At 34.3% G+C, this 61,051-nt stretch overlaps 5 protein-coding genes across 9 annotated transcripts in view; 3 read left to right on the top strand and 2 right to left on the bottom strand.

Moving 5' to 3' along the window:
- The first annotated feature begins 350 nt into the window (after positions 1 to 350).
- Positions 351 to 11,438, top strand: LOC147397505 (P-loop containing nucleoside triphosphate hydrolases superfamily protein). Of its 3 annotated transcripts, XR_015180260.1 has the most exons (13): positions 351 to 859; positions 954 to 1,039; positions 1,901 to 1,910; positions 2,398 to 2,460; positions 3,217 to 3,330; positions 4,666 to 4,727; positions 5,538 to 5,592; positions 6,017 to 6,218; positions 7,090 to 7,196; positions 8,777 to 8,832; positions 10,378 to 10,470; positions 11,077 to 11,234; positions 11,342 to 11,438. XR_015180260.1 is itself a non-coding variant. In XM_086449214.1 (12 exons), exons 1-12 carry the CDS (start codon positions 454 to 456, stop codon positions 11,182 to 11,184), a joined length of 1,362 nt encoding a protein of 453 aa, XP_086305340.1. In that variant the 5' UTR covers positions 351 to 453; the 3' UTR covers positions 11,185 to 11,438. The 3 variants fall into 3 exon arrangements, 2 of the variants coding, with proteins under 2 accessions (XP_086305340.1, XP_086305341.1); XM_086449214.1 differs by having other exon boundaries at positions 11,077 to 11,438; XM_086449215.1 differs by having other exon boundaries at positions 685 to 859; positions 1,901 to 1,968; positions 11,077 to 11,438.
- Positions 11,439 to 12,584: 1,146 nt separating this feature from the next.
- On the bottom strand, positions 12,585 to 24,785 carry LOC147397504 (villin-4-like). 3 transcript variants are annotated; one of them, XM_086449211.1, is made up of 25 exons: positions 24,616 to 24,785; positions 24,313 to 24,384; positions 22,801 to 22,922; positions 22,005 to 22,104; positions 20,593 to 20,661; positions 20,256 to 20,492; positions 19,982 to 20,159; positions 19,765 to 19,894; positions 19,163 to 19,325; positions 18,923 to 19,070; positions 18,704 to 18,804; positions 18,403 to 18,558; positions 17,048 to 17,116; positions 16,855 to 16,923; positions 16,608 to 16,745; positions 16,083 to 16,211; positions 15,850 to 15,997; positions 15,686 to 15,696; positions 15,431 to 15,571; positions 14,812 to 14,937; positions 14,650 to 14,715; positions 13,677 to 14,001; positions 13,376 to 13,584; positions 13,101 to 13,290; positions 12,585 to 13,001 (listed from the first exon to the last, which is right to left on the bottom strand). In XM_086449211.1, exons 3-24 carry the CDS (start codon positions 22,854 to 22,856, stop codon positions 13,177 to 13,179), a joined length of 2,883 nt encoding a protein of 960 aa, XP_086305337.1. In that variant the 5' UTR covers positions 22,857 to 22,922; positions 24,313 to 24,384; positions 24,616 to 24,785; the 3' UTR covers positions 12,585 to 13,001; positions 13,101 to 13,176. The 3 variants fall into 3 exon arrangements, with proteins under 3 accessions (XP_086305337.1, XP_086305338.1, XP_086305336.1); XM_086449212.1 differs by lacking the exon at positions 24,616 to 24,785 and having other exon boundaries at positions 13,117 to 13,290; positions 24,313 to 24,577; XM_086449210.1 differs by lacking the exon at positions 24,616 to 24,785 and having other exon boundaries at positions 24,313 to 24,576.
- A 7,794-nt stretch (positions 24,786 to 32,579) lies between these two features.
- LOC147397503 (ABC transporter I family member 17-like) lies at positions 32,580 to 37,417 on the bottom strand. The gene is made up of 4 exons (XM_086449209.1): positions 37,258 to 37,417; positions 36,840 to 37,166; positions 33,931 to 34,118; positions 32,580 to 32,999 (listed from the first exon to the last, which is right to left on the bottom strand). Exons 1-4 carry the CDS (start codon positions 37,322 to 37,324, stop codon positions 32,748 to 32,750), a joined length of 834 nt encoding a protein of 277 aa, XP_086305335.1. The 5' UTR covers positions 37,325 to 37,417; the 3' UTR covers positions 32,580 to 32,747.
- Positions 37,418 to 43,418: 6,001 nt separating this feature from the next.
- On the top strand, positions 43,419 to 46,246 carry LOC147397502 (uncharacterized). The gene is made up of 2 exons (XM_086449208.1): positions 43,419 to 43,652; positions 44,567 to 46,246. Exon 2 carries the CDS (start codon positions 44,583 to 44,585, stop codon positions 45,975 to 45,977), a length of 1,395 nt encoding a protein of 464 aa, XP_086305334.1. The 5' UTR covers positions 43,419 to 43,652; positions 44,567 to 44,582; the 3' UTR covers positions 45,978 to 46,246.
- A 13,876-nt stretch (positions 46,247 to 60,122) lies between these two features.
- The window catches only part of LOC147397501 (uncharacterized), a 14,049-nt gene continuing 13,120 nt past the window's right edge, over positions 60,123 to 61,051 (top strand). Inside the window, exon 1 of the mRNA XM_086449203.1 lies at positions 60,123 to 60,449. Within this exon, the coding sequence (XP_086305329.1) occupies positions 60,368 to 60,449 (82 nt within the window). The 5' untranslated portion in view covers positions 60,123 to 60,367. The remainder of the gene's footprint in view (positions 60,450 to 61,051) is intronic.

The following is a 61,051-nucleotide window of genomic DNA, read 5'->3' as shown; positions in this document are numbered from 1 at the left end:
ACGTGTAAACATGGGGCTAAACATTTCGGAATGGGCTGATTTTTGGGGAGGATGATCTTCTAATCATAGAGATCATCCTCACCAAAAATCAGCTCATTCCAAAACTTCTAACCCATGTAGGACAAAAAACGTTTGTTAAAATGTGTGGTAAAACTTAGGGCGCTGAACATTTCCCTATATATATATATATGTGGTCAGTCGGATAGGAGAGGAGTGACTCTCCTCTGTCTCTCTCTTTCTGATGTCATTGTGCCACATGTCAAACGTTTGTTAGGTCATGACCCAACACGTCACAGGACGTTGAAAAAAAAAAAAAAAAAGAGTTCTAACAAAAGGCCGTGTGCCGCCAATGGATAAAACGTTTGCTGCCATATACTGAAGTGAAGTGTTCACTTGGCCCATCTTGCTCGTGGCGCCAAAAATGTTCCCTGGGAAATGCGCGCACGATAAGCAATGACTAAGTTGCGCCGTTTCTTCAGAAACCAAATCATGACTCTCTGCAACTGCAACATGGAGCCCATCTTCTTCCCTAAGACATCATTTCGATCTCTTGACACTTATGTTAAGTTTCCTCCAAACCCTAGAAGTCGATTTCCTTCCTTTGTTTCTCGTAACAGAACTTCGACTTCTTTGATCTCTCTCTGCTCCAAAAGAACAATTTCTGAGGATAACGAGGCGGAGGAGACGAATCGATCGAAGAGAAAAATCTCTGAACAATCTTCTTGGGAGGCGAAGGATTCGGAAGGAAATGATTATCTCTACAGGCTTGGTAAAGAGGCAGATAACATGAACATCGCGGTTGGCGCTAAGTCTGGTGTTATCGATGATCTTTTCGTTGGGAATTTCCTCGGAAGAGATTGTAATTCTTACTCTACTTAATTTTACACAATTATTTGATGGAATTAATAGATAGATTACGTGAATTAAATCTTTTATATTGTTATATTTTGCAGCTGATATTGTGTTCGATTACCGACAAAAGGCGACTAGGTCATTTGAGTATCTTCAAGGCGATTACTACATTGCTCCAGCTTTCATGGTGAGTTAAAATTTTATTTTCTAGTTATATATTTTAATTGATTGGTAATTGTTATAGATGATGTAGTTGTTGTTGTTTAGGAGAAAGCTAAAAGGTATCTTAAATCAATCACGCAAGATTCCAAATCAGTCTGTCTGTGGAAATTATCATGGATAACTATTCTTAACAGTTAGATAATCAAACTTTGCTTTCTATGTGAAATTATAATGAAGCTGATCACAAACACATGTGGATGTTCCTTAGGCCACCTGTTGGATTGGACGTGAAATGAATTTCACACAATTTTTTTTGTTTTTGTTTTTTTCACTATTTACAGTCAGAATTTCATTGTTTTGATTTTGGACTACTGCCCCCAAGTACTTAAGACTCTTGATTGGATGATTAAATTGTCTGGAGTCTGGAGTCTGGACTGGTGTGAGTTGTTATGTTGATGGTTTGGATCAATGTGGCCAATAACATGTGTGTTCACTGTGCATCACTGCTCTCTGAATGCCAAAAATTAGTATTTTTGATTGAATGGTTAAAATCTTGAGTTGCAATCAAGTACGATGTCTCATTCCTATAGATAGGAACGGTATCTACGTGGCATGTTTGATTGGTGAATAATCCCATTGGGCTGTGTGCGTGACTTGGTTAGGAGCCTGAAATGTTTTGAATTCCAACTAAAGTGTGCCACATAGATCCTGAGTCTGAAATCTTTGCATGTATTGTAAATTTACGAGTTGATATTTTGTATTTATTTATGAGTTACATATGCAATTTTCAACTATTTCTTTATTCTTATATTATGTTTACTCGTTGCTTATAAAAAATAGAATGTTTCTCACTGAATTTGACGTGCATTATCGGTCCTTTCTACAGGATAAAGTTGGTAAGTTCTATGACACTTTGCAAGGATAACGCGACTATGATGAAATATTCAGAGCCAGGTCATTGATAAGGGAAATAGGTCCAGAAAGAATCTTAGCAGACTCCCATTTCTGCATTTTTAAGTATTTTTTTTTCCAAGATTTGTTACTGTGACCTTCTCTCCATACCCAACCCAGAAATATGAAGGAAAAAAGGCAAAGAATCTAAAAAAGATTGTCATGAATTTGCATCCTATGTAGATTATAGTCATTCTGAAATGGATTCCTGACTGTTTTAAATACATTTGTGCTTCTTTTACTCTATTTTATACACAAAAACAAACAGAGAAGCCATAGACAGTCCTTATCTTTCACTTCTTATTTGTTAAATAGGGCCTGTTTATGCAAATATTCTAGCCACCCAAATCTCCCTTTTGGAATTTCTAATTAATATTTGCATGGAAGCAATCCCTCTTACATACCTTGTTACATGATTTATTACTTTTGCAGTATGCCACATCGTGAAGAACTATATTGCACATCTTCTCAACATCAAAGTTCCTTTAATTCTAGGTAAACATTCACTATCAAGATTTTTTGTTGTTTATATCTTTTTTTATTATTTATTTATAATGATTTCATGGTTAGTAGAGATGCCTGATGATCCATGTGTTAAAGCCCATGGGCCTAACTCATCCTCACAAAACTGGCTTGCAAGGAGAGGGTAGCCCCCGCTTTATGCATTGCATGTCCTAATAGTACCCAGGCGATGTGGGACTCTTCTAACACTCCCTCTCAGCGCCAGGGATGGAGACTCGGCTCTCCCCTCCACGCGGTTAGAGATACTAACCCAACCCATCCCTAAGGCACACCCGCTCTGATACCATGTTAAAGCCCATGAGCCTAACTTATCCTCACTAAACCGGCTTGCAAGGAGAGGGTTGTCCCTGCTTTACACATTGCACTTCCTGATAGTACCCAGGCGATGTGGGACTATTCTAACACCATGTTATTTTCTGTGTGTGTAAATCTTGGTTCCAGTTCTCCCTCTTTGTAGTTATTGTGTTGGAGTGCACGTTATGCTTATTTTGTTTTTGTTCTTCAATAAACAGTAAAAGTTGGTGTTGGTTTATGGGGTATCCTGTTCTGTATAACTAGGAATCTGAGATATTAGTATTCTTTGTCCCTTGCCCAGATCTTTCTATGTCAAGCATATTGTATCTAATAAGGATATTGGTTATTTCGCCTCTTACATGGATCTTTCTATATCAAATACATTTCCATCTGAACCTTGTAAACTACTTTATAACTAATATATGTTCTTGATAGGTATTTGGGGAGGGAAAGGGCAAGGCAAATCATTTCAGACAGAACTTATTTTTCAGGCGATGGGAATTGAACCAGTTATTATGTCTGCCGGGGAATTGGAATCAGAGAGAGCAGGTAAAAATGGGAGTTTTCATGTGTAGGGATTGAATGTGCTTGCTGGTGGAAAGTTGTTGGAGATATGCTAACTCTCGATGAGTTGTTTTTGAAATTTTGATATCATAAATTATAACTGTTAACACAGTTTCTGATATGCATAAGTCGTGTTCTTCTCTGTCTCGGGGCCTGAGATTGATTTTTTATTTTTTATTATAAATAATCTAAATCATCCTAGTTTTGAGCATGCACAAATGAAACCGTAGTTCAATATGTGTTTCTCATAGTTGTGTTTTTCCCTGTCATCATCTACACCTCATCCAAATTATTATCATGTTCACTATTTAACTCCTCAAACCATATCTTCTGTCAAAGTATGTCCCTTCAAATAATTTTCTTACCACCTCCATCTTAGTAATTTTTGGCTTTGCAATTGCACTTTAGAGCTCTCGAATTGCACCACGGCTCTCCTTGTTGGTGCTGTTATTGTTCTGTTTTGCACGTGTCTAACCATCTTCGTTATTTTATTTCTATTGGAAGTTGAAACTATTCCTGAATTTCCTTGAATATACTAGTTTAGTTTATGATTTTGTCTTTCCTAGTTGTACCACTCATCAATCTTAATGTCATCTTTCTTAAGATTATGCTATGAACATGTTGTTTCTTGATGAGGGGGGTGCAACTTAGATGGGTTTGGTTAGATTGGCTAAACCAAGTTCTACCTGAGCTTTAGACACTCAGTGGAAACCCAATTCAACATGAGCGGGCTTGAAACGCTCAACCTGAACCCAACCCTAGTTATAACTAAAGTTGACTCCGGTTTGATTGCTTTACAGAGTAATGTTGGACGACCAATTAAAGAAAGTGAGAAAATTGTCAGGAGAGAAAGAAAGAAGAGAATCAAGGTTTTAGCAAGAAAACCTTAAAATGATACAAGGTTTTAGCTTAGACTTGATTTTCCAATATTATTCGATGTTCAAAGATTTGAATAGTAGACGTGGCATTTATCTTAAGCTAACTGTGGAAGATAGGAAAGGGTTGGTTTAGTATTTTTTTTTTCTCTTTATTGTGAGAGAAGCTAACTATCTGGTGGACATGTAAAGTAGAAATCATTTTTATATAGGAAAATTATTCCCTTACTCTGTGCTCTTGCATTCATTCTTATTAATTAAATTAATAATAAATAAAATATAGAAATTCATGGAAAATTTCTTGTATCGTTCATTCTCTTACAAGTTATATCTGTTTCTCAGTTGACCATATCAAGTTGCTTTTTTCATGATTAAGAGAAGCTTTTGTTTCATATTCATAAAACTATTTATACCTGCCTTATGGACTCATCTTTTGTTTTATTAGGAGAACCTGGAAGACTCATCCGCGACCGTTATCGAACAGCTTCTCAAGTGGTCCAGAACCAAGTTAGAAAGCCTTCTTACTTTCACTTCTGATATACGTATGTCTTTGGTTGCGTGGTTTCAGGTTTCCGGGTTGTTATTTACACATTGAACATTTTTCCCTTGATCCATCGTCCTCCCAATCACTGAATTTGTTTTTAGTGGAGGTTTGAATTACTGCAATTTTTAGCAAGTTGAATGCTTAAAAATGCCTTTGGAAAGTGCAGCCAATATAAAGGACTTTCCTCAATCAAATCATTGAATGTACCTATATACTAACATAAGGCTTGAACTAGTGCATCATCCTATACCAATTTTTGAAGATAAACTCATAGTTTTAGATAAGTGTGTGTTCTAGCAAGTTGGAATGCTCAAAAATTCCCTTGGAGAGCTCACCATCACTATGAGCTCAGTATATATAGGCTTTCATAGGTAATAATATCATTTAACTCTTCCACATTATGATGAGATTCACCATTGCTAGCCACAAGGGAAGTTTTATAATCACAAATAGCAGCTCTCCTTTCTTAGGCTTATAGCTCACAAGGGATATAAACTTTCTCAGACTGAACACAGTTGTTCTGGGCTTCGAGTTTTAGGCCATAACAGTTGTTCAAGTTTTCAATAGTTCGATGTGATGTGATATGATGCAATGATGGACAATAGAATGGGTGAAGCATTTGTATCAAAATTTGGGAATTTTGCCTGTATGCTTTTTGTCGGATTACTATAACCGAAATTCATTGTGTTTTTCTTGCTTAAAGCTTGATATCAACTGTTTTAGTTTTATAAAACTCTAATACAGTTTGTTTTGTTCTTATTTGATCGAAACAGGGTAAAATGAGTTGTTTGATGATTAATGATATTGATGCCGGGCTGGGCAGATTCGGTGAGTCCTATTTCTTTTTTTGGCTTGAAAAATTATAGTTGGAAGAAATTTTTTTTTTGTTGATTTTGTATGCACATCCAATAATGAATTGTGTGGTCTTTACACATGACTTTTCTATCCCATGTATGAAGAAAGAGCACTTTACATGCGGGGGGTATGTTAGAAGTGTCACAATGGAGTATTATTTTCACCCATTTTATTACATTGCTCTGAAGTGACAAAACCAACCCTGCTGTTGTGTTTTAAGTTCTAATCATAGGGGCAAAAAATGTCCTGTGTAAGGTTACAGTATTCAACAACAGCATGAGCGGTTATGGGGCCCTTTCTTACTTTTCCTCGCCTAGGAAGCACTGAAATGACAGTCCACAGTTTGTTTTTTTAAGTAAGATTTATTATTGAACTTCTTTTGCTCTTGCTCATCTAGGAAACACACAGATGACTGTCAACAATCAAATCGTTGTTGGGACTCTGATGAATTTGTCAGATAATCCTACAAGAGTTAGTATTGGGCAAGATTGGAGAGAATCAGATGTTACAAATAGAGTTCCTATCATTGTAACAGGGAATGATTTGTCAACGGTTTACGCTCCCCTGATTCGTGATGGAAGGATGGATAAGTTCTATTGGTGCGTAAACATTTTATGATTGTTTCAATATGGTAAATGATTTTATTGAACTGCACCTTGTGAGATCATGTAAATGATTAATATGAAGGAAAATACTTGACAATATAAAGTTTATATAGCTTTTAAATTTACCAAGCAGCAAACAGATTCTCTCTTTTTCCATCCAGTTTGTGTTCATTATAGGATACCTAGATGGTTAGAAGTCCTTTTTTGTGTTTGGATTTTAGAAACTGGGATAGGGGTCAATTTACCATTTACTTTATAATAAAAAAACTATTTTATACACATTAGATGGAATATAGTATTTTCTTTAGACTAACCATATATTACTATGGCTATTTTATTTGTTAATGATGCACTTCTCTTTTTCTGTCCTTTGATATCTACTTAAAAATGAATTTTGAAAATTTTGGATTTATTGTCTTCCAAAGACAAACTTCAACCGATGAATGAAGCTTTTTTAATATCCAGCGGAGTTAATAATATTTCACTACAGTCCACTAAAATTTCTAAATTCTATAAGGGCATATGATACCTTCTAAAAAACATTTAGGGCATAGGGTAATTGGCACAATTTGTGTTAGCATGAATTCCCATTTTGCATCCTTTGAATTTTGTTCAAAACTACTAGAACGAACAATAATTCTTGATCTGGTTATTCAATTCTTGAAAATTCTAGGAAAGAATTTTCAATTTGGTATACATGTTCACTTTCCAAAGGAGTTTTTTTTGTCATGCAATATTAAGTTCCAGCTTTTAGTAGTTTCATTGGCTTATTTGTTACAGATTTTGTCACAAGTGTATCCCTTTTGATTTTCTACCATGGCAAAGTTTCTTTATGCCTCTTTCTGAAATATCTTTTGTGATTCAGGCAGCCTACCCATGAAGATATCATAAATATTGTGCACAAAATGTACATGAAAGATGGTATATCTAGGAATGAAGTAGTGAGCATTGTGGACAAATTTCCTAACCAAGGTATGTCTCTCTCATGCACATCCTGCAGAATAGTGTGCTACTTTTACCAGTCTTTGTTGAATTCAGCTGTGTCATTAAGAAATTGTGCGAAGAGCAAGGTTTAAAATCTCGTCTTGAGGCAATGTTTCAATTAGGGGAAAATCTAACACTGTCTTGACCAACAAATTAAAACATTTCCATAACATTCAATGTTTCTTGGTCCATGTTTTGTTCTTGTTTCGGTTGGAGTCAGAATGACTGAGACAGTGCAGAATGTTAGACCATGGATAAGAGTGTTGACTTGTGCATGTAAATTGAATTTTAGATTTTTTTTCCCATTAGAAAATGTTTGTCTTTTTGTTGTTGTTGTCACAAGTTCTTGTTAATGAATCATCTTGTCTGATCTCCTCCTAAGGAAATCTGTAGTATTTCGATGGCCTATTTTGTGGAGCCCATTGCAGTTGTATGGTTGAATGTTTAGCTGGTTATACCATGTATTGGTGACTTGTGGTGTTCTGGTTTGTTTGTAACCGTGGTGTGAATCCACCGGAAGGAAGGTCTTGTTTGCCATTCAAGAGGAAACTATTTGTTGGAGGAATGATGCTAATCTCAGCTGGATAGCTCCCCTACTTTTCCTTTCCCAGAGATGAGGAGGTGATTTGGTATTTTCATTCATTGTCCTCCTCGTAGTGTAGGAGCCGTGGGTGCAATAATGTGCACTTAATCCAGGCGGGACTCATGGCACTTTGAAACATGTACATTTGAAACCCTAGAATTATAATACATGAGAATCCTAACTTGGGATACTTCACAGCCTAAGGTTGGAATCTAAGATCAAGATAATGCTGTTTGCGGTTAAGAACACAATCTGAGGTTAGGAAGACATAATCTGAGGGTGGTATAACATTATTCTTGGGTCGTAGTATACCTTTTAGGCAACGAACCTCTTAAAAAATAATCTTGTTCTCTTTCTCGATTCTGTACATGTTTGATTGGACGTGTTCTTTGTGGGGGGAATCTTTGGGTGGAGCACGGTGTAATTGTGCTAATAAAGCTAATTATCTCCTCTCAAGATCAATTTAATTGACATAAGCATATCACTTTCTCTCATCTAGTCCTACTTGATAACAATGGTATACAACATCTGATAGGTAAATGCTTGATGAAGATCTTTCGAACATGATTTGACGTTGACTAGACGAGTTTTAGACCAATAGATTTGAAAAACTTGGGTCTATTTTGTTTATAAAATAGGATAAGATGTATTGGATAAAAGTGAGGTTATTAGACTTCCTAAGCATAAAGTTTGATACATATCGTATACGGGGAGGTAGCATTCCAATAGCCCTTGATATCTGAATGCATTTTCTATATCATGCATTCCTTTGATCTAATATAATCATCTTATTTTTAGTGTTGATGCACTTGACAAGTCTAAATTAATCATTGATATCCTAAGTTGTATGAATAATATTTGTGTAATGTTTTGTGCATGGTCTGGTGTTTCGTTCCTGTTTGTTGCCTTTACATATCCTATTGGGATGTTAATGGATGTGATACAATTATGTTAACTATCAACTTTATCTTTTTTGCTTGTGCAGCTTTGGATTTTTATGGAGCGCTGAGGTCCCGCACGTATGATCGATCAATCTCCAAGGTATTCAACATTCTGAAGTAACAGCCTTTATTCTCTCTCAACATATGGAAAATTTTGAATTTCTAACTTTTTTGAAAAAGTGGATCTTCATTCCATTCATTAGCATATAAGATACATAATGTGACTGTTTTTCATTAATATCATGGCTTAAAACAATTTCACTAGGCAAAAAGCTAGTGGGTACAGATTCTTAGGGACCTTATTTTGTGGGAGAAACAAGAAAAATAAACAGGAAAATATTTACTGAAGAGCGTGGAGTGTATGCGTCTTGGTCACCAGTTTCAACCATGAGGGATGGTTAGACACTACTACTGTGTCAAAGAAACTCAGTTTACACATTCATCAAAGTAGCATAGATATCATGTGGGGTACAAAAAACTAAAATGTTCGTTGAATGATTCTGATCCTTGTTCAGTAAATTTGAAGAAATGACTCTAAAAGTTATGCGAAAATGAGTGATTTGGCTTTTTCCATCCCACGAAACGGTCTTGGTCAAGACACATGTTTAAACCCATTATTTTATTGTGTTGTAAAATGTTGACTGACAGTTCATCAAACACTGTTTGGAAGTTAACAAAATTGTTTCATTGGAAGTTACAAAATAACTGCACCCTGGAGGCATGTGTCCCAATCTCATTTCAGCTGGGTATATCTTCGCCAAGTTGTCTTGATCTCTGGGATGTTGGAGGTTTGTCTCAATTTGTCTTAGCATGTCTCGTGATGTCTTGGACGTGACATCTCATTTTTTCAACCAACTGGGACATATCATGATTGAGACTAGACCTTGACATGGACCTCCAGAGGCCAATATTTTTAGACGAATACTAACCAGTCACGTGCTAAAAGAATGGAACTCCCTCTTTATTGGGAACTTGTCCCATGTTAGTTTGTTTGGCCCAACCTGCTTGTTGATTGCTGACGCATTTACTAGGATGCTTTCGTGGGATACATTTTTTATACTCTCATTATGCTCAAGACGTTTTGTCTTGACGTGTGAACCAAGAAGAAATGCCTGTTTTTTTCTAGGACCTGTAGTCCATCATCCTCAGTGATCAATATTCTCATAAGATACAGTGGCTCAATAGGTGGGCCATAGCCTAGAAATTAGACTGGTTGGAGGATCTTAACCTTGGTATCTAGATTAAAACTTGAACTTATTAGAAGGTTCAGTCTGTAAAAGAGTTCAAGCATCAGCTTGGGACCACATCCATCCTTCTCTGAGTGTGTGCACTAAATGATTATCATCCGATATTTCTCGAATAAGGCAAGACATTTTAGGATATAGCCAAGTATTTTGCAACTCATTGACACGTGACTTTGGGTTAATGATTTTCTAGAAAAGGATTTTTTTATACCGATAAAAAAAGAAGTGATTTTTATGGTTTGTTAAGATTGAGGAATGGAACTGTAACTACCAAAGAATAATGGTTTTTCAGACATGTCATGATCATAATCTAGAAGCATAGCTCCAAAAACCCAATTTTCTTTAGTGATTGAATACCAATTCTTTAATTCATGTTTATCATCTAATTCTGTTTGTTGTAGTGGGTAAATGATGTTGGTGGTTTAAAAACTCTCGGGGAGACACTTCTCAGGAGAAAAAAGGATGACAAGCTTCCTACTTTTGTTCCCCCAGAGGTAACGAGTTTAATCTTGAATTCTTATGCTATGGATAACCTTTCTATGGTCCTTATAAAAGAATGTTTTTTTTAGCTTTACTGTTGATAGTACTTCCTACAAATTGAATTATTTATGGTTGTGGTGCCATTTGAATGGAAACAAAAGGCAAAGCTAGGAGTCGCACAATAGGGTTTTGTGTTGATTAGTAAGGAAAATACAACATGTCTCCTTTTGTTTGGCACCCTAGACTAGAATTTTTGAAGTTTGGACTGTCTTGCATAATGATGTTGACATGCCAGACCAATTGGTTGGTAAACAGATTCATGCCCTAACCAATAAAGGGTGAAATATAAGAAGTGGTGCATTTTAAAGCCAATCTCAAGAATCCTACAATGGCCTTGGTATAACAAAACATAGGGAAAAGTCCAAGGTATCATCAAGTTTGTGTGGAAAACACCCACAGCTGATGGTGTTTTGGTTAGGTTCTTATCGTAATGGTGCCATATATAGAAGTTAACTGTGGTGGTTTTTCTATAAGATGAAGGAATTTAACAAATACATTTTCATTGTTCTTAAATTATAATATATGTGATCTGAATTGGTTGTTGCCTGTGGTGGAAACAGCAAACTGTGGAGGCTTTATTCGAATCAGGCTACTCTCTACTCAAAGAACAACAGCTGGTAATGGAGACCAGACTTTCCAAGGAGTACATGAAAAATATTGATGATTAGAAGAAAGGAGGATCAGGTTGTAATGCAATTGCCATCCCTACCATTCACATGTAAGTTTGTTTTGTTGTATGGAATGAGTGTTGGCATTTTGTGATCGAATGCTGAGTTTGAAAAGGTTTCCTGAACCTGGATTGTTTTGCAAATCTTGGTCCACTAGGAAAAAATATTTTTGACAAGGGACTTGCAGCCATATGACTCCTTAGAACTCTTTTAAGAGATCTGGTAGGTGAATTGAAGCTTTGGCTTTGATCTTATCACCATCCAACCTTCAAAACCAGTTATCTTTAACCTTAAAGAAATCTAGGATTTTTGGTAGAAAAATCTAGGGTTTTTTTTTACATAAGGTCAAGGTAAGGTTAAAATTAAGGTGTTATTTACTACAGAGAGCTCGAAGATGACAGATTTTGGATGAGAAAACAAGGGTTTTTTTTTTTTTTACGGCTAGAAGTAGAACAGGTGAATATTTATGTTTCTTAGCTTTAGTCTATAATAGAAGGCCGAGATCAAGGGGGCATGTATTGAGAACATGGCGGATGGGTGTTATTTACTACAGAGAGCTCGAAGATGACAGATTTTGGATGAGAAAACAAGGGTTTTTTTTTTTTTTTTTTTTTTACGGCTAGAAGTAGAACAGGTGAATATTTATGTTTCTTAGCTTTAGTCTATAATAGAAGGCCGAGATCAAGGGGGCATGTATTGAGAACATGGCGGATGGGTGTCTAAATCATTCAAACAGTATTTGAATTCGAACCCTATCAAAGCTGGATTATAGTTGAAGCATTCAACATCATTCATTTCTTCTTCGTGAACTTTTGATTCAGTATTTGGTGGGTAATATGTCAATAAACATGTGCCATACATCAACCGCTCTGTATGCAGCTTAAGATCACTGCTTACATAATACTCTTCCAAGCATATTTGTGGCGACAGTTTTGAGCACTAAAAGATGCCTCGACTCCATGAGATTAGATTGCACCACATGTACAAGGGAAACCTGTTGGGCAAGCGGATTTTTTAACCCAGATCTTTTAAAGTACTCCTCTTAACATAATTTTATAACTTACCCAAACAGGGAAGGAAACTTGAAACTGTACTATTTTGGAATCACAGCCAAGGTTTGAAGTCTTGTTTCGATGCAATTGTTGTATAAGAAGAAAAATAAAAATGGTCTCTATCAAAAACAAAACGTTCCAAAACATCCAATTTTCATGCTTGATGTTTTGATCCAATCTCCACTTAAATTAAAACATCCTGAAACAGCATGAAACTTTTGAATCATGGACACATCTACAAAAGGCAGGAAAGGCTGCAGAGAAGATCAGAGGCTTAGAGGCTGATTTCGTAACTGGAGTTAACCAAAACCGATGCTTCGAACTCAGAAGGAAATAAATAAATAAATCTAATCAAATAAAAAAGGGCGAAAAATCAGACTTTATTATTGAAACAAACAAGACCGGGTGGTTTTTGCACCAAATGTTTATACACTCTACTGTACACACTTTGCATCCCTGGATTACACAATACAATCCAAGTAGTCTGGGCAACACTCCTTTTAATTCTTTCTCACTACAAACAATTGTTAAATAAAGTAAAAATGGTACCAAAAAAAAAAAAAAAATTGCAAGCTCACAACCCACCTGTGACTGTAAAGAATACCAAACAACTAAAAAAAACGTGAAAAAAAAAAGAAAAAAAAAGTCGAAATCCAAACAACATGGAAGGAGAAATGGGAAAACCTCGTGATAACAAGCTCCTGGGGAGCAGAAGCAGCTAAAAAGGCACTGATGCTGTCCCCTCACTAAAAAATTTGAGTCCTCCTGCAGAAAGAAAGCAAGCATTTGGAATAATAAATTGATTGAAACCTATCAAGAAGGAAAAAAAAAATGGTTACAAAATGTAAAAAAAAGAACACATACGAATTGGACACCATGCCTTGTTCCATCTGCAAGTTGATTGCAGAAGCTGAAGAGATAAAAGCATTCAGGAGTCGTCTCAGAATAACTGTAGAGCCATTTTAAGCTTATTCTGCTTCCATTTCGGTAACTTATAAAAAGCATCCTTCATCATCCCAAATTTGTCTCGGAACTCTTCTGAAGACAGATAAGTCTGCATGCACAACGTAGTAAAAAAAAAAAAATTCAGACCCGAATGATGGACACAAATATACGATGAGATGCCTACCGATTATTACCTCTCGTTTGGTCACATCAATTTCTGTAACTGGATCTGTTGAAGATACTTTAAGGCGTTCATAAGGGTATATAGGAAGTCCCTCATCATCCTCAGCCTCACCCTCTTTCACATCTTCCTGTATAGTAAGCGCTACTATTCTACTGCTCATGGAATTGGAGTTTCCCTTGTTGTTTGCCTCTGGTTTTGGTTTAGAGGCTTCTGGGCTCACTTCATCCATGTCAAAAAAATAAAAAAATTCATACTTTCAACTATGGGGATAAACATCTACTTGCCTTCAATAAAATATACCAGAACATTACCTTTATGAGGTCGGGGTATAGTATTTTCCCGTGTGGGTTGATCAAACGTAGCGGTGAGGGCTGCTATGGCTGCTGATCTGGAAGCTAGTTTAGCTGAATCAGGGGTGGTAACAGACTTTGGATAGAGCTTTCTAACAATTGGAGGTGGAGTTGAAAGGTTCCTGGCATTTGGGTTCTCAAAAGCAGCAGCAAGTGCATTGAAGGCTGGAGACCTGCCTCTCACACGAACTCGGTCAGGGCTAAAAGACATGCTTCGGGACCGTTGTGATTTATCTGGCACACTGGATCTTCCTCCGTATGATACCGGAGTTCTCCTCTTCGGTTTCTAATCATTCAGCAAATATTTAATTACAAAACCAATCCTGACTAACGGAATTAAGGGGAAAGACATTAAATAAAAGTGTGAAGCAGACTGAAGACTGCTCGGAATGAAAGATGACAAAAACTGGTTTGAGTACAAAGCACAGCAAATCCACTATAATATTTAATTAAAATCAAAATCTTGTGCATACATGACTACATATAAATTTGGGTCCTCCTGGTTGACGAAATTAAGAAAACACAAAAAACCTTATTAGAATGTGCAAACATGCGTTTTCATGTCATTGAACTCAACTCCCATGATTTTTAAGAAAAACTTGAGTTTTTAGATAATATAAATAAAATACGCAGTATTGGAAGAGATCAAATCCATTTTATGAAAAAACTGGGGATTTGTCATTTGAACAAGAGAGAAGAAAATGTTACAGCACACCACAGAAGAAAGAAACACACAAAAATACCAAAGTCAGCAAGACTATGTACGTAATCATGTTTGCAAGAATAGATTATAGTTTTTCTTACATCTAGAGTTGGAGAAGATAGGAAAATGTTTAAACACACCACAGAAGAAGACCAAAGTCAGCAAAAATACGTCTCTAATCATGCAAGCAAGAAAATCAAGATAATTGTAAACTGAATTCTTTTTCCTTACATCTAGTGTTGGAGTAATTCCATTCTTCACTACAGCAAGCTTCCTCTGGAATGAGTTTCCGTGCATCTGTGCCCAAACAAATAAAGAAAGACAAACACTTTCAAAGTTACTAAACCTTTAATGATTACTCACTTGAATTGCCACATTTGTAAGATCACTTACAGCTGATTTTGCAGAGTCCCATGTGAAGAAACGTGTGAAGAAGGGTGGCTCACTTCCTTCCATGGCAATAAATACTGGAGCTTCTCGAGATAATTTTTCTCGAAGAAAATCATGTTCAAGAAATTTCTGTTGAAGGAAAAGCATTAGAGACTATCCAAGAAGCTTAGTGGTGGAATAGATGTCTTATAAATGCTGATAACCATGGATTAACTTGGCAAAGTCAACAAGACTGACAAAGTTGACACGGTTTCAGTAATTTCGTCAAACAAGTTGACGGAGTCAGGTATTGTCAAATCAGAGCCATAGCAGTTCTGTACGGACCAATCAGACATCATTAAGATTTAAGAACAGTCCAAGAGCTATTTTTAAAGTTGGACAAGAGTGTTCATGGAATAATGTAAACCATTATATTGGTTTTTCTTTTTGAGCTTCTTAAAGTTGATTCTTGTAATCTCTTCTGTACCATGGAGCATGTATCCATTTTTTCCCTCAATATAGCTGATTCATCATCCTCATCAAAGCCTTATTTGGGGTTGGCTCAATATAGTTTGTTGAACTTATCAAAAAGAAAAGAAAAAAAGACATCTTAAGGCTAGCTTTTGATCAGAGCATGACATACCTCCCCGATAGATAGAGCTTGCATTTTATTTTTGGGTTCCACCTGTTGCCCCACCCAAACAAAGATATCAACACAACAATCCAGTATGAATATGTCTTCAGTCATCAAATCATCCTGGGTGAAGTTGTATATCTCTGTGACCTACAATGGAAACATACGTTCGTGGCATGAGTGAAAATAAGATATGATAAGCATTGACTTTGACCTAAAGCAATGTGGGTTAGAAAGAATAGACTCAAAGAACAAAATACACACCTTTAAATTGCCTGCAAGTCGACGAATATTTCAGCAATAATTGATTCAAAGGAACACCGAAACCGTCAGATCCATGCATGGAACATTAAGTATAATACAGCAAAGTATAGGAAAGAAATAAGAGTGAATATTATAGTTAACAAATAATTATTATACATTCTTACCTTTTAAGAAAGTGCAAGAGAATAGGTGAGGATCACTTTCTGCATCCCTTGCAATCTTTTGGCTGGGGTATTCACATTTACCTCCAAGCAAATCCCAGAATTGTTCACTTTCTGTACCTTCTTTTTGTGGTTTGGACTGCAAATTTGGCTGCAAATATTTGAAAAGTGAATATGAACCCAAATAATGGCATTGTCAATGTTTAAAACACTAAAACAGATTTGAAAGAACAAACCTTTATCAGATCTAGCTGTCTCTCAAGAAGCTCATGGTCCTCTGAGGTAGTAAGGCTCCCAGACCATGTAAAGACAGTGGAACCACTATGTAATATGTAACAATAAGAAGAATTTAAGGATGATGCCACCTGATTGAAATAAAACAGGACGAAAGTAAATCTTTGTTGCAAATATAGCAATCATTTGGGTGACAATGAAGTAAACAAAATAGCAATACAGGAATAAAGTAATAATGAGACCAGAGGAAACTGAATGTCTGCAATTTCATTAAATTTCCCAGAAAGTAGAAAACTACTTAATATCCTTATTTTAAACCATGACTAGGTCAACTTTCACCAAAAAAAAAAAAAAAAAACTCAAAGCAATCCAGCTAAGATTTGCTTAAGAAGCAACATCACTCTTATGATCCCAAATTAGATTACCGAGACAAATGTTCTATAAACCCAAGTCAAGGAGATGATACATCGATACTAAATTTATATTTCATGAAACAGAAAGCTACTAAGGAAGTTGAAAAGGTGTACCGGTTCAACTTGAATTGCTTGCATATTATCAGGTCCAGAACCTTGAACTCTAAATAATGCAATCCCATCTTCTGTATACGTATCATCTGTAATTTCTTTCTCCGCAATGTAGTTCTTATAAGCAGAACTAATACCACCCTGCTCAGTTTCAGATAAATTGTTATTTTTGCATTAACTAAATAATAATTCTATAAACAAACAGAAAAAATAATGCTTTACAAATTAGATAATAGAAATTTATACAAACCTTAAACACAATAAAGGTCTGAAGGATTGAAAAGAACTGAATAGGTTCATTTCCTTCAAATATGCGAGCCTGTAAATGCAAATCAAGAAACTATAGTACATGGAAATTGTTTTTCGTTTATATATAGATAAGGTATATGGTAATTGTTAGTCAATTCTAACACAAAAGTCGCACATTTAAGAGTTGAAACTACCTGCGCCGCCTGAAACTTCAAAGATTCAACCATCTTGTTTGCCAGTGAGATAGCTGCAATTCTCTCTTCCTGTATCCATTTATAGATGTATAATAATTAAAGATGCCCATAGATTCCCAGTACGCAGAATGGACAAATTAGAAAATAATATGTTTATATAAAGTATTTCCAAAACATCAATTTCAGTCAAACCAACGGAACAAGTACCGGAACCAGCGAAGATATTGTTTTTAATCATAGAAAGTGATTCCTTAATTTTCCCAAAATCTCGTGAATCAGGTCACCCAGTGTGTGAACAAGCACGCACATAATAGGTAGAGCTTCTTAGGGAAGTCTCTATAGAACAATAATTAACCTACAGTTGCAATAAAATACAACTTAATGGAACATATATGAGACATCTCCAACTAATAATATCTTTGGAGAAGAAAAATCGACGACAGCTTCGCAAATTATGGAAGATTGTTGCTGTTTGCCACCGTAGATTTGATACTACATATTGCAGTCTAGTTTGTTGTCTCCAAGTGTCGATGGTCACATCTGTTTCCTTGGTTACATAATATATTTCACTCAAGATAAATGCCATGACTGAAGATATAGCCAAAGATAAAGTTGAATGGTGAAGTAGATTTCATGTGCTGACCCCAGTAATTGGTTGCTTCATAGATTCCAAGAACTTTCCCGATCCTTTACGAACAACAACAATAGGTAGGTTGCTATCTTTAACAAGAGCAAAGAAAAGTATGCCAAACCAGGGGTGTAGTCACATAAAAATTTGGAAAAGAAAATGAACATCCAAGACGTTTGAGCTTTGGTAGGGATTCAGGTACATTTTGATCCTTTTTTTGTTTTCTCCTGTGTCTTCCATAGTCTGCATCATTTTCGTTTGTCTGCTACCAGGGTTGCTATTCTATATGGAAAAGTTTAAGGAAAAGATCAGCAAAAAAACAAAGAGAATTGATCTTAACCCCATGAGAATAGACGTAGCCCCATCAACATCAGCAGCAGTAGCATAAACCTTATCCCAGCTATTTAGCGTTAGATAAACAAAAACAAACTCTGTATCACTATTCCTCCTTATATTAGGTTGTATCTTCCATCAAGAAAATATAATAATAAAAGAGATGCCATATTGTCAACTGTGACATAAAGAATAGCATAATCTAGCCCACCATAAATAAACCAAATCAATTTGGAGGATTCGGTCATTTTTATTCCTTATCAAAAAGATACAGTTCAAAGTTGCAACCATCGTAAATCCCTTACATTCTTTTTAGTGAAAGGTCTTACTGACAAACAATATAACTGAAAGGGAAATAAAGAAAAGATTATAAATTGGTCAAAAAGTTCTTTACCTCAATACTCTGCTTACCAAACCAAGTGCCAATAAGGTACTCCTCTTTATCTTCCCCAGGATATGAATATTGAAAGATATAGCAATCTCCACTATAAAACTTAGTATGTTCAGAAGACGAAATGACAGTCTTTTCCTGGCCATTTACACGCCAAACCTGTGCATCCAAGCTGGAAACTACTGTTAGCATTTGGGTTTCGAGTTTAAAGTGATTCTCAAACTTGGCTTTCAGTCAGCTCTTAAGATTAGATATAAATGGACTGAAAAATTAATATAAAATGACAAAAGTCTTCTAATAGAACCTGCAAATTGCCCGTGCAATCAATATATGGTTGAGGTTCTTCTTTTGCAGGAGCAGCTTTCAGAAGGCCCTTTACATTAAATCCTTGACGTTTTAGAAGTGCTACAAAATCATCAGAAATATAAGTGTCTCAAAAACTAGAAAATAAGCTCTGATGGTACAACATAGTGAGGAGAATAGATATACAGGTTAAGAAATAAGAGATATTTCAATTACTGACCAGCAACTTTGCCTCTACCATCCTCGGATACAGTCACATTAGTTGTTTGAGGCCATGAATCAAACTTTGATTGGAAGAATGGCGTCTCAAATCCTTCAATAACACGGATTATGTGAGATCTTGGTCGATCAGAGCCATGAATTAACTCCTGCACAGTGAGATTAAGGATGATGCTACAGGCACACAGAATTTTGATCAGAGGTAAAGGCCTAGGTTCTATAAGTGAGAATAGGGTATTACTTCTGCTGCTGCACTTGCACTTTTCCTCTCATCAAGAGATGTATTTCTTCCCATCCACACAAAAACTTCAATCCCACAATCTAGAAGAAAGCATTTGTTTGTGTCTAGCAACTCCCTTGTCAAAGAATCAGTAAGGACAGGTTCTGCCTTCCCTTTCTCAGTGCTATAATGAAACAATTATTGTCAGAACCACAGTACAATATCCAAACAGTTTCCTATCAGTTTTAATGGGAATTTCCTTGAAGAAATGGTAAGGCTCTTAAGTCACAGTGATAAATATTAACCAGGAAAAATTTTCGGCTATAAAACTCTACAGAGATTTCAGTATCATCTTTGTTTTCACTCAGGTTACTATCTAGAAAATCAAGGAGAAAGTTGGCAGTGGAAAAACTTTTTTAAAACAACAGTATTTGTTAGAAATAATGAATTTTAAATTCAGTATATTATAGAACCTAAGTCTAGAAAAAGATAGAATGATATTTTAGTAATCATCGAGAGAACAAAACGATAATTCATTCTGAAATATCTAACCCTCCGTGACAAATCATAGATCCAGTTATTTGAAAACCAAGAAAACACATTTATTATAAACTCAAACTTACCAAAGCAGCTTCGTAGGAAAAGCTTCAACAGTTTTATCTTCAATGGCAACCCTTCTTGGTAGTGGAGCGAAGCCACCAAAGAAACCCCAGAATTCTCCAGTCTCAGGATCGGCCATCATTTTCCCATCCTCTTTGTAGAATAAACAATATATCAACTCAAAATAATACGAGTGTTAAACTAACATCATTGAGCTTCTGAGTTGATATGTACACTTACCAATGGCAGCTACCTCACATTTTCCATCATGATATGTATCTTTAATGTACTGGACAACTTCTAGAGCTTTAGCCCTCTCTTGAATAGATGAGTTGGAACCATTAAATTGAAAAATTTTAGACTTTGTATCCAGAATGAAAATGTCATCATGATTAAGTGATGATCGTGCAAAAGGGACCTGGCCAAGATGGAAATAGAGCTTAAGAAAAATTCAAATAAAATGACATAAATATATCCATTTTCTTTAGAAGTTAAGCAAGGTCCATTGACTTGCCTCTTTTACATGGACAACATGTTTTCCTTTGCAGACATATAAACGTGTCTGGTGTTCTTCAGCCACAACATGCTTAAAGCCAGATGAAGCCCCACCCTCTTGAGGGATGATACATGGTTTGAAATATGAGAGGAATTTCTCAGTTTCGTGGCCCTGCATTTCCCGGTATTGAACTGCACGTCCTCCAAGGGCTGCATCTAGTTCAACTGTCTTGATGGCTGCAGTACCAGCTTCATCCTATTCATTTCAGTTACACATATCTCAGACACTGGATTGGAAATTCATTTTTTCTCAGGGTCTTACCTCATAAAGAAACTCTATAGATATAACAACTAACCTGACTGGTATCTTTACCAAGCCAATAATGGATGTCATGCCGAAATGCACCACTTCTCAAGGCAGTTGTCTGCACAATATATAATGGTTTATAACCTTTAGAAATTAGAGTAATTGTTTGAAATAGCTGAAAGCACGGTATCTTTACTAAACAAGTAAAACTTCTATCGAGAAAAACAGTGGACGTCTAGATGTAATTTTACAACTAGTCAGAGTCAATCTGTCCATAAATCAATTATCTTCCTTTACAATTCAGTAAGTTCTTGGAGTTATCTTCCAATGGTTTTGAGAGGATCAAAAAACTCTTTGCTAAAATAGAAAGTATAAAAAGAGGAGGAAAACAAGATGAAAATATGCCAAGGACATGCAGAAATTTGAAAATGTGGGGTAAATTATGATGAAAGGAGGAGGAGATTATGGAGGCCAAGGGGAGGAGAAAGTTGTGTATTTTGGGTTTGTTCTTTTTTTTTTTTTTGTGGGGGCATGGAGGTCGATTTGAAGGACTGAAGAACACGGTAAGGAATGATTGCTAAATTGACATTTTTATTCTTCTGGAAACTAAAACCAAATACAGTCAACTAGCCCATGATCAATTTTAGACGGACAAGAATTTAGTGGATTGGAAGACTTGACTAGCTAATGGCTTGTGCGGGTATTATTGATGTTTGTGAGTAGAAGATTGAGAAAATGGATTCCTATGTTGGTATTCCTGTTTCCATCCCTTTCCAATGTAGAGGGGATAATTCTGTCTTGGCTCTTTCCAGGTTGACGACATGAACCATCAAAAACTCTTTTCAAACAGGGCTTCAACATCATCTGATTTTTCTACATGAATATAGTTTTTGAGCATAGTGAATGGGATTGTAGGCCAATAAAGTAGCAATGCAATTCATACTGTTATTATACCTATCAAAGTAATTAGATCCATTAAGTAAGGTATGGCAATGAAAAGACGAAAAAGTCGAGCTACAAGAAAATTCCCATAAACAGTTATGGATAATTATAATAATGAGATCCTTCCGAATGGGATAAGAGAATTCCTACTATTCTATCTCTTTCTTTCTTTTACTCTTAATTGACGAAATAATTGGAAAATAAAACAATTTTAAATCCTGAACAGCCATACAAATTAGGTCATTAAAGATCTCTCGGCTGAAAGGAAGCAAATGAATGGACGAAGAACTATGTTTCAATAGTCTCCAGTGATCCCCTGGTTCTTGCTTAAATGAGATGGAAAAATAAAAATCGGGATCTAGTCCTCAAAACTATGAACTATAAACACAACTGATTATACCAATAAAACCATCTTTTTTAGATCCAACTTTGCAATGTCAAATGAATCAAAGACAGATCAATCAAATGGGAACTAAAACCACATGCAATTAGATTTTAAAAAAAACATGAATTGCCTACCTTCAAAATTACGTATGAATCTCCTGTAAAGAACTTTCCATGAGAGGACTTTGCGACAGGCACAGGGCGGAAGTTTTCAATGCGCCATATTTCCATTCCACTTTACATTGTCAAGGACTATAAAACATAGAGATACACATAAAAAGTGGAAATTTACAAAACACACACACAAATCTTGACCGTTGGATATTGTGTTCAAATGGTCGGGATCATGCTTGTGTTTTTTTTTCATGAGTCGTTCCTTGTGAGTTATCGGAACCTGACCCTATATATATTTCTTGTTTTTGGAGTAAAACTGAATAGCAGGAAAGTTCTTACTTTTCAATAAATCACAAAATAGCAAAGAAAAGTTTCTCTTGAATGACACATTGTTTGTCTTGGTTGAAAGATAATTATCTTTTCTATTGGGAAAAAAGAATATGAGAAACTACCGGTTAAACGTTAATGCAATATTTGATAAGAAAAATAAGTGAAGATGCCCAAGTTAACTAATGGAATCAATGCAAGGGTAGCATGCACTGGCTTGCTGAAGTCAACCAATGCAGGGATGACATGCAATAACATTCTAGTCAGCTGCAACCTTGTGGTGCATCCATAGAAATGCAGGAGAACATTTAAAACATCAAATCCTTCCCCAGAACATTTATAAAATCTACATCCATAACAAACCAAAACAAGTAATTTCTCCATAGATGTGCACCCTATTAGCATTTTTTTTACAATTCAATACTAATAAAGGTCATAACAAGTCTTATAGAATTATTTATATTGAATTAAATCACAGGGTAAAAGATACGCCTTTTGTCCCGCCCCCTGGAAAGCTGAATCCAAATCCCTCATGGAAACCGCCATATTATTCTTTGGTTCTAAATATGAACTTTCTGTTCACTTTAGCTTGAAGAGGGAGGTAGATATATCCTGTAAAACAAAATTTTCAACTATAAAATCTGTACAGAAGGCAGAAATAAAACCCAACATGAAGGTTGCAAGGAAGAGAAGTATTATGTTTCAAGCATAGCATTGTATCTATAATTCTCATACACTGTGCAGTGAGAAGAGGAAACAATACAAGACACATACGATGTAAATATCTTACACATAGTAGCGAACATCTTGACTGATATTGAGAAAAATCGTAAAATTTTAGATTGTCTTATTGTTGGCCAAGACCCAAAGTGATGTTGAAACCAAGATGTAAACCCTTGATTAAGGCATACTTGAATGTATATAAACTGCTTGGAAATAGTCTTAGAAACAGAACTTGAAGGTTTGGGCATTAAATACACAGAGAAATTCATACTGCAATTAAACAAACCAATAAAGAAGAGAACAGGAGAAATATGATTCAAGAAATACAGATAGAGAAGAAACTTGCAAAAAAGAATAGATTGATCAAATACAAACGTAAACAAAAGGATCATGGGAGATATAAAAACCTTCGAAAGGTAACTACTAGTAGCACATGAGAACAAGGCTTAAAATCTTGGTTCAACATCAACTTGAATCATGTCTAAAATTGAAACAAAAGCCCAAAATTGCACAATTTCCTTGATCATTAGCTTGTATAATTTGCATAAAGATTTAACCAGAATTGATGAAAATGTCAATAAAATTTAAAACTTTCAAGATTGAAAACCATTTCTCAAAATTCCTGATGGTTCAAAATATTGCATCAGAGTACTGCCAATCTGCTAAATACCAAATTTTATTTTAAAATATATATGACCTTAAACCAAATCCTTGTATAAGACTTAACCAGGATTGGTCAAAATATCAACAAAAAAAAAAAATGCTGAAAATTGAAACAAAACCTCAAAATTCTTGACACTTTAAAACAGGGCATCGGAAAAATGCAATCTGCACTGAATTTACATCAAAATTAAAAATGATAAAAAAAAATCTAAGACCTGAAGCCAAATTCTATAGATCATGCAATTCCCCTCAAAAATCTAAATTTCATTCTCTAATAATAAAAAAGAAAGGAAATTTTGCATCCTAAAACACCATAAATTACTTCCAGTGCTACAATAGGCTGCTTCAGCACAATTAATCCAGAAACCAAACCCAACCAATTGAGAAAACCAGATCGAACCATGTCCACTCTAAAAATTCAAACTTTTTTCACTTTACCTCTTTACCTCGGTAAAAATTTGAAAAACAAAATTTTAATTCAAAATCCAAAACACATAAAATTCTTTAACGAGCTAACGAAACTAAACATTAACTTAACCAAACCAAAAAACACACAAAATCATTAAATTTTAAAAAGAAAATTTAAAAATTGTAATTGTTGATGTGTCGAACATACCTCCTAGTGATGGAATCAGTTGGCTTCGACGTCCAAAAGAAGCAACAACTTCAATCTAATGAGCCACAAACCCTAGAAATGAAGAACAACAGAGAGAGAGAGAGAGGAATGATGAGTGCCAGGCGTGCTTATCACTAATGAAAATGAAAAAGGGGCCCGTAGGATTCACTGTAATTAATTAAAAAATTAATCTCTCTAATCTCATACTTTTTAAGAAGAAAAAAAATAATCAAATTATTTTACATTTTAATCCAGGAAAAACTTTTAAAAAAATTAAAAATTAAAAAAAATAAATAAAGATACCTCTGTCCCTCTGTCTCTCTCTGGTATTTAACTGTTCAGGTTAAAAATAAAATAAAATAAAATTGTTTTTGTTTTTTTTAATCTATTTTTGATTTCTTAATTTCCCTCCTTTTTAGGGTTTTATTAAAATGCGTGGCTTTCGCTAGGTGGGACAGACACTGGGAGGGAATGGCGGTCACCGGCCATCATGATGGTCCAAAAGGTAACGGAAAGAGGAGGCTTGGTGGACCCACCCACCACATTCTCTCTTTTGTTCAAAATTCTCCTTCCATCATCAACAACCGTTGCTTTTTTTCCGAGATTTTGAGTGGCTGAGATTCATTTTCCATCTCCTCTCTCTCTCTCTCTCTGCAAATACGCCGAACACAGAGAGCCACCAACCAACTTCTTAACAGCCTAAAATTAGTTTTTTTTCTCTAACTAATATACTGTTAAATCTAGAGATTCTATTTCCACGCCAACTTTTACTAAGAGCACACCAATTAATAAATTAACTCGCTTGAGGTGCTCTTAGTAAAAGTTGATGTGGTCGGAGAGGATAAGAAACCTGCACAGTTGGGGTCGCCTTTGTGGCAGCTGAGGTGAATGGATCGTTGGCAATCTATAAAAATAAAAATGCATTTAATATTGTAATTTAAAAGTTAAAATCTTCATATTTCTTGAGGGTAAGTTTCTTACGGCTTTTTTAGATGGTTTTTTGGGTTTTGAGTCGAAAAAGTTGAAAAAGCACCTTTGTTGGTGACGGTTTCTATTCAACAATTTTTGCATAAAGTCTAAAACTATATTTTGGAGAAGGCTTGTTGGGCCTGCTTTTCCACAAGAACCATTATGAGAAGTCAATATCGAAAAAATATATGGGATTAAAATGACGATTTCACCATTCATTTTTAGTAATTTATCGATCAAATAATATAATCATTTTAACTTTTCTCTACTAATTTTTTCTCAATTTCTATAACAAGCAAGATTCTCCTGGACGCAACTTCTCAAACTCTAAGCTACTGCTTCTCTCAAACATAGAATCCCGAAGCAGAAGCTGGAATCTATAACCAACAAACCCTAAACTGTTTTAATTTCTATTTTTCAAGGATAATAGATTATAAACGAAATGAAATATTTCTCTGAAAATCATGCTCAATTCATAAGTGGTCACTCCTTTACTCTAATAGATTAAGAGTTTAATATCATTAATTAGACTGCTATCCAACTCCATATCTCATTTATATGTCACTTGGTATAATCATTCAAGTTAATTGATTCATTAGTGTTTGACCCCACACAAAAAAATCAATCGGTTGGTGATCGAAATCATTATATATGAGTGTTTTTTTTCTTCTTCTCATCATTAGCTTTGATTAAAGATACAAAGGTGTTCACAGATGTGTGTGTGTGTTAATTGGTACTTAAATCAAAATCGGTTATCCAACTCCATGTCTAACTATTTTATAGTATCTGAGTCACAACATCTAGGATTTGGAACTACTTGAATATATATATATATATATATATATATATATATATATATATATATATATATAATATTTATTAATTTAGTATTTGAATTTGGTAGGACCTGAAAATGACACGAATATATAATGCTAACAATGTCAAATTTCTTCTAAACAAATTATTTTATTGTTATTTTTTCATATGTATAATATTCAACATAAGATTTTCTTTTCTTCTGATTGTGATACATATGAACATAAGGATTTTTTTATTTTGATTATGAATCAAAATCAGTTGGATTTAGAAAAAAATTGAATTTGTTTTCTCTCCACATGTTATTTGAATATCCAATAAGAAAATCAGATTCCAATTTAAATAGGTTCCAATTTGGTATTAGGTTCCAATTTTGAGTCAATGGCCCCACTGACACTCGTAAAGGTGAAAAATAAAAAAGTGCTTGTGTACCAATTTCAAAAGCGGGAAAGAAGCAAGGAATTTTAATATTCCGCCATAGAAAAGAAAATCTATTTGCTTCATGTCTTTTACTTTCTGTGGTTAACCAATCAAAATTAGATGTGCCACTAACAATATTTGAGGGAGAGCACTAAACGTATGGTTGAGAGAAAATTTTGCAGAAAGAAAAGTTAATTTGGGATTTTTATTGAATTCAGAATCCACCAATTACAAGAACCCACGTGTTTGGAGGGTATTTCCAATCTATGAAAACTACTTTTGTTAGATTTCGTACAATTAGTTATCGGGAATTTTGTGAAATTGCAAATTGACTTTTTTATGCGCAAAAAATCTCTGTGATTGAGATGGGATGAAAAAACACAAATTACTTTAGCATTTAACTGATAAGGAAATTCGTACGAAGTTATTATCATTTCATCCATTCATTCACCAAAACTAACATTTACAATACGTGTTTGTATGATTGCAAAGATTATGATAATAATTTTTTTGAGAAAATTATTGTGAAAAAATGAACTTAGACATCTAACTTGCAGGTAGAAAATTGGCAAAAGTTTCAATTTTGAGGGCAAGGATAACAGTGCAAAAAAGAGGGAGTTACTATTACCACACTAATCATGTGCAATTCTTTGGTGATTTACATGAGGGTTGGTGTGGCATTAGTAAAGTTGGTGTGGCAATATGAGAGAATTATTTATAGGGTCCCGTTCGGCACCCTAAGTTTTACCACACACTTTAACAAACGCGTTTTGTCTTACATGGGTTAGAAGTTTCGGAATGAGCTGATTTTTGGTGAGGATGATCTCTACACCATAGAGATCATCCTCACCAAAAATCAGCTCATTCCGAAACTTCTAACCCCATCAAAATTGATTTACAAAAAATGGACGGTCCACGATTTTTTTTCTCAGTTGGTGTGGCATTAGTAGAAGATGGTGTGGCAATAGAATTTTTTTTTTCTAAGGGAAAGTAGTTTTGGTGGCTATATTAGAAAAGCTTTTATGGTACAGAATGTCCCCCTCCTCTGTCAGTTGAGAGAACTATCCCCAAATATTCTCAAGAATCGTTAGATTCGCATAGCAACGCACATGGCCAGCGAAGGAACGAATGAATGAAACAAACAATCTCCCACCCCACGTAATACCAACGTTCCCCACATCACAACCTTTTCTAACGTGACTTCACTTTGTTTTTATTTTCTATTTACAGAAAAAAAAAAACTCTTTCTTTATATTATTTTGAGTTATTATACAGTACGCCTGAAGCGCACCAAACTCTATATTATTTCTAATCTCGGGCTCTTTTTTTTTTTTTTTTTACTTTCTGTTTTGGGTGTGAGGCCATCAAGTGGTGGACCCAAAAGAGCATCAGTGTCCTCATCGAAGCCGCTTTCACTAAAATTTCTGAACGATGGGCCCACTGATATAGACGTGTGGACGGATAATATACACATTTGTAGTATTCAAGCAGGTTACCTAAGACAAGACAGGTGGGGTGGCAATTTGACACCAACGTTACCCGTCTGGAAGCTTTTATGCAACTCCAAGACCCAACATATTCATGTTCGATGGTTTCTTTCTTGGGTTCTTCTAGGCTTCATCATTTGTGTTCAACTACCTAATGAGATAATGACACGTTGCGATGGTGTATATTTTAGTGAAGTAAAATACTATCTAAACCCAAGGCTGAGGCTGCCATTCCAAACTATGAATCCCTATAAAAGATAATAATTTTAAAAACGAAAACTGCTATTGGCACCCCAAATTTTACTTATTACAATCCTATAAAACTAAACACCCTCGACAATGAGACGTATTTGACTTGGTTGAATTAACAAATAGATCTCAGTCGGCTACTTTAATTTCATGTTCACCAATCAATTAGAATATAAAATTCCTATACGATTTTGTGCACACCTTGGAGTTCCATCCTTCTAACACACAACGAGCCATCAGCTTTCTAGAAAATCAATCAGATTGATTTTTTTACAAAGAAACTCTTATTAATTCCTGATATTTTGGTGTGTAAACTCCACTAAGAGGTTTTTGGGCCCAAAAAAGAGTGTAACACGAAACTTTCCTGTCTTTTGGGATCACTGATTAATGCAATTATTTACGGTACAATGAGAGAAGGCCAAGTAGAAGTGGTTAGACACCAAAAATTTAGAGTTCAAAAATATCCCCATCTTAATATTTAAAGTTAACTTAATCAAAGTCATTTTGATCAAACATTAAGTAAATCGCAATCGGACGTCCCTAAAATAAGAATTGAGATTTGTTATTAATGAAAAAAGGTGCTAAGCTACCAAGCCAATGGTTTGATACCACGTGTATTGAATAGCATCACCCGATTGGTTAGGTGGAGAGAAAATTGCTGAAGAAGATGGTTATGTAGTTACGGTTTTATACTCTACATGTGGATCGTGTCACTAATTTATCAGCTAAGCACACCTTTTCGTTAATCGTAAATTTGAAGTCCTAAAATTGATTAATTTTCCAAATTACATAAATATCTTTCAAAAAAATTTAATAAATATTTTAATTTACAAATAAGCTATTTTGGCATACATGTGTTTGCACGTAACATCTTGTAGTGGGACATAATATCATAATTTTGGTTGTGAAAGAAAGAAGATCATTATCTCCTACCCAAAATATAGCCTTGAATCCATAAGGAGAAAATGAATTCTACTTAATGGGCATAATATTATAGTAGTGATTGCCAAAGAAAGAAGATCACTATCTTCTACCCAAAATATAACCTTATGGAGAGAAAAAGGAGTTCTACTTAATGATGTTGTAATGATAATAAACTCCTTATTCTTGAAATAATGAAAAATAGGGATTAATGTTACAAATTTTAATTTGACTAAAACTCTTCTACTAACTTAAAAATAATTAATAATTACCTTGAACAAAGTACAAACCAAACCTCGAACTGGTCTACTTCTGACCATGGTTGAACATAGTAAGAACGAATCCAATAACACAAACCTAGATTCAAAATATCTGAAAGTATGCTAAAATGAAATTTATTAAAAATAAAAAAGTTTGGTAAAAAAATGTGTTTTGATCTCAAAATGACCTTTTTGTGGTTATAAATTGATTCAAGAGACAATTGTCGATTTCTCGAGTTTGGTCATTGTTTGATATAGAGTTATGCTATTTTGAAGTTAAAATGCGTTTTAGCCTTTCGACTCACCTTCATTTGATTTTTCAATCCCAAACAATCTTCTAGAGCTCATCCTACATATAAGTATGGGTAAATTACCATTTTGTGGTTTGAATACAGAAATTTTTTTATTCCAATACATTGTTCACTTCTAGAATAAATAGCTACAATCTCACTATCTTTCAGCGAGATCATCACTTCTATAAATCAACGAGATTGTCATTTTTCAAATAAATATTAATGATTTTACTACATTTTATCAACGAGAACATCACTTTAAAATCCTTTCTCATATATGTTTAAGGAATTAAAATGAACGTTCTATTGAATCAAGAATTTAAACCAAAGTTGCCCATGTTTAATGGATTTTCTTTAAAAATATTACATTTTACAATTGACCATTTAAACCTTTGCAATCATATCTCTCTCTCTCTCTCTCTCATCCCACCATGTCCTTGTCACCATCGCTAGCTAGCTAGCCATCACTTTTTATCTAAAATTGCCCCCACAAAAAACCCCACACTTTCATTTCAACATCAATCTTGGCTCCACCATGACTTGTTCTTTGACTCCATAAACATGGTTGAAGAAGAAATGCCCTAAATTTTGGTTCTTGTACTTGAGAACCCAAATTTAGAGCTATTAAGTGAAGGGAGAAGTACACAATCGAACATGTTAGCATATGGTGGAAATTACTGTGCCAGCCATGGTTTTAAAACTCGTTTAAGACTGAGACGTATCACTCGAGTTAGCTCGGTATCATGATTGAACGAGACCAACTCACAAACTTATTTGAGATGACCATGTATCGTAAGATAAGTGAGACGTCTCGGATGAGATTTTCCAATATCTTGTTCGAGACAAATGATACCTAACAGCAATGAATAAATCGTGAGACAAACGATATGTATCAGAAGCGATTTTCAAAATCTTGTCCGAATTAAACGAGACAAATGAGTTAAACGTTCTCAACCCTATATTCTCAATGTAAATATTAAATTTATTTATTTTGATAGGTATATTATGATTTTTTTTAAAATTTTATATGTCTATTTTTAAATTTTTTATTAGGAATCATTTCTGAATTTTTTCATAAATTTTCAGATTTTTTAAAAGGTTAAAAACCATTGTCTCACTACCGAACAAGACGAGACGTATCATCTGAGTTAACTTGATATCAGAGTTGAATGAGACGAGACGTGAAACTAAGTTTAGAGGACTGCCAGCACAGTTTTTGAAAACATGTTAGCATATAGGAGATACACCCTGTTTGGTAACAAAATTATTTTTACCAAAAACAGCACCTGTTATACTTGAAAATTTTAAATTTTACTTCTATATCTATCTTTGGAATGTGTATTTATATGAAGCAGAACCAAGGGTATAAAAGAAATTTAAAAGAGCCCTTCTTGTTGGGAAAAAAAATTCCATTACAGACAGAGGATATACTCTCTATGCTAAATAAACTAAAAATGCCTATGACAAGCTAATTTGGACCCTTTATTCACCTGGTTGGGTTAAACACCATAGATCATAGTAACAAAAAATGGTGTTTTATTTTTATTTTTAAAAACAATGTATTTTGTATCTCTGACGATTAAAAAACATGACTTTTTCATTTGCAACAGAAAAAACGTCATTTTATTTTCATTTTTTTCACAGGAAAAAAATAATTAAGCATTTTTTTTAAATGTGGGATTTGATACAAAATAGAATTTGGTGGTTCATAAATGTTAAAATATGGGATTTGATGACAATAACTTGATTCTATAAATTTTTATTATATATACATAATCTTTTATTTTCATTATTTTGACTCTTTTTCCTGTTTTTTCCCGATTTCAACATTTTTTCTAAAGTTTTCCCTTGCCATTTTAAACCTTTACTCTGACTTTGTGGCCATGCAACACTTTCTATTTTGTAAAATGGATTGTAAACAATAGGACAAAACAAAATCATAACATTAGGAAAATACTAGCCTCAAACTACACTTTATACGGCGCATCAAAGTATGATTCTATGATTTTGTTGATTTGATTTCTGATTATACTCGTCGAATTTACGAATATCCTTCATTTTTTTCTGTGTGTGTTTGATTGTGCATGGACAATTGGTGAGAAAATGATTATTCTTGAAAAATATGAGCTTTGGGCATTTTATTACATATTTTCCATGGAATTTAAATTTCGAACTGAATGTGATTTTTCTGATTGGGAAGAAAAATAGGTTCCCATCCCCTTGGAAAGTTATTTTTCCACCTCTGGATGTTCTTCCCTCAAAACTAAAATCATGGGCTTAAAATTAAAAAATCTTCCCCCAGTTGAATCATTCAAATAATTCATGAGTCGACTCAAACGAATCAAATAAAAATATAATAAACTCATAACTATTAAATTTTTTTTTTAATTTTAAAATAAATGAAATGTTAAATTTTTAATCCAATAAGTTCATCAAGTTTCTGACCTAATTAAGTGCTTTTTCAAGCTAACATGATGATTTACCAAATTGAAGTGGCGAGTTGGTTCCATTGAATTTTGGGGCTGAGTCATTGATAAGTTTTAAATGTGCACTATTCATGATTAACAACAACAAAAACAACTAAGCCTCATCCTTAAGATTTAGGTTCGGCTAAATAATCTTGTAGAGCTAAGCCTTTTGTTATTGAGAGTGAATTCATATCTACTTTCACCATCTTAGCCATGTACTTTTAAATATTCCTCAATTCTTTCGTGATCTTTATTTGAATATTTCTTCCAAATGGAATTAGAATTATTTGTTTGATAAATTTGTTCCAACCGAGTTTTATCTCCTAATTAATTCAAAATTCATTCCAGCTAAAGCCAATTTAACAAGTTTTCAAGTCTAATGAGTTCTAAAACATAGTGTAAAAACTATTGCATTTGATGAGACACAACAAACTTCCACTAGGATTTTGCACCTTAGGCCAAACCATGTAAACTTGATGTAGTACATATAGTATACTCATAGTCGTTGCTTCTTCTCTTGTATCAAAGTATAAGATTTAGCGGATAACGAAATCAGCTGAGTTCGAGGAACCTTCGAGCCATGGAGTGCTTGGCTTCAGATAGTTTGTCTGCTTTCAAGACCTCGACAATCTCTCCATTCACAACAAGGCACACAATATCAGCTATCCTTTGAATTTGCTTCACACTGTGAGACACCATGATCGTCGTCAAACTTCGGTTCTTCTTCAATTTCATAATTGCATTCTCTATGTTTTGTGTCGATATTGGGTCCAGCGCACTCGTCGGCTCATCCAACAGCAAAACCTTCATGTAAATCACATAATGTCATATGGATAATTTATTTAAAGACCTTATGTCACCACACCAACTCTTTTTCAACACATCTCACTGTGGATAATAATTAGGGCTATCAATGGGCCAGGTTTTTTTCCAGCCCAGTCAATTGTGGACCTGCTGGTTTGGGTAGTATTATTAAGTCCGCTTAGTTAAGGGCAAGGATAAGCTTGACCCAATTCATATTTAGGGCTAGCTTGGGAGATAGGCCCATTGGGCATCATGGTCTAATCCAATAACTCATACTTTATAATAAATTATAGATGTAATTAAATGTATAACTAAGTTTGCAGCCCAATCTGATCCATAACTAGTCCAAATACTTGCTGACCAACAAGGTTTATTTCTGTTGGACCCGGCCAAAACAGAATTCTGATTGGGCTTGGACTAGCACTTAGCACCGGCCCATTGATAACCCTGATATCATTCTATATTTTTTTTATCAGGACTCTTTTATATTCATAAAAAATATTTCTATTATTTTAATGTTTGCATCCGTTTCTGTTCTTTTTTTAAGCCATTAGATTTACTTCTTCGCTCATTTTACTTCATAATTTTTTTGGTGAGCTTACATCCTTATTTGGTGTAAAAATAATTTTAGAGTCGTGATAATCTGACTACCCCACATGGCAAACTCAATCGACTACCCTGACGTGACAAGTTCAGAAACCATAGATATATGCTCCTCGGGATACACGATTCCCTCGAGATACACTTTTTTTAATGGGGAAGTGCAGCTGTGTATCCCAAGGAGCGCAGTTCTACGGGTCCAAACTTGTCACGTCAAGGAAGTCGATTGAGTTTGCCACGTGAGGTAGTCAAATTATCACGATTCATAATTTTAATACAAGCCCCTTATATTTATTTTTACAAGCTAAATCGGTCAGTTTAGTGAATGTACCTCAGGGTCATTTGCTAGGGTCCTAGCAAGGGCGACCCTCTGAGCTTCTCCGACGGATAATTCACTACCACTTTTGGTGGCGAAGGAGGGATCAAGATCCGCAAGGGTGAGTAGCTTGGCTACCTGATCGCTTGTTAGCTTCTTGCCTCTCAATTGTGGTCCATATCCTACGTTGTCCGCAACCGTGCCTGAGGAGGAGAAGATTTCTAATTAAGATTATTTGTATTAATAATGTTGGTTCAATCTATCAAAAATCTTCTTTCCTGGTATTTAATTTTCTAATGAAGCCAAATAATCATAAATGTGTTCCAAGAAATAAATCTAGAAAACCAAATGAGTGGAACGAGAGATTTCTTTTCTAGAGAACCTTCCTTCATGATCCCTTCTCCTTTTAGATATTAGATCTTTTGTCCATAAAATATAAGAAAGTTTCATATGGATTCAATAAGAAACTCTGCATACAAAAATAAAAATAAAAATGTATAATCTATGATTTATGAATTGAAGTATAATTTGCAAATATAGAGCTCGTCAGAAGACGATCATCATCTTATCTATGTCTTGAATCTGTAGATATAGGAGCCGAATTTCTACATCATATGTATGAATATTTGTGAAATTGTATGAGTAAGCCTAATTAATTTTAGATAAACCAAAGGAAAGTTGATCAAAATGATGATAATCCCAATTAAAAGAAACGTGCATTTAAATTTTCTAAGAAAGTATAGACAAAGTGAGAACAGATTTTGTTTTCAAAAGATTCGACAAACTTTTCAGATAAGGCTTTAATGATGTTGATTTATAGATCAAGGGGCCTAAAACAATGTGCCATGTGCCATAAGCAATTTTGTATTGGTTAATTAATTAATTCCTCCGTGGCTGTTCCACTAAAGCTCTCTTTTGGCCGACACATAGCCGATTATACTAATATTTGCATATTTGCCCAACAAAAAGAAAGAGTATGCTTTGTGCAGAAAAGATTAGCATATGAAAATAGTAAAATTTGATCTGTATGCAACCAATTGATGAGTCGTCAAGCACTCTTTCGGGCCACTGAAACTTATAAGTATTTCACACGTCAGTGGAGTCTTATTGGTGATTAACCCTTGATTGGATGATTTCTTCCCATAGGATTTGAGCATCAATAGGTGCCGAGGAGACTGATTTTCACTATGTCAATTACATATGAACTTGGTGTTTTAGGTGTCGATTTTGCTATCTTGTCAATGTAGTAAATCTTTTATCCAATTGGTGATTGATGGACGTTTGATTCGAGTGGGCCCCGATAGAACTCCACGTCTAGAGCCAATTTTCCCTTCATGCGGTACGCCCAAAAGCCTTAGTAAGGGTTTCTAGCCTGAGTGGCGGAATATTAGTGTGTTTAATTTGGTTTAATCGAGATGTCAAATGTCAAATTCGTTGAACGTCATTAGTTAGTGTGATCAGCACGCATGATGCATCATGCTTGATACTGAGCGTTGATTGTACATTCAAACCAAAGAACTTGACCTATGACAAATTGCTGAAGTTCCCAATTGTTCAATAGCCAATTGATGACTTACCCCTTCAAGGAAACACTAACCTAGATGCCCTCGTCTCTGAACTCTAAGACTTCGTTTGGATTGAGAGAAGAGAAAGGAATCACTTTTCTCTTTATTTCTCTTGTTTGAGAAATTACGGAGAGAAGAGGTTAATAGGGAAAAAATAGGAGAGAAAAAGATCCTCTATTTTATTATTCCTCCCAAAATCAAAGGGATTTAAAGAGAAAAATAACAAACTATTACTAAAAAGTCAAAAAAAAAAAAAAAAAATTTCTCCATTTCATAGTTTTCTTTCTCATCTATTCAAATAGGATGGAGAGAAAAAATACTTTTTATTCTCTACCCGACTCGTCTGGTAGATTTTTCTCGAGATACAAAATTCCACATCCTCATAATTATATATAAATGTGTATCTCGAGGAAAATCTCTCATTCTATGCACTGCCGCGCCGCGTTAAAGGAGTATTTGGGAGGGGGAGCTCAAAAAAATCATTATTCTTTCTCATGATGATGAGGTTCTCTTTTCTTCTCTCAATCCAAACAAATTGTAAATGATAAGAAAATATTTTATTTTTTATTTTATTTTAAGTGATTTAGATATATCTATGTTTCGATCAATACAAGAGATACCCACGTTTTCAAATTGATTACATCCCCTAAAATCAGTCATTTTCAATTTTAGAATTAAGTATATTACCATCATCTTCAACCTTAAGATTCTCTTTCCTTAACCATCAAACCACAAGAAGAAAAAAACAAAAAAACAATATTTTTCAAGAAGTTTGAATAGATTTTTTGGATAGAAAAATTAAACTTTATTTTAATCGTTCATCAAACCACAAGAGAAAAAAAACAATATTTTTCCAAGAAGTAGAAGAATAGATTTTTTGGATTGAAAAATTAAACTTTATTTTAATCGTAATTTTATTTTTATTTTTGGATGACGACGACAAATTCATCTACCATGGAAGTTAACAGCTTGAATTTTTTTAAGGTAAAATGTTTCACCCCACGTTTTCAATCTTTAAGATTCTTTCCTTCAAAACAAATAAAGTAGAAAAATCAGAGAGTTTCTAGAGAGGTCGAAGATGAGGGTATATGTGTCATTTAAATTACTCTACGAAAGAAAACCCTAGGTCAAGGAGCATGTAATCAGTTTGAAAACACAAGGGTATCTCTAATATTAACTAAAAGTTAAGGGGACTTCTTCAAATTCTACGGCAAATTTTCCATTTATATCTTCAACTATAAGATTTTCTCTCCTTCAACGTTCAAACGTCACGGAGAAGATAAGATTTATGTGAAGTAGCAGACGACAACTAGATTTTCGGTTAGAAACTTAAGTCAAGCTCAGCGCAGGTTTACGTACCTTCGAACATAACAGGTAGCTGGAACAGCATCCCTACTTTACGCCGTAAGCTAAGAACATCGAGATTGCAGACATCTTGACCGTCCAAAAAAACCGTACCAGATGGTGGTTCCCACAAACGGTTCAAAGATCTCAAAAGCGTAGATTTTCCACTCCCACTCGGCCCTATGATCCCAACGATCAGTCCTTTAGGTATTTCAACATTGATGTTACGCAGTATTGGATCTCCCGCATCCGAAACTTTCGTCAAATCACGTATCCGAAATTTCGATATCGGTTCCGATTTGGATTCAACAACATCAATCATCAAATGCTCTCGCACTTCAGCTACAGAGAGAGAGAGAGAGAGAGGGACAGAGAATTAGAATCGATTTTTCGGGAGGGAAGAAGATTGGACGAAGGGATCAGTCTAATTTACCTGAATCGGACGCCATTAGAGGAAGCATTTCGGTGATAGCGTTACCATTAGCTGACTCGATCTCCATTATTCGAAGTTTAATTTCGGCTTAGAGAGACAGAGAGAGGCGGTTGGAGAAATTTTAATAGGTGTAGATAGAGAATGAGTCTTCACCAGAGAGGGGTTACCTAGTTAGTACCGTCTTTTTTTTCCTGTGACGTGTCATTATTTGGTGGAAAATTTTCCAAATGTGATTATAAAGGTTAATAGAATGGATTGATGCTGGTTTGACATTACAATTTACTGCGATTCTCACATTTCTGACGTGGAAGTGTACACATAACCGTCAATGCTTTTTACTCGTATCTCGAGGAAAAAATATATATGACTATAACATCTAAGCAGTGAAAATCAAAGTCACATCTTAAAAAGACGAAAATAGGCATATTTATCATTTACAATCAACTTTTTAAGGTACAGTAGACAGATCTTTGCAACTTGCTTGCTAATTAATATATAGTTGTTGCCTAGGCTAGTGGTATTTGGGGATGAGAAGCATGATTAGAACGAATTCCTAAAAGAATCTCTGTTAATCCCTATGTTTGAGGATAAATGGTCCCGGGCTGCCTTTATTTCTATATCAAAATTTGGTGATCACTGGTCCTCGTTGCAAGTAGGGCTGTCAATGGATCGGATTGGACTTGAAATCTGATCCGATAACTTTGGATCCGGATCAATGTTTTGAATTTCGATAATAATCAGATCAGATAAGGTTTTGATCTAATATCTTATTGGACCGGATCCAGATCAATCATGTTCTGCTTTGATAAGGACCCGATCCATTGACAACACTAATTGCAATCTTACCATTGATAAAAATAAAAAAAAACTATTTCCTATTTTTTTTAAAGACTCCTGCTAAGTACACTTCTCACCAATTCTTTATTTTAAGAAAAGGGAGGAAGAAGAGGGAGTGCAACATTGTTTTTAGAGTGCAAAGGGAACTTTTTAAGTGATGGGGGTAGAATCGATTTTAATTTGATTTTTTATTTCTTTTTGGTGAGTAAGCTAGACTTGAACCTACTACCTCAAAGTTGCTAACTTGTTAATTATATGAACCAAGTGTGAGGAGTGAAACATTTGATTACAACATTCTCGAACCTAATTGGGCTCCTGAGCTCAAGAGTTATACAATGAATTACTATTAATGAAAAATAAATGAATGGAGGAAACATATTCAAATCCGAGAAATGGTTGGATCTATTCATCAACAAACATTGTCGGCACAACTTTGATATGGGCAGTTAAATTTCTCGAACACATGTTTTGACTCTGACAACTAATGTCATCCTAACTTTTTGTGAATGATCTTCTAAAATAATAAACCTAGCTAATTGCAGGTGCTAGCTAACTTAGTTAGTAAAGTCTTTACGGAAACACATACAATCATAGTGAATTTCTATTTACCATCAACCCCAAGAACATGGCTTTGACACCATTTGCATTTGACATGTAAGGAAATTCTTGAAGTGGAGTTTTCTAATTTGAGACAAAATATTAAAACACAAGTTTACTAGGGATCAATGTAGATTTTTTAGGAGTTTATACACAATGAAAATCTTAAGACAAATATTTTATCTTAATTGCATATTGATGTCATTAATTATATTTTTAATTAAAACAAATATATATATATATATATATATATATATATATATATATATATATATATATATATATAGTATTTATTTCTTGATAAAAGAAATATTTAAAAAGACATGAATTGAGATAGTAAAAACAGATCATACCAAGGCATTTACTTGTTTCTGAAACTTTTTTTATTGAAAGAATAAGATCTGTTTAATCAATACCAAATCTTTGTAACAAACCCTTGATGATGATGAATAATCTACTCATTTTCTTCCTTAAATGTCCATTTGACAGTGGGGGTGGGGACTGCAATCCTACTAGGATATATTTGTCTTTAAGGAAAAGATTGAGTGGTAGTTTAGTCTTCTTAATGTTTAGTGACTAATTTTTATATCAACCTTCCCCTAGTCGTATTCTTCCGTGCAGTGTTGGACACAATCGACAAAAGCGGAAAGATAAAAAGCGACAGTATATGATATGAGAAGAACTAGTTCTTCTCCGCTTGACAATAAAAACTGCACCACGTGGCGGGGACCACTCATTTTGGCTACCTAATTAGTCCATGAACTTGCGTTCAAACTTTAAGAGTCTTTTGATCTAAATCAAATAAAAAAGTGTCGTAATAACCTGACTTAGGCACGTAGCACACTAAATTGACTTATTCGACGTGTCAATCTCGGAAATGATAGATCTGCTGTCCTCGGGATACAAACTGCACTTTATTTTTTCTTTCAAAATAGGTGGATTGAGTATGCCACCTGCCTAAGCCAGATTATCACTAGTGAATAAAAAACTTACTTCCTTTCATATGAAAAGAACCTTTGAATTCAATTCGAATTGAAAAAATGCTACCGTTACCTAACACGAGATCTTTATATGTTATGGTGAATATTCGAGATAGCTTATGTTTTCAAATTTATAAGACGATAATAAGGAAAGTATTGTGATCAATTTCTATTATTCCATAGAGAAGACCATGGTCAAGGGGGGGCATGCATCAATCATAAAACACGATATATTTCAAAAGTGCATCAAATTGTGTGAGGATCATGTCATCAATTTGAGATCATGAGCAATCAAAAGAAGAGGGTTTCCCCAAAATTTCATAACGGACAGGCCGCTTGAAAGATGAGGTTCTTTTTATATAAATTAATACCCATTGTTAGAATTTTTCATAAAATTTGTGTCTCACAACCGCTCCCTCTCCCCCATAATACCGATAGTGCGAGAAGCATTAGCCTAATTGATCATGGGAAGATAGAGTGTATGAGAAATTGGATTTCTTGATGAGTTAGAAATTTTGGTAAATCAACATCATGATTGATTAAGATTGGCAATAAAACTGAAATAGATCTAATTGGGCAAAGCAATCAGAGAATGCTCGAATCTCGAAGTGAAGAATATGTATTCATCTACAAGAAATCAAATGGAACAATGTACAAATGTTTGACAAGGTTTGATGTTGATCATACGAAATTCAAGATCGAGTATTAGAGTTTGTTTAAATTAATTTTACATTCACCCCCCATTCTTTAATAAAATTTCGTCTTTCATTTACTTTCGTAATACAAGCCTTGGTCAATTTTCATCTTCAATTACATGCTAACATTACACTTCCTTTCAATACATCGTCTTTTTTATCTCATTTTTAAAACAAGGAATTTTAGAGATGTCTAGAACCTCTCCGAGGCTCACGATCATTGTCCCATCATGTCTTCGGACTTATTTCCTTACTTACACTCAACACATTAGTGTGAATCTCAAGATAATATATGTGAGACTTGCATTCCCACTTGAGTAATGGTGTCACATTTTATTCCATGACATTTTAAGAGAACTGCTATTGCCACACTAAATTTTTTACTAATGCCAACCAATTCTTATGTAAATCGCTGGAGAGTTGCACTCAGTTGGTGTAGCGTTAGTAAAGGGAAGTGTGACAGTAGTAACTCTCTATTTTAATCCTACTCCGTTCCTAATTTCTAATTTGGGGAACTGTGACGTGGAACTTCGTTTCGTACGGTACGGCAAAGTTGAATTGGTCTAAAAAACATTGCTGGTGGTAGGAATGAGTCCACCACGTGTAACGTGTGTTGTCGTATGGTATTAAAAATTATAAGAAAGGAAAAGTTGGTGTGGCAGGGTGAAGAGTTCACCACGTGTAACGTGTGTAGTCGTACTGAACTGACTTACTTTGACACTGCATCCTGACGTGGCAGGGTGAAAGTACCATGGATTTCTAACCTTGTATCTTGAGGAAAAAACTATGATTTTCTGTACCTGCCACGTCAGCGCAGTGTTGAGTGCTATGTCGAAGTAAGTCAGTTTAGAAAGACTCTAAAATAATAAAAAATATTAGTTTAGTGAAAATTGGTAAATAAACCCCTTCCGTAAACCGCAGTACAAGCGGCTGAGTACTCCAAAGACTAGTCCACTTCTCCCTAGATAACACCTTCCCATAAAACTATTTTTTAAAATATAAATAATTTGGTCTCTCCGCCCCCCAAAGCATATACTGATTTAGATAAAACCCCTCCTCATTTCGGTAAATATATGGATGCCCGCATGAAGTTTCAGACTGATGTAAGCCCCTTGACCTCGGTTTTCTCAAAAAGATTAATGAAAGCTGACCGAAATAGCCTTATCTTTAACTTTTAGCTGAAGATCCTTATTCTTTTTTCCCCCAAAACCAGTGGATTTAGTCGAATGGAAAGCACCACCACTTACACCACATACATAACTATTGATAAATAATAATAATTAACATCTCCACTACTTTGAGATCCCATTTCTTTGATGTACACAAAGGTGAAAAGAAATGAAAGATGTTGGGATTACAAGATCTAAAAAATCCATCCATTTAAATTAAATTGTGAACCCATGAAAATGATGTACAAGAATCTTTTTACAATGCAGCACCGAGCATCAAAGAATATAAGATTCCTATAAATCATTTGCTTCAGAAATAATTTTCTATGTTCTGTGTGGGGCATAGCATGATTTTATTTATTTATTTTTCTTTTCCAAAGATGAAAGTATGAAAATGTATAAAAATATGAATGTGTTTGAAAAGTTATAAAAATAAGTATTTATGTACCATTGGTATGGTCTTCTTTACTATTATAATCAGGGAAGGAGGCTAATGTCGTTCGACACCCAAATTTGAAAGACCAACAAACTCCCACATTTCCATTTAATCTTTAATATTATAAAGATCATTTTCGACAAAACATATAAAATTACAATCCCGGGATCCATGTCCCTATATTAGTTAGTTTTCAAAAATACCTATGTTATCTTCAAAATAACTTTACTTTATATATTTTAAATTACAACCTTTTAAAAATTGTGCAAATCCTAACTTTTGTAAAACGTGCTTTTGCACGTGTTACCTACTAGTTATGACTAATTGAATCATGCTGGAGTGACATTGAAATTGAAATCGTTTCATACATTGGTGTGCTCACAATCATAAATGCTTCTCACTTGTATCTTAATGAAAAGCTTATGTGATTTTGTATACATATCCACGCCAGCAATGTGTGAAACGATGTCAATTTAAATATTACTTCCACATTTCCCTAATTAATCGAAGATATTATTTTATAAATTTTAAATAAACAGGTTTACATTATAAACGTCTACTATTTAAGGTAGTGTACGAGTACTTTCATAATTTAAAAATTAATTAATATGGAGTTGCATCAATAACATTCATCCTTCTCCCGTTACAATAGCAAAGATATGTATTTTATTACTTATTTTTCCAAAGTTTTAATGAATACTTTGAATGATGATCTAGAAAAGGAAAAGAGTCGTAATAATCTGACACCTCCCTTCGACATACGCCCCCAACACAAAACTATAAATTATTTGCCTCGTGATACACAAGATTTTTTTATATATAATTTTACCTATCCCAAGGCAAATGATCTACAGTTCTATGATAAGACGTCCCAAAAATCATTATTCAAAGGAAAATGTTAATCTTTTTTTGGAACATGTGTCTGACAATTTTTTTTTTTTTTTGTTGTACGCAGAATTGCTTCCATTAAACTCAAACTTAACCTATTGACACTTATAGAGGGTGGGGCAGACATCACCCATGTGAAGTGACTGGCATTGTCTCATATGAGGCGATTGTGGTCCACAATCCGAAATGCGGTTGTGGTCCACAACTGAATTTATCAGTATCTTCTCTTTGAGTCAAATTATACGTCAATAATTGAATATCCAAGAATTTATCGGTATTACCTTTTAGAGTCAACAATATGTCAATAATTGATTATTGACCTCATAATCTATAAATTCCCAAACAGCCATTAAATTCGAGAAATCTAAAAATAGCATAGCAAAGTGAGATTTTGTAATCTAAAAATTACTTTCCATAAATCTGATGACGATCATTCAAAATTAGAATTGGAATCTGATCTATAATCCATATTTATGCCTTATTAATTATTACAAAGTCTCCAAATAAGAAAATCCATAAATAGATGACAGTTTTAAGTTTTATTCAATTTGGGGAGAGGAAGAGAAGAGGCAAAACGGTTACATTGGTCCGGTCTCCAAACCATCCACTTGTGTTGGTGGCTTTATTGGAGGTGGTTTCCTCCACAAAACGTGTGTAACAACTCATCCTCTAATGTAAAACCAAATTCTCTACCACTTTCCTTCCATTTCTCTTCTTTCAATCTCCAAATGAAATCATCTGTCTTCATCAACCTATCAAATATGTGAGTTGGAGATTGATTTGTTTAATAAAGGTAAGCATAATGTGCGTGGGCATGTTTTGGTTCTAATTCTAGAATTGTATTCCAATTATACATTTGGTTTTTATTATATTTATAAATAATAATAAAAAAAACGATTGTCTCGTAGTCAAACTCGATTCCTACTAGCATCTATGACCCGTAAAATCATTTCCCCTACCATTCATTGATCAAATGTTTAAACGTCTAGCCAGACATGTTTTCTATTATTTTTTAGACGGATATTCGAAATACAATCAACTCCCAATTGTTTTAGAAAACCAAGAGAAAACTACCTTTACGCATCCATTCAAGACCTTTGCCTATCAGTGCATGCCCTTCGGATTGTGCAATGCACTGGCTATTTGTTTCTTTCATTTGACTAAATGAGACTGATTCTAGATTCCAAAATCAGAGCATGGAATTTGAATGTAACGAACCAAAACCGTTCTTGGTTGTTAGATTGATAGAAACCAATGCAACCTTATGGTGCTATATTTTATGATGGATTATATGAAAAAAAAAAAAAAAATCTACCATTAATACCCATTTGTTTTATTGAAATTCCATACCCTGGTCCAAGTTTGGGTTTGCAACAGTAAGGGAATTGTTACTTGGGGAGACAACAACTTAATAAGACATTGAAAATTTCAATTATTAAGACATTGCTTTGGACATGATTGAATTGAAGGTAGACCAACCAAACCCAAATTTTTGTGATAAGACTTTGAGAAAGATGATTAGAAATTATTACATGGAAACTAGGGCAAGGCTATTGAAAGGATTCACGGATCATCAAGACCTAATCAATCTTAATCGAGCATTTTCAATACGAGTTGACTCTTGTTACAATTACGGTTTATCTGAATATTTTTACATTTTTTTTCTTAGTTACACATTTACTGACTCTCTCCGATTACTATGTGTAGGCTCGTTGAAGCATTAATGGCTACAGCAGCAAAAAATGCTTCTAGTGGAAAGGTGAAAAGCAGATCATACCCTTCAACCCCTCAACACATTAACCTCTCTAATGGGAGAAAAACTCCTAAAACATCTATAACTGCTTCTACTGTTAAATGTCTTTCCCTCTTATCAGGAAAACCATCCCCCCATTATCAAAAGCCTACAATAAGCTCTTCAAATGAAGTTTGCAAGTATGGGCAGAGACAAGTTGCCGATAATTCAAGCGTAAAGACCTCTCTTAGAAGAAGAAAATCCTACAAAAAACCTCTATCATCATATCAACTTCAACGAAGTGTATCGGCAAGCCCAAGAATCGGAATACTCAAACCTTCAAGTCCCCCACCTAAAGTAGCCCAATCCCCAAAACCCATCTTGGAGATAACTGAGAGGACAACAAGAATTGTAAAATCAAAGCCAGAGAGCACTACAAGGCGGATGCGCACCACCGCTAAGAAAGAAACTAAAGGGAACAGCTTAAGTACCACCACGAGTCCTACTAGTCTTGATGTAAGTAAGACACAAGAGATTAAAGTGGCACAAGAAGATAAAGCTACGTTGGATCACGAGGTTGAACAAGAGACGATTAAAGTTGTGGACAAAGAAGAAATTGGTCCTGAAATCCCAACTATTCTTTATGAAACTCTCATTGATCCTATAGACTCTGGAACAAAGAGTCTCAAGGATGAAATGACCAATGCTTCCAACTCATCGACTCTCTTGGAAAAACAAGATCTAGAGCCTGAAATCCCACTTGTTCTAGTTGAAACTCCCATTGATGCCATAGACTCTCAAACAAAGGGCCTCAAGGACGAAAAGATCAATGCTTCCAACTCATCGACACTCTTGGAAGAACGAGAACTAGAGCCAGGAACAGCTCCTCATACAGATGAAGTGGACAATGGAAATCATCATGAAGATGAAGAAGAAAGTAACGAGAACAAGGAAGATTGTTCTGAACACACCGAACCCGAAGTGGAGGTCAAGTTAGGGGAAGAGAATACGATTGAAAATACGAGAACTTGTAAAGGAAATGTGACTTGTATGGATGATTCAAATGATGAAAACACACCTTATAAATTGAGGTTCCGTAAAGGTAAGGAGATTGAAGAGAAAGAAGATGAAAATGGAGGACGCAAGAGGCTTAAATTCAAGGAAAGAAAAGGACATGAGGATGGGGATGACGATGGGAAAGAAGAGAAGGAGAATGTGGTATTGAAGAGACAAGATGTACAAGGAAAGAAAGAGTCTTCGATATATAATGTCATGATCGAGGAGACCTTAAGTAAGCTTGTTGAGAAGAGGAAGAGTAAGGTCAAAGCTCTTGTTGGCGCCTTTGAGACAGTTATTTCATTACATGAGGAGGGTCAAACAAATTGAAGGTAGCAAGAAAGCTTGAATGAATCATCAAACATGTAACACAGTATTAGATATGATGCATTGTAATAAGATGATGTTTATTACTTGTACAAGTGTGTTACTAAGACACAACTTGGGATAAGGTTAGGCTTGAGATACTCGACATGAGTCCAACCCAGAGCACTAGCGATTCAACCCAAGCAAAAGTAGGTGTAATGGCCATGTTTGTTGGATTGCCCGTTTTAACTTCGGATTTGTCACTCCATGAAAGAAGGCAATTTTTGTTTTTTTGTTTTCTATCCTAAAAGGTCTTCCACAAAACAAATTGGAAGATTGAGTTACAAAGTAGCATTATCTCAAGAAGAAAAAAACATATGGGACTGATGTTTGTATTAATGAACATTGATCCTAATTGATATTACAAATATGAAATGATAACAAATAGCAAACTAATGTTGGTATAGATATTTCCAATCTTTCACGAAAGCTCAATGTTTGTTTGTTATAGATTCCGACTTCTACTTCAGGATTCTGTGTTTAGGAGAAGCAGAAGTTTAGAGTCTGAAAAATTGCTTCTAAGAGAATCCTATTTGTTACAGAAGTTGACGAAAAAGTAGTAGAGAGAAGTTCAATGGATTTTGTTGTTTAATCGAAGAGTTAAGAATGGGAATCAATCCTAAAAAGGTTTATCAAAAACGTAATTTTGGACTTTCAGTAAAAGCTATTGAAGCATAAACCATTACCAACAAACGTGATTTTCAAATTTTTTAGACTCAAACCCAAAAAGCCGTAACAAGTAGACCATCAATATTATTTTGAGATAAAACAACAAAGAAGCTTGCCCAACTAGTTAAATGAGTATCCCATATATAATTTTGTAGAAACATTACATAAATTATCATCCAAATGATATCAAAACATGTTAGTCCAACTGCCTTTTCGAATGGATTTTGAACAAATGATATATTAAAAAATATTCATACAATGAAACAAAAATTATTATTGAGTCTAAAAAATAAAAAAAATTCAGCTCCCAGAAGCTGGGTTTGACCAATCGCAGTGTATCGAGGGTTTCCCAAATTTTACAAAACCACCCTATTAGGGCTGCATGAGTCTGCACGTGTCAACCAATAGAGAAGCTATGAGTGGCATGACAAAAAAATCGGTCAGCAAAAAATTTCTTCTCAAAAATCATTATCGAAGCCAAACAAAAGTTAGAAATAATGAAAAATACCAGTCCAAGCCCAATTACATATTTGCCATTATAGTAGCAAAGTTCAGATTTGATAATTATTTGGTGAGGCTTCAATTTGATTAAATTCAGTCAAGTTTCATGAAAAGAAAAATTGAGAAAATTTTAGAGATTATACAAAATATTTTATATGATTTCTTACCAAAGCCTATTATCTTCAACCTCTCTCTAATCCTAATATCTTTCTTGAGGTTTGAATGTTGAAAAAACTAAAATTTGAGGTGAGAGGTAAAAAATGTTACCATATTTCACGATTAATTAGGAATCATCAATTAATTAGCTGAATTAATCGACTAATCCCTAATTTGAATAATTTTATAAATGTTTTGAAAAAATCAGAGAATTTTGTGACTATGCTAGCCATTGATTTAGGATATGTTTGGTAACACTTGTGAAGTAGGAAACTTGGAAATTTGAAATCAAAAGTTTCATCCAGCATCCCCATTGCTAGTTTAAAATTTTTGAATTTCGATTTTAAAATATGAAATGAAACAAACGATCAAAAAATTTCTGAAGTCTGAATTTTAAAGGTGAACCTAAGCTGAGCTAGTTCAAATGCAGACTAAATAATAAAAAAATTTAGTCCTAACCTGATCCACTTCCACTTACATTCAAGCCGGGCTAAACCCATTTTCAAAGACATTACAAAAGTAAAGAGATCATAATGAATTTATAATAAAATTATTATATATTGTATTTAATATAGCACAACGGATTGGGCCACCCATCGGACCTATATTTAATGCTCAAACCTGACCTTATTATTAAACGGACTTAGCCCAACCCAATAGCTAAATGGACTTAATAAGTTAACCCAAAACCAATCCATAGCAGGTCGGGCCAGATTAGGCCAAAATCCAACCCATTGACATTGACAGCTCTAGGTGGACAACATTCATTCAAACTTCAGGATTTTTTTCTTAAAACAAATATTTCTGACTCTATCGGATTGACCATGAGACAATTTTATCCATCAAAATTAATCCCTGAGTGTCACACCCTATCCAACGTCATATCACGTAACACCATTTAAGTAGAGGGGGCATATAAACACTCTCTCCTTACTATCTCAGCTAACCCCTACCAAACACATATTTAGAGATACCCCTTTAGATTTTTAAGGAATATTTGAAATACCTAATGTTTTTTAATGAGTCATGATTTTGTACCACACACCACTCGACTGGCATGGGTTAGAACCATAGATTTTTACATGATTGTGCATCCACATAACCACATAAATAAATTCAATTGTGTATCTCGAGGAAGGTAATCTATGGTTCTGACACCTGGGGGAGTTTTTTTTTAAGGAACTTAAGAAGGCTGTGTGTTGGATTTCTTACGTAGTGATCCATTTGGGCAAACTGACCCCTTATATATATTTATTTGTGAAAAAATAAATTTTTAATTATTTACTGTGAATGTTTGGGCATTGTTTCAGTTTTTAAGAAAAACATACCCCCTTCACATCGGTCACCAAAGAGACTTGAAAAAATGACCAAAATACCCTCATTTTCAAGTTCTAACCATAAACACTTTATTACTCAAATCACCATCAAATAATATCTTTAAATAAAAAAAAATCCCATCTCGTATTCTACTTCTTGCCAAAATCTCATGATTTTTCTAGTTGACAAAACATCCAAAATCCCATCTAGCTCTTGAGAATCTATTACTGATTTTAAGATAATTTTATCTTCCAAAGTTGGAAGGCTTTTAAGTCATTTTTTCTATTAAAATACGTCTAAATAACCCTTTTCTTATTACATTCCAAAAGCATGCGAATGACCAGATATCAGATCAATAAATCTAGCTGCTTTAAAATTGAAGAAATCCAGGGAACAGTGTGGGTCTCTTCAATCAAATTAAACAGCATTTTAATTTAGACCCTATGCAAAAGGTGGCTTGTTATCGATCAACAAAACCCCCGTGTCTGAACTAGAGTCATTAAACATATATTTTACTATATAATGCTGGTCCACACATCAAATTTTGATGCAATAGGGATAATCAAGACCGTCTGTGATTACTGATCATAAGAAACTAAAACAAACCCTAATATAAAATATAAACACAGTAATAACAATTGAAACTAGAGCATATAACTCGTTTAGTATCGGTAACTCGACTGATTCTGAAACAGAGTCTTGCGGATTCAAGAAGAAAAAAAAAGGGGGGTTTGTGGCCAGATATTGTGGCTTGGAACAACAATGAGTGTCAAGCATTCTTCCTCTGGCAGGTTCGTTTCGGCTCCAAGCGGCAGACAGGTTGCCATGGATCGGCACCTGCTGTTGACTCAGATATGGAGCCTTGACTCAGTGAGTTCTTTCTCACCCGATCGACAAACTCAGAGAGAACAGATAACAGATAAGAAAATAGAAGAGATCACAGAGGGAGATTTGATCCTAAAGACAAGTTGGCAATCAAACCCTAATACATCTTCCAGACTTCAACTCTTCTTCTCGGCGCCTCCGCTCCGCGTCTCCTTACTTCTGAACTAATTTGTGTGCAAGTTAGGGTTTTTCTTGCCTTATATATACGTGGGTGGGTCGGGACGCGTGTCAACAACTTATTCGCTGAAATAAGAAGGGTAAGCAGAGCCTCACGTGTGAAAATGACGAAATTTATCTTGTAGGTCCGGGAGTTAAATTGTAAACTGACTACCCACCCACCACGACTTTTTTCTTTTTCAATAGACTTTTTACGAATTAAGAGAGCTTACACTCCAACTTTTACTTATTACACTCCAATTTCTTAAATTATTTATCACACCCTACTTAAAAATTAAAACACATCATTCAAACATTAGAAAGGTTTCAAATTTGGCTCAATTTTTTTCTTTTTTGGAAGATAAGCTGGGGGTTAGGCGGACCCCCGACCAACTAAATTAAATTAACAAAGAACATTACATTCTCAAGAAAGGTTGTCCAGAGGTGTCTCTCTCAATAATTTTACTCAAATCCCTAAACAGAGGGGGGGACCATTGAATTATATCAGAAGACAACATAAATGAAGCTAGGTGATCAGCAGTTCAGTTGGCCTCTCTGTAGGTGTGTTCGTAATTATGCCATTGGAACTTGATTGATATGATTTTGATAGTATGCACTATGTCTTTGACCCTCCAAGGGACCTCCCACTTGCCTAATAAGCAATTTATGGTAATGAGAGAGTCGACAGTAATGATGAGCCTCTGCAGGTTCAAATTGATCGCCATTTACATCCCTTCTTTAATGGCTTGGAGCTTGTTGTGGAGAACCGATACCTCCTACCCTCTTCCAACCATGACTCTGATTACTCTCCTTGTGTGGTCTCTAAATTATTATCTAAACAAAACATTATACACTCGTTCAAACAATTTCATCAGTTGTTTACCATTATGGTTAGGCTAACTATAATTCATGATTTGTAACTTTTTTTTGTTCAATAAATTTTCAACATAGATTTTTTTTTTCCAAACCCCAATTTTTTAGATATTTATTAAGAAATTTTGGGATCATAACAATCACTTTTTCTCAATAACAATTTTAATTTTTCTACTAACCCATATATTACAACCCCGAGTGGTTAACTCAACATTAATTTCGGACCAATAAGCGACTAATGCCAGTAGATCATGAGTTCAATACTCAGTATGAGCATTAATTCCTTAGGGGCCACCCACGAGGGCACACTCTTAGGACAAGACCATGATCTATAGACTGGGCAAAAACTTATATACGAGCGTGATTTGTTGTCTACATAGATACTCGATTATTAAAAAAAAAAACCTATATTACATCTAACTTTTACTATTTTCAAAATCATTTTGGAGAAAGGAAAACGAGTAAAACTACAATCCCATTCTCATGATCCTCTAAAACAATGTTAGTTACTTCCTAATTTTCTAAAACAATAAAATGCTTTTCTAATTATATTGTTTATAAAATCATTTTAAATTATAAAAAGATCCTTATACTATATTCAATGGTAAAATTAAATTATATGGGAAAATTTTATAAGTAACTATAAAAAATAATTATGCATAAATCCTGATTTTTGTAATGCATGTAAAAATAAGCATAAGATCAAATGTTCTCTCTCTCTCTCTCCCCCCCCCCCCCCCCCCCCCTGCATGCCTTTTCAAGTTGAATTTGAAGTAAAATCCTTAAAAAAAATGAAAAGTAGGGATGGGATCAGTTATTACACAATTTGATTTTGAATTAAATTGGTTCTATTGGTCCTTTATTGTTTGATACCCAGTGGTCATCTTACACTCAATGCTGGATACCCCTCCAATTTCCCCATCATTGTCATGTTGTTTAGCAAGTGGAATCATAGTCACCAAAACCGCCAACTTTTTCAAAAAATCATGTTTATAAAGCGGCGATTTAAACAAGCAAATGTGATTTAATTGTCATTTTGTAATGATAACACCAGTTAGTAAAAAAAAAAAAAATACATTGTCTTAATATTATTTCAATTTTTTTTCCTGATTTTCATGTTTTTCTAACTTTTTCCCTTGCTGACTTATTTCCGAACCCTTACTTGTTGACTATGAGTGGAATAGAGGTTATTAATTAGTTGTGAATGCTAGTTTTAAGCTCAACCCATCTTTACTATCTCATTATATCATATAGTAGAGGTTTTGGAGTATATATTGTGTGTGTGTGTGTGTGTGTGTTTTTTGACAATGGGGAGTTTAGACTTACGTCCGACTATGGGGATCAGATGAACCAAGGCATATGGGACACTCTCACAAGGACATGCAATGCCCGCACATCACACATACTATAGGTAAGTGAGGGAAGTCCTCACAAGTGGCCCTGAGGAAATATTTATCATATTGGAGATTTTTTCATGTAAAAATTACGATATGTTCTATTGTCATCATGGAGTATTTTTTTCATTTAACATAGACATCTCAAGATCATCAATGTTACACGTCCATAACTTGTTGTTAATGAAATCTTCTTCATTGTTGTAGTCACCACCGAGCACAAAAGAGGTACACGCCAAAAAAGAACCATGATAATTTGACTACCCCACGTGGCAAACTCCATCTACTACCTTGATGTGACAAGTTTGGGTACCATAGATCTGTGCTCCTCGGGATACACAACTTCAATTCCCCATAGAATATGTATCTCGTGGGAATCATGTATCCCCTATGCTTAAGTTAGAAATGTATCTTCAGTTCAAAAAATAATCCTACGAGTCCTTAAAGTAAGGTCTTCTTCCGCTACTTATAGGCCTACTTGTGTTAAAGTGTTTTTATTAGGCGATTTCCTTACGTACATTTAGGGGTGACAATGGACGGGTTTGGGCCTGGCTTTGTTGAGTTCTGGCGGCCCTATTCTAAAGAGACGGGCTCTACCTAGACTAGTCCCATACCATTATTGGGCCTAAGTCTACTAAACCCTAACCTAACTCTAACTGACTCGGAGCAAATAAATAACTAAAATTCAACGATTTTAATGAAAATTTTGTATTTTTCAATTTGTGTGTGTGTGTGTGTGTGTGTGTATTTGAAGGTTATTCAATCAAATTTAAAATTAATCTATTCTTAATCTGTACAGTTTATAGATGATAGTTAAATCATAAATAGACAATACAATGATAGATTTTAATTTTAATAAAAAAATATTCTTTTGATTAAATATAGTAAGAATATTTGTATAAGATTTAGTAGCGGGTGGTGTCTGGCCAGCCACTAAAAGGTCCTAGCCCAACCCAAAAATGACTAAGCTCGGTCGTACCTTTGCGGGCTCAATGGGAATACCCTAACCCTTGTTTTGTCGGGTGGATCGGGTCTGGATAACAGGCCGACGGGCTCAATTGACACCCCTAATTTCATTTCTCTAATGATACTATATATTGAGCATCTCATGGATCTATGATTATAATTTATTTTCTTTATCTTAGATGATTTTACTGTTTTATTAAATAAATAGAAGTTTTTATTTTTTTGCTTAATACAATAAGAGATCCAACCCCAGCATAATCTCAAAAAGATCTTAATGGACTCAATCATCTTCAAAAGAATCTTGATAATCTAACTCACTTTTTCTATATTCTCTTTGTACTCTCCCTTCACATAATTGTATAAAACAGTAAATATCTGTCTTTGTGTATCCTGAAACAAAGAATCTATGATTATATGAAGGAAGAGTACAAAAAAGTGTGTCAGGTTATCATGACTCTCCTTAAAATTCGTATAAGAAGCCATCGACTTTTATAAAATTAGGTATTCTAATTCCTTTTGAGTGGGCTATTCTAATTCCTTGGAATGAATCTAAAACATGACATGTACAAACGATATCTTGTGATTTCTAAGAACAATATAATGCAATTAGGCAAAGATGACACGATCAAGTGAAATGTACAATTAGATAATAAAATGATACAAATAGAGAGACTAAAATTAAATTGTGATTGTAGAGATGCATTTCAGATCATGGACTACGACATAGACTTTTTTACTCTGAAATATAATATTAAAAAATTTCTTGATTTTGTGTAGTTCTCATAACCCACATCGAAACGACATAGATGTCCGTCCAATCAACTACGAATAATTAAATTTGTTTTGAGTGGCATTTCACACCTAATCACAACTTACCTGCTGATTCTTCAACATCATTCGATCAAATTTTCATTTTATTTCATCTAGGTTTATTATGATTGTGGATAGATGGTTTATATCCAGTTTTCCCATTGTTGCGAATGACATTGTTGAGTTTAATCCCACATCGGACACTTGTTGCCTTGTCTCTCTCCTTATAAGTTTCTGGGCCTCTACACTCATTGTCAATTGGTTTATTAGACACAAGGTGGATGACCTCACGTGTCAGAATAGAAAAGTCGTCATTACTAGAATTTGTTTGAAGAATAGTTCTCAGTGTTTGCGTCTTCTTTTCATATGGACCATTGATCTTGCTCGATATGCTCAAACTAAAGTGAACATAATTGACTACAAATTCTTATTTTAGAGAGTTGCTTTTGACACACCAACTTTTACTTTTATACCTAAAATTTTAAAATAATAATAAGCCAATGATTGAGAATAAGTAAAAGTTGGGGTGGCAATTGAAACTCTCTTTCTCTCTTGATTTCTATTTTTTAGATTTTGGATTTTATATTGAGCTAATCCTAATTGTAAACAACTGCTGAAGTTGGTGAATGTTTTGTTCCGTTGAAATAATAAGGTGAACCAAACTTTTGTAGTGTTTGAATGGTTTGTTTTAATATGTGTGGATCTCCATTTGGTATGTTGAATATGACGAAATTTCAAATTCTGTACACTATTCATTTTAATTCCTGAAACATGCATTCGTCATTTTTATAATTGACAAACTCGTGAGTTCGTCACTTTTAATATCTATGATATACCAACGAAATCATCAATTATACAAAGTCTCAAATACACTCGAAATGCATGTTTTGAGAATTAAAATGAATAGTGTATGGAAATCGGAATTTGGACATAAGTTGCACGTGTTTGGAGAAAAATCCCTTTTAATATTTAATTATGGTTTGATAAATAATTTAAGGAATTGGAATGTAATAAGTAGAAGTTGACGTGCCAATAGTAGATCTCGTAGTTTATCTGCATGAAGGGCAAGAGAATATGCTACATGGATAGTTATCTTTGAAAACGACAAAAAGTTTCCCATGAATAACTCTCATACTAATCATTTGATAGGTGGTCGAGTAGTAGCACTTCAGGGTCAAGGGGTCTGTTCCCCCTATGGTCTCAAGTTCGACTCCCATCGATTGCTAATATCTGTGGCCATAGACCACAGGGTTAAAAGTCCTGTTCAGTAAGTCTTGTTTGGGAAGGAGAGATTAGTTGGTGCGTGCAAGCTGTCCCAGGCACCCTTCTTAACCAAAAAAAAAAAACCCTCTCATACCAAATAGATTCTCATATCAAATAGCTATCTTGAGAAATAATTTTGACCCGGCCCTTCAGGTTTAGGTATATTATTTTTAAAGAGTAACTATTGGCAATTACACTCCAATTTCTTAAATTATTTCTCACCCCTAATTAAAATTAAAACATATGATTCAAATGCTACTAAGGCTTGGCTCACATTATGGTCTCACCATTACAATACGTAATAACAATCATTTCAAACAATTTCATTGGTTGTTTACAAGGATCGTTACGTTCTTATAAATTCCTAAACCCAAAAGAAATGAAAAAAAAAAAAAAAGAGAGCTACTATTGGCTCCCCAATTTTTACTTACTCTAAACCAGTCACTTTTTTCTTTATTTTTTAATTCAGGTGTAATAAGTCAAAGTTGGGGTGCCAATAGCATCTCTCTATTTTTACTACCCCAATTTTCAAAACTGACGATACATCTTAGGTCAAAATGTTTGATTTCCCCCTCCCACTTAAAAATCATGATGAAATTCTTATGAAATATATATATATATATATATAATTATTGATGGTCCTTAATTTGACTAGGGGTGCAACTTGGTTCGGTCTGATTTGATTTGCCGTCAAATTGGAATTGAACCGACATAAATCGGTTCTACTAAATAAGAACCAGAACCGAACCAAATTCCATTGGAATCAAATCAACCCTAATCGAACTAAAGTCGATTTGGTTCGGTTCAGTTCTACGGATTGTCAATAATCTATAAATTGTAAGTAATATTTTTTTAATGAAAAAACAAATATATAATAAACATAAAATTTCATACAATAATCACTAAGCTATTCATAAAAAGTCATTAATTTATCCACACAATCTATATCCTAACTCTTAAAATAATTCATAATAATAATTATTTACATATACATATTTATTGCATAAAGGTTTAGTTCTCGGTTTGGTTCGATTCTATATAAGCTTGATTCGAGAATCAAACTAAATTGATTGGTTCTCCATTTTCATAACCCGGAATCGAATCACAACTTGCTCCAAATCACCCCAAATCCATCTGTTTGATTTGGTTCTCTATTTGAATCGGACCAAGTTGCACCCTAAACTTGACCCCTACAATAAAATCTTAACATTGCATCTATACCGAAAGGATTACCTCATCTTCAATCTCTGGATGAAAGAGGTTGAATATAAGGGGTTTAATCAAGGATTTGACTTTTGCCAACAAAAAGGTATTTTGGTTATTTTATCTTATTTTCTTACGTAAGGAAATGGTCAAGAGGATATGTAATCATCTTGAAAATTGCGTGTTGTTTTAAATATGCATCAACATTTGAAAGGAACAAAGTTAAATTTTTTTTTTTTTTAAATTTAGATAACCGGGGTATCCATGTAGACAAAGGAGCCAGTTTGTATCTGGACTTTGCCCAGTCCATAAATTATGGTCTTGTCCAAGGAATAGTTCTGGAGCACATGCAACTCCCGCACATCACACACACCAGGTAAGTGAGGCACAATGTGAAAAATGCCCAAATTTGACGGTCTAGACTGTCAAATTTCATAAAATTCGACGAACAAAAATATTGAATTGATGTCAAATTTTTCATTGTCAAAATTTTTTTTTTGACAGGTCGAAGTTGTCAAATTATTGAAGGATGGGAGAAATTCAACATCTCTAAGTCGTCAAATCTAGGAATATCTTGAATTTCAACAATCCTAGACCGTCAAAATTCAATTTCTAAAATTCGTGGGCCTTGACCCGTCAAAATTTCCAATTTTCACATAGTAAGGGTGCACCTTCACGGGTGGCCCCTACAAAATTAATGCTCATACTGGGTATCTAACTCACGACTTACGGATATTAATTGCTTATAGATCCGAAATTGCCATTGAGCCAACACCTCGGGGTTAAAATTATCTACTTTATTCTAAGTAAGCACTTTGTCGTGGAGTTAGATTAATTCCAAACTTCGAATTAACACTAAATTAAGAAAAAAACAATTAAGATAATTAACAAATGCTCAACAAAGATCAATTATAATTTTGATTAGAATAGATATTGAAATAAAAAATTATAAAAGAGCGAGAGATGACTCAAAAGTGAATGAAAGTATATTATTCAAACACTCTCATTTATGGAAGATGTGGTTCTAAACATGGGAAATGTTCAACACCCTACACTTTACCCTACGCTTTACCAACGTGTTTTGTCCTACATGGATTAGAAGTTTTGGAATGGGCTGATTTTTGATGAGGGTGATCGTTACGATTAGAAAATCCTCATCACCAAAAATCAGACCATTCCGAAATTTCTAGCCCCATGTTTACAAGTTGAAAAATTGTGGATCGTCCATTTTTTATAAACCATTTTTTATGGGGTTAGAAGTTTTGGTGAGGAAATCATCCTCACCAAAAATCAGCCCATTCCAAAACTTCTAACCCATGTAGGACAAAACACATTTGGTAAAGCGTAGGGTGGTGAACGGGACCTCTAAACATAATGAAAGAACAAACTAAATTCATTTATCTAACCGAAAATTTGCGATATGGCTTTCAGGATGAGGTACCCAAATGAAATTGCTTGTAAGCACATAACAATGGATGATCATGATTTTATCTTCCATTATTTGATTGGCCCACGGATTCACTTATCCTAATCCCATAAGGAACACTTCCAACAGTACACAGAAATGTTGTAAAGTATTTTACAGCCTGAGATGATGCACCATAAGAACAACTCCAACTGGTCTCTATATCTCTATATTTAGAGCTAGAGACGTCCGAACTAAGTTCCAACCATTCTCTTTATTTACGACACGTTCTCTAAATCACTATTCATGTCTCTAGAATTGGAGACGAAGCAAAAAAAAAAAATAAAGATGGTCTTTATTTCACTATTCATCTTGTACAGATACCAATTGTGTCCCTTTCATTTTAAGTAAATGTCATTCTTAATTTTCTTTTTCAATAAAAATATGTTTAAAATATAATTTTTGTCCCTTATTTATTTTCAATTATTATTATTCAATAATTTTAATTATTTATATTAAATATTTTAAACTCAAATTTAATCATTTGTTCAACCAAATTCAACAAAAAATTATATAAAAAAATAAGTTTGATCATGAATATACATTTTTTTTGTATTTTTTAAATAAATGAAATTAATATATTTATATTTTTCTACCAAATCAGACCAAATTTGATTTCTCATACAATTCGTAGATTTTTATTTTTTTATTTAAATTGAAGTGTAACAAGTAAAGTTGGGTTGCCAATATACATTTTTATTTATTTATTTATATTTAACTTGAGGTATAACAAGTAAAATTGGATTGCCAATAACAAACTTTATAGATTTAACTTGGGGTGTAATAAGTAACGTTGGGTTGTCAATGGCAAGTTTATTATTTTTTTATTATGTGAATAGTGATTTGGAAGTTGGGACCCCTTGGAGTTCATTTAGATTTGGATGAGAGAATCATCTCTAAAATATGAGAATATGCCAAACTAAAGACATCCTGTTGGAGTTGCTCTACTATCATTCCAAAATAGATTAAGTATTTAGAAATATTTGAATGGACTCTCAAATCAGGTTATATTTAGAGAGATTCTATTGCCACACTAAATTTTGCTAATGCCACCTCAATTCATATGTAAATCACTTGGGACGAATCTCCAAATCGTGCACTAAATATGTCGAAATTCTGATTTTGGTATACTGTTAGTTTAAATTCCCAAAACATGCACACGGTACTTTATTCACTTTTTACGTGTCTATGAACTTGTAAACACGTCATTTTTAATATTTACTAATATGTAAGTTCGTCACTTTTAAACTTATGAGTTCGTAAAAGCATAAAAATATAAAAGTGAGCAGCGTATCACGTGCATGTTTTCGTAAATAAAATCAACAGTTTACCAAAACTGTAATTAGAACAAAATCGTGCATGTTTTCCTAAATATCTCAATCAAAAAAGAATTAGTACACATTTTGGAGTGGCGTTAGCAAAAGTTAAAGTGGAAATAAAAGTCTTTCAAATTTAAAGACTAATATTAGGTTATGTTTGGATACCAGAAGCAGAACTACTATTACAAAAAACATGAGCTATAATACTCTGTGAAAGAGCTGGAGAAGTATTTCTGTGCTGAAATGGCATTTGCCAATCAACACTATGAAGTACTGGTAAAAGTACTTTTATGTTGAAAGTTTATTTGAAAATCATACTTACTTCTCACGGCTTTTAAAAAAAAATATTAAAATACCCTTATTTCAGTATACCCATTATCCACACCAGAGTCCAATGAAACCCTAACCTTTAAAACCAAAAATCATTGTAAAAGAGAAAAATCACAAAAATGAGAAAAATACGCAAAAACTAAAATTGGGTTTCTTATGGTTTGTTTGTGAAAATCCATAAATAAAAATACGAAAATTATATATTTACTTTGAGATTAAGGCTTGGCTGAACTAGTGAAGAAGACCATAGTGTTTTGGTTTGGTTGAACGATAGAGAAGAAAGGTAAAATGGATTTGTTTATATTAGGACATATAAAAATACGAGGGATATTTTCATAGCACATTTAATAATAATGTTCAAATGTATTTTGAAAAAAGGATAAACATTTTACCGTCAGATTTTTACTCCCCACAAGATCAATTATGAGAAGTAAGTTTATGTGATTTTTTCACAAAAAATAATAAATTACTCTTATGTGTAGTAACTCAACGAAGGAGTTGTTGATCCAAATATATTCAAGTGACTTCTAAGTTCTAACTTTCCATAAGAGTGAGAAGTAGTCAAGAAGTCCTATTCAAATGCCTACTAAGTAAATAAATGCGTGTCCTAAGAACAATAAAGTAAACCAAAGTCGTTCATTGAAAACGAAAGACTACGGGAAGCAGAGAGGGCACATGTCGTATGTAGGATGGTTTATAAAAGTAGAAATTAAAACCGAAATCCCCACCACCGACACGTGACGATCCACTTAAACGAACTCGAGAGTTCCTAGATTATAATAATAGACGAGCTAGTATAAGATACAACCGAGAGGAATCAATGTAAAGGTGGAGACTATACACAAAGCCGTTTGGCGCCTATGCCTTGAAACGTGTTTTGGTATATTTGTCTGTCTCCCTTTCTTCTCTTGTGTATTTTCCATTTATATATGATGGAAGGAGAGGGGACTCTGTGAGTTAAGTAAGGTGGTTCAGTACTTCTGGTAATTATCAGGGTCTCATCGTGTTTCGATCTTTAGCTATCCGATTAGGGTTCAAGATCGGTTTATGGAGTGGTGGGAGAAGTTGATCGTTCCTTTGAGGAGATTTTTGATTTCTGTTTCGTCTCGTGTCAAGACTCAGAGAAACGGTGAATTTTTCTTTCTTTTGCTCATCTTCTTCTTAATTATATTTTGATTGAAGTAGTTAACTTTCGCATGTATTGTAGTTGAACATGGTGCCACGTTGGATGCCACTCCGATCCGTGATGTTTGATCCATTAAATAAATTATGGTTTTAATGATTCAGATTGATCGGATTCGATTTCATCTACAACCAGTACTGGCGCATGTTAGCAAGATCTGAATATTCCTTATTTTATACATTTTTGTTTTTCTTTCTCACTTGAGTTTTGAGTCTGGCTTATTTTAAAATTTTCCCAAACTCTTCTTCTCTTTTCGTGCCAAAAATGAAAATGAAAATTTATTTTAAAATGTTGGATACATTTTTTTTTTTTTGGGGCTGATGGGGAGTGTGGAGTATTAGACCGTCCGATCATTAAGCTAATTTGAGTTTGCCTACACAAAATTAAAAAATCGGCCTAGAAATATCATGTATTGGCCTGGAAATATCATCTTGACAATTCTATGGAATAGAGCCTGTTACGCTGACTTTCTACAACACTGCTTCAGCACTGTGTGTGCAGAGAACCGTCGTGTCTCGAGGAAAAAACATCTATAATTTCTTCTCTGC

This window comes from Akebia trifoliata, chromosome 8 (assembly GCF_017979445.1).
Source record: "Akebia trifoliata isolate Shusen 1 chromosome 8, ASM1797944v1, whole genome shotgun sequence".
Classification (NCBI taxonomy): Eukaryota; Viridiplantae; Streptophyta; class Magnoliopsida; order Ranunculales; family Lardizabalaceae; genus Akebia; species Akebia trifoliata.
Note: the sequence above shows the minus strand (reverse complement) of the source record. Positions and strands in the feature narration are given on the sequence as shown.

What these genes read in the sequence shown, in the direction of transcription:
- LOC147397505 (XM_086449214.1), top strand. Translation starts at nt 454, where the DNA reads ATGACTAAGTTGCGCCGTTTCTTCAGAAACCAAATCATGACTCTCTGC. An exon ending in ATTGGAATCAGAGAGAGCAG is followed by an intron (nt 3,331 to 4,665) that starts GTAAAAATGGGA and finishes TTGTTTTATTAG; the next exon opens with GAGAACCTGGAAGACTCATC. An exon ending in AGGATGGATAAGTTCTATTG is followed by an intron (nt 6,219 to 7,089) that starts GTGCGTAAACAT and finishes TTTGTGATTCAG; the next exon opens with GCAGCCTACCCATGAAGATA.
- LOC147397504 (XM_086449211.1), bottom strand. Translation starts at nt 22,856, where the DNA reads ATGGCGGTTTCCATGAGGGATTTGGATTCAGCTTTCCAGGGGGCGGGA. An exon ending in TTGGTAAGCAGAGTATTGAG is followed by an intron (nt 17,117 to 18,402) that starts GTAAAGAACTTT and finishes AAATGGATACAG; the next exon opens with GAAGAGAGAATTGCAGCTAT. An exon ending in AGACCTTTATTGTGTTTAAG is followed by an intron (nt 16,746 to 16,854) that starts GTTTGTATAAAT and finishes GAAACTGAGCAG; the next exon opens with GGTGGTATTAGTTCTGCTTA.
- LOC147397503 (XM_086449209.1), bottom strand. Translation starts at nt 37,324, where the DNA reads ATGGAGATCGAGTCAGCTAATGGTAACGCTATCACCGAAATGCTTCCT. An exon ending in TCTAATGGCGTCCGATTCAG is followed by an intron (nt 37,167 to 37,257) that starts GTAAATTAGACT and finishes CTCTCTCTGTAG; the next exon opens with CTGAAGTGCGAGAGCATTTG. An exon ending in CCCTAGCAAATGACCCTGAG is followed by an intron (nt 33,000 to 33,930) that starts GTACATTCACTA and finishes ATTTACATGAAG; the next exon opens with GTTTTGCTGTTGGATGAGCC.
- LOC147397502 (XM_086449208.1), top strand. Translation starts at nt 44,583, where the DNA reads ATGGCTACAGCAGCAAAAAATGCTTCTAGTGGAAAGGTGAAAAGCAGA.